At 33.8% G+C, this 72,089-nt stretch overlaps 1 protein-coding gene across 3 annotated transcripts; it reads left to right on the top strand.

Annotated features, from left to right (window-relative positions):
• Positions 1–42,237: 42,237 nt before the first annotated feature.
• On the top strand, positions 42,238–71,199 carry LOC113740277 (uncharacterized). Of its 3 annotated transcripts, XM_027267841.2 has the most exons (20): positions 42,239–42,507; positions 42,610–42,679; positions 44,597–44,639; positions 46,670–46,747; positions 46,876–46,960; positions 47,095–47,177; positions 58,651–58,708; positions 58,799–58,909; positions 59,049–59,106; positions 60,808–60,904; positions 61,812–61,847; positions 63,723–63,859; positions 65,197–65,267; positions 65,369–65,422; positions 66,439–66,581; positions 66,862–67,005; positions 68,058–68,291; positions 69,434–69,493; positions 70,481–70,741; positions 70,940–71,199. In XM_027267841.2, the coding sequence occupies exons 1-20, from the start codon at positions 42,321–42,323 to the stop codon at positions 71,081–71,083; spliced, it is 2,154 nt and encodes a 717-aa protein (XP_027123642.1). In that variant the 5' UTR covers positions 42,239–42,320; the 3' UTR covers positions 71,084–71,199. The 3 variants fall into 3 exon arrangements, 2 of the variants coding, with proteins under 2 accessions (XP_071902373.1, XP_027123642.1); XR_011813214.1 differs by lacking the exons at positions 69,434–69,493; positions 70,481–70,741; positions 70,940–71,199 and adding an exon at positions 67,298–67,420 and having other exon boundaries at positions 42,238–42,507; positions 67,680–68,093; XM_072046272.1 differs by lacking the exons at positions 69,434–69,493; positions 70,481–70,741; positions 70,940–71,199 and having other exon boundaries at positions 42,238–42,507; positions 67,298–68,093.
• Positions 71,200–72,089: the final 890 nt, after the last annotated feature.

Genomic DNA, 72,089 nt, shown 5'->3' with positions numbered 1-72,089 from the left:
AAACAAATTTTATTAAAATGAAATTTGTTATATAAGAGATCAGTCAAAACTATCAGATCATACAAAAACACAAATTCTATAGTTGACCCTATAATTAATATATCCCACTTCTTATTGTCAATTAAATCTAAGGTTAGAAAAATTAGAAATAATAGTTGAAATATAATCATATATAATGTTGAAAAATAAATTCAATTATTGATCTCATGAAAAAGAGGCTTGGGGTCAAATTCATAAGAATTGGGATCAAATTTTCTCAAAATTTCTTCAAATTCTTAGACATGATAGATATCCAATAAACGAAGAGGCAAAAAATTTAAAAAAAGTATAATGATTTCATTTTTTAGCATTTGAAGACATGTTCTAATAATTAACAAATCATTAACAGAATGATCTTTCAATTATCGAATGAAGAAAAAGAAATTCACTCAAAAAATACCAACTGACAATTCATAGTAATATTTACCTGAAAAGGATGTGATAATAGGACAACATTGGTCATGGACGCACTATTACTGATATACTTATTCAACATTTTTACATAAATCATGAGAAAAAAAAACTCTGAAAAAAATATAACAAATTGTGACATAGTTGCTAATGTCCCAACAAATAATTTGACTCTCTAAACTTTTTTTGAACCTTTCAGGCCGCACATGTGTATTTATTGAGTGAAGTGCTATAACCTCAAGCAACAAGAGAATGTTTAAAGGTAATTGAGATTAAGTAAATTAATTTTACAAATAAGTTGAAGGAATATGCATAAAAAATGTTCATTAATATTCTAATTCTGAATATTAAATTTTGTTAAAATTACAATCCTCAAATTGATTTAAAGTTCATATATTATCAATTTAAGCTCACAATACACTTATTCTAAAATGGTCAGAACGTGATTTTTTTTATATTCACATCCAGTTGTCTCATATTATTTTCTCCAAACAATTATATTTCCATTACTATTTGGATTATATTTCATAGTGCATTTTATGTATAGAATCTTGTGCATATCTTGATAATTCTCAATAGTTTCTAACAGTTTCACAATCTAACAACTATATTGTCTACACTAGATGTAACAAATTTTTTAAGCTAACTTTATTAAGACAATTTATGTCATATAGGAGATGAACTAAAACAAGTAAAGCTTGCAAAATTACAAATACAACAGCTGCCCTATTGCTGGTATAACTAACTTCTCAATATTAGCTAAATCTAAGATTAGAAAATTTAGAGATGGTAGTTGAAAAGCAACCATATGCAATTTTTGAAAAACAAATTCAAACACAGCCTTCAGGAAAAGAGACTTGGTTTGTACGCAAATATTAACTCATAGGAATTTGTGTTTAATTTCACAAATTTCTGCCAAATTTCTAAATACCACTAAGGCATAATGAACATAAAAGTCAAAAAATAAAAGAAGTATGCTGATACTTTTTTAGCATTTTAATACATATTCAAGTATTTAGTAAAACTTTGATAACTGTTGTACTATGTACAATCGTATGCATATATTAATAATTCTCAACAGTTTCTAGAATCGAAAATGCAAGAATAAAAAATGCAAGTGTTTACTTATGCTACAAAAGAACCAAATCCTGATGCATTTGTAATTAGAACATTGGGACCAGAACATCAGTGTGGTAAAACTTTCTATCACAAACATGCAAACTCAGGTTTTCTGGCTAGACATTACACGGAGTTTTTTGCGCATGAATAGAAAAGTTACAGTTGATGCATTTAAAGAGATGGTGCATAAGGAGTTGAATGTAAATATCACAAAGGATCAGGTTTATAAGACCTTTGCAAAAGCCAAAATCTTGATTCATGGGAAGTATCGGCAACAATGCATAAGAATTTGAGACTACTGTGAGGAATTGTTGAACTCAAATCCAGGCTCCACAATGCATGTTGAAACGGAGATTGATGAAGATAGCGAAAAAAAAAGATTCCACAGCCTGTTAAAGAAAGGCTTTAAAGAAGGTTATAGCCCTATACGTGGTGTTGATGGTTGCCATCTAAGAGAACCACACTCGGGAGTACTCTTGACTACTGTAGGGATTGATGCTAATGATTGCATCTATCTTGTTGCCCATGCAGTTGTGGAGACTGAAAACAAGATGTCTTGGAAATGGTTCATCGAGTTCTTAAAGTTTGATCTTAAAATTCATGACCATAAAAGATGGATATTTATTAGTGATAGGCAAAAGGTTGTATGATGTCATTCAGCTAAACATTTTATATTTTCTAATACTATTGTTGCAAAAAGTGCATAATTTGTGAACTTTTTTTTGTAATTGATATGGTAGGGATTAGGTTTTGCAATCCAAGAAATGCTTCCGGGAGTGGAGCATAGACATTGCGTTAGACATCTACACAACAACTTCATAAAGCACCATCTTGGTGAAACACTTAAGGGTATGTTTTGGACATATGCAAGGTCCTCATATGTCAATAAGTTTAAATCTGAAATGGAGGTGCTGAGGTAGTATGATGAGAGTGCACACAAATGGTTGATCGATGACATATCACCCAACCATTGGTCAATGTCATATTTTAGGACCACTTGCAAGTGTGACATACTTCTTAATAATGTATGTGAGAACTTTAATTCTGTGATATTAAAGGCAAGAGAAAAACCCATCCTTGGTATATTAAAAAATATTAGAATATACATAATGGAAAGGCTGAGGACAAAGAAAGAGTAGATGAGAAAAAGAAATGATGTTATCTGCCCAAAAATTCAAAAAAAACTTGAAAAGGTTAAGGAGCACTCTAGATCAAATATTGCTAAGTGGTTTGATGATAACAGGTTTGAGGTGACACCTATGTATGGGAGTACATTTGTTGTTGACTTAAAGGCAATGACTTGTACATGCAGAAAGTGGGAGTTGAGTGGTTTACCTTGTTCGCATGCTGTTAGCTGCATTGCCTTGATTAGAGCTGAACCAGAAAGTCTAGTGCATTAATATTAATCTACAGATGCTCATCTGAAAGCTTATGAGCTAGCTATTGGTCCAATTAATGGACCTAATAACTGGAAGAGATCTAAGAAATTCCGTATGTATGCACCAAAGAAGTTGAAGCTGCATGGAAAGCCTAAAAAGACAAGAAGGAGAGAACCAGATGAGCCAATGCCTAATTTCAAAGAGTGCACAAGACTGTCTACGAAGGGTCACATAGATGACTTGTTCCAAGTGTCACACTAAAAGAAGATGTCAGTTGAATGTTAAAGGAAATGACGCCAATGAAAGAAACCACCTTTGAACACTAACAGGTGTGAAAAATGCAAAGTGCTTGGTCACAATGCCACAACCTGCACAATGGTTGCCAAAGGAGAAGAAGATGCTCATGATGTTTCTGGTGTGGTTTAAGTAATTGTTAGGATTGCAAATTATTATTTTGTAGTCTACTACTAACTTTGCATATTTTTGCAGATCGTAATGTGATTGGGAACAGTAGCTTATCACAAGCAAATGAGATAGATGAAGGACCTATCAAATATAATGTAATAAAGTTCAATTCTTTCTTTTCTTGGATTAGTACTACCGTTCATGTTGTTCATTTGGTTATTTAATGAAGTGCAAGATACTAAAGTGCCTGTACCTGTCAAACATGTTTCTCCTACATTCAACATGCAAGCTGCAGAAATGGCTGAAGAAATTGATGTGCAAATCAGTGCACCAACCGAAAGCTCACAGAGGCCAAAAAGGATTGTGTGTTGTTATTTTTGTCATGTTCCAGGCAAAGCAAAAGAACTTGTACTTGCTGTCAAGCAGAATCTTGGCAAAATAGGATGGCTGTTGTGGGCAGAAGAAAACAGACAGTAAGTATTTTAGCTATTAAATTGTATGTTGTGATTTGTAAGCGTTACTATTGTTCTTGCGTTTCTCACTGGACATGCATTTACAGGCTCATAGGATACTTGATGAGCCAGATGACTAGTGAAGATGCATGGAATTGATGTAAGCTAAAGTAGTTGCTGCTGAAGATGTTCTACTCTGTTTGTTGCTGAAGATGTGTAGATGGAAAGTTGTCTTTTGTCCACTTTTGTATCAGCAATTGTCTTTTGTACTGGTTGCTCATTGGATTATTGCCCAGCATTTGCTGGAAACTGATATTAGGGAGCTTTAAATGGTATTGTGGTGGATCATCAACCGAAGTTAGTTCTTTTTTGCTAGTAGGACCTGGATTGCCATTCTAAACATTGTGTGCAGCTTTGGAGCAACTGATTACTTTTGAAATGAAGTTATATTAGATGCTGTGAAGATGTTCATATTAGCTGATGACTATATATTGCATTCATTCAAGCAATGTTTTGTCCAATTTTTTAATCTCAAGTAGGTATTCTTGAATTCTCTTCCTGAACCACTTGGTGTTGAAGTCCTGACTCAAATGAGCAAGAATTTTTTTAATGGTCATTACTTCTGCAATTCTTCCACTTCAGCCAACAGTGCTGAAATAACATTGAACTTGTCACCAAAAACTCACTTGACCAACCTTGGATCTAAAAACTATTACAAATACTAAATAATTCAAATGCAAAATAGAGTAAACATTGATGAAAACTCAACAATTACTTCATTTCTAAAGTACATATGAATCATAAAATTTCATACATTGTCCAAAACTACTTCAACATCTTCAATTCCAGCAAACCTTGTATCTTCCTTTCCTTGCCTCCAAGTACAACAAGAAGTAACATGCAAAAACAGACACAAGCCACAAACAATATTTTCACTTTTGCCTTCAACTTGTTCATTTCAATCTTTAATTTTGTATTTTCTCTCTCAACACTTCTCAGATCCCTTAAAATTACACCCATTATATTCTTCATTTTTTGGAGTATGAGTGGATCATACCACTAAAAAATTTTATGAGCACCACGTTTCTGCATTCACTACCATTTCATAGTTAAAATTCAATAAATATTTTAACAAATTCTAAACCTTTAGCACATACAAAAAATTACCCCATAATTTTTGCAGCCATGAAACCTTTTTGAAGGGTTTGCCTCTGTCCATGCAGTCACAATTCAGCATTGTTCTAGACAATGGCATAGCACAATTTTGTCTCCATTGTAGTATTTCTTGTTTCCTTCATAAATCGAGTTTCCTGTTTCTGAACCATTTCATCCGATGATGGTGTTAACAACTCGATCGCTAGCTGAGCTTGAGTATGCTTTGTCCCAATTCCTTCTCGAATGCATTTAATTACAGTGATTTTCCTACACGAGTATCCAAAAATTGGCCAGATCTCTCTTTTTTGAAAAAATCAAAGGTTTAAAATTGGATTTTTCCATCGATTTACTTCTTTTGGTTAAGGCTCCAGAATGGAAGTCCCTAAAATACCCCTTATGGATTGCTCGATTGGGAACCTGATGAAAATTATGCAGTGGCGCCACTGCTAAGCTCCTCGATTGGAACCAAAATATAAGTTTAGGGATCAAATTGGCTATAAATAATGTATAGGGACTAAATCGATGAAAAAAAAAGTTTAGGAATTAGATTGGCCATTTTCCCAAAAAATAACGAGAAGAATAGTTTCCTTTTCCTTGTTCATCAAATCCTTCCTCATCGACTCTTTAGGGTAACTGCCATTGTTTCGTTGCATCCTCTCTCGCCTTCACCTTCCATCCCTCGCCTGTTCGCTTCATCAGTTTGTAACATTCTCTTGTGGGTAGGCGTTTCATCCCACTTCTCTGCTCCATTGTAACTTTCTCCTCTCCGCTCTCTCCTCTCCTACAGACTCCATGTTCATCTTTGCCGCCTTCGCCTTTAAAGGTAACTTCCTTCAAAAAAAACTTACATTTTGCACCATTATGATCTAGTAAAATATCCACTAAAAATTTTCTCGAAAATTAAATATTGGATATTCCCAAATTAGTGAAATTAGAAAAGGAGACTTGGTTAAAAATGAAACGTGCTCAATTTGGTTGAAATTTATAGTTTTTAATTTCGATATGTCTAATTTTAGTTCTTAATTTCATGTTCATTGGTTGTTGTAAGCACTATTCACTACTTATCTTGGCCTTCTTTTGGGATATGTTAAAACCGTTTTGATAATTATGTCCTTATGTTATAATTATTCTTTACCATTTCTGCTTATTAGGTATGATATTTTTAGTTTTCATAGATTCTTGATCATCAATTAGCCATTTACAATTATACGCACTTCCTTTTTCTCCTTACTAGGATTTATATGTTTGCTGAATTGATCTTGAAGATAGTTTCTTTGTTTGTGTATGCAAATAAGAAAAGCCTTTTAAAACATATATCTGCACGAAAATTTGGTTTTTACACTTTGACTTCATTTGTTTTCTTTGATGATTATGGTCCTAATGATGAATCTCTCGCATGTCACAAGAGTGGTGAGTTTGGTCACTGGTTTCCAGAGTTGCAAGAATGATATATTGTTTAAGATATTAATCATAGTAAGTTCAGTTAAAATGTCTATATGTAGAGTCTTTATTTGGTTGGAGTAGAAGAAATTGTAGAATCTAGTTAGGTGCTCAAAATCTGAACCTGTTCAAATGCTCCGTGTTTAGATTTTTCTTATGCTGATTGTATTCAACAAAGCCTTTAAAGTTGTAAGACACAGAGATGATTTAAATTGGTCCCAAGAAAGGTTTTTGAATTTGTTTTCATTAGATAATTTTTGTCACATAGTTCCAATATGTGTAATCACACGAGTTATGATTACTGTCATTGTGGATTGTCGAAAAATTATCAAGAATGAGACATTTGACTAATATATTCATACCCAGAAATTCATGTAATTTTTGTTTTGTGTTGCTAAGGACCATTTTAGGCAGCAAGCAATTTTCTCGTCCACAATTTGAGAATACTAGTAGTAATGTTGTGGTTCATGTGATGTAATTTATCGTGCCATGCAAGATTTATCAATCTAGAAATATTTTTATCTTATCTTAAAAAAACTATTTTAGTATACCATTATGAATCTTCATCATATTTTATGTATTCCATAAGTTATGGACCAGACCAATTGTGTGTAGTGATTATTTGCATTGCTTGTGTTTACTTTCTCAACCAAAACTCCAGCAGCAGCTGTGGTTATGAATTTGGAGCCACACAAAAATGATTAATAGTTCCCCTTTAAAACCAAAAGCTGCACATGCTCTATTCTCCTAAATAATTATTTTATTATATTGCAGATATGTTAATTCAAATTTTTTTGGGAGATCGGCAGTCACAACTTAACTGAAGCAATGGAGTCAAAGCTAATTTCTTCTCATGTAGTTTTTCAGTAGTGGATACATTGAATACGTTTTGTAAATCTACCTTTAACTTAGATGTGAAATATGGAATGTGCACTACTTAATATGATATTCATTTGATTAATATAATGTTAGCATTTTCTAGAGCAATAGTTTTTTCTCTTATTGGCAAGCTTTGTTTTTTTTTTATTTGTTTTTGGATATAATTAATTATTTTTAGTAGGAAAGCATCTTCATAAATCAAGCGATGATATGGTCATCCCAGTTCGGGAACATCCGAACCAGGATCAGTGTTTAGACCTGACTCTAGCCATAATATTCACCTCGGTTATCCTGTCTCACCCCGACTAGGGTCCATCCCTTGAGGACCGAGGTAAACTTGACATCTGTTATCAAGTTACAGTGAAGTGCGTCCCAACCGAGATTGTGACTCAAGATTTGACAGCTGATGAGCTATGGATGCGACTCCTAACACGTTGACTACTGTTTTGACACACTGTCCACCCAGAGTGGTTAAGTCAAGGGAGGTGTTGTCTCAATCAAACATCCAGGGGGCTAGACTCCACTGTCTTTCCCTCCAAATTGTCCCCTATAAATAGCAGAATATCCCACTGAGAAATGGGACAAAATCTCTGGTAATAGAATCCTTCTCTCTACACATAATTCCCTAATATCTCACCCCGAACTAACTTAATCTTCGTAGGAAAACCGAGGGACTTAGCCCCCACCTCTAACCATCTAAGCAGGTGATCCCGGTGTCATTATCCCTTCAAGTCAAGGGTGTGATCCAGATATCCGAGGGAGCTCGTCTGTCCAAGAATAACTTCCATTTGCCTCCTCGTCTAGTTACCACCACTAGGGAGAGGATGGATTCCATCCGCTTAGTTACTCACGTTTCTTGCTGACTCAGGCCATTCCCTATCCCAGGCAATTATTGCTTTGCTTTCTTTTATTGGACTTTGATATGAAAACTATGAATTTAATCGATTTATCTATTATTTATTAATATGTTATAGCATTTGGAATGTGTACTCCACTATTGAGCCCTTTGCTACTTTAGCAAACTTGAGCTCAGGATGCAATCATGGTTAGTTCGCATAGATTAACTTTTTTGGGTTATTTGTTATATCTATAACAAACTTGTGCACTATATATTTTGCAAAATCAAGAGTTTAATTTGTTTTCAATGTACGTATGACTTTTACTAATGACTTAGGAGAAAAGTATTAAGGCTGGGCTAGAACACAAATATAATTTCGCAAGTATCAAAGTTGCTAAGGTTGAAACTAAACTTTTTACTTATTCTCTAGTATGTGTCATCATAATTGGGAGCACTTTTTTTTTGGGTAATAATTTCCTATAACTTTTGTTTTTTTACTAGTATTGCTTTTTCTTGAATTCAGACCAACATGTTTTCTTTGTTTGCTTTTCAATAGTGTGGGATGAAATTGAGCGGTGTGACAGTCCCACTTTCCCCTAAGGTGAACCAAAGGGTTCGGCGGACCGCCTACCCAATTCTCGCCAGAACTACGGAGACGAATCACACAAATCCTATATTACGCGCGATCGAATCCTAAGAAAATAAACAATTAAAAACCACCAATCTCAAATATAACTTACCAAATCATATGTTAAAATGGAACATCGATTAAACACTTCAACAAAAAGGAAAACGGCAAAATGAAAACGAAATTGAAAATAAATAGTAATCGCCACGTCACAATCCGACCGATTTTTGGCCGGATTGGAGGCAGTAGCTCAACCCAATTTTTCTCAAACTCCCCTGCGAATCCGGCCAGATATCCAGCCAAGAACTGGCTGAATACTAGGCCGGATTCTGTGAACAGTTCCCGGCAAAATTTTCTTCTTTTCTCATTCAATTTTCGCACTTGTTCAAAACCCAACCAAATACAAATAAACTTGAACTAACATTAAAGAGTATACATTTCCAAGTAAATGTACCATAAAACATGAGAAAACACTTTACCATATACTCGTTAGTAAGTTTACAAATCAAAAGGAAACATTGGATTGAGATACATTTAGGGTTTCCAACGGTTGAGAAGCTATACAAAAAAAAATAAAAGAATATCTAACTAGCTCAACTCGCGTCTCAAAATCATGATTTCCAAAAGTGGTTCCTGTAAGGAAAACAAAGATAACGAGGAGGGGGTGAGTTTATGCTCAATGAGGTATCAAACATATAGTAATAAAATCATGATATTTCACGTTTAACCAATCAATTACACATGCCAGATATAAGGTAAAGGACTTAGACACAGTGATTCAAATAGGAAGGATACATGTGGCTCTCAGGAGCCAGATTTTCATTACAGTACTTGATCCAAACCCGTTGACTCTCCATCAACATATATAGAACCAACATGTCCGTAGACCCCACTTTACGCCAAATTTCGTCCACCAAACATACCCCTTATTAGGCCTGAACACCTCAACAGAAACAGAAGTGGTAATACTCGAGTATACCGGAATCAAAAGTTTCAATACCCAAAGATTCTCAGAACAAACCACCGTGGTTCGTTATCTAATCGACTTGACCCTTGCTGACTCGACTTGAGTAACTAGCCACAGGTTTTGAGTTCAAAGATCACAACAGATCGTTAGATATAAGTCTCTAACCGATGTCAGATTAAGCACAGATAATAGAATCAAATGTACACGGTAATAGACAAACAAATAAGAGAACGAGTGTGATAAATTACACTCTCGTCTCAAACAGATTAAACAGAGAGTACAGTCATTCAAATCATAGATTGCATGTACAAAAACCAAATTAAGCAACAATAAGGGGAGTGGTACACTCACCAGTTCTAACAAACCACTTCAACTTTTTCACTCCCAAGTAGGGTTTTGATCCCTGTGAAACCCTAAGAATAACCAAAGTAAAACAATTGAAATTTTCACATCCAAAATCGAGTAAATGGAATGCACAAGTGAGACTCGACTACTAGTCGTATGCCTATATAAATGACTACAATTACCAGAGATAAAGGTGTGGTTTCGGAGTAAAAAGATAGCGGTTAGTTCTACAACGTGCACAACTCCCAAAACCCTACATTTCTAACAAAATTAACTCACACTTGAAGGAATCAAATGACTTAACAATTGGACAGTACCTCCCCTTAAATTCTTTATTTTTTCCATCCTACAATCAACACTAATTCCTCTCAAATCAACCACATACAAATCATAGACTATAAAACACATCTTTCAGCACAATAAGCACAACTAAAACTACACTTATCGGATTGAAACGAATCTTATGACGTTTCCAAACCAAGACATATACTTACATTTCTTATGAAAACCTCCAAAGTCAAATCATTCATTTCATGGTCAAAAATCGAAATCTCAGAGAGGACAGAAAACTGTCCGTGAAACAAGGCTTATGGACAGTCAAGGGTATTTCGGTCATTTCACAGGTTACAGAGCTCTGATTGAGATGAAATTTTACCAGTAGCTAGCTAACTCAAATATCAACAACTTTCATGTTTTAGGCAAGGGCTGATTTGGCTTTCCTCAAGAAAGAACATACAGTACAAAACATGGCAGATTTGAAACCCTAAAACTGAAATTTTTGCACAAATTTTGAAATTTTCCGCAAACAACCACAACTAACACACAAAAGCTCCATTTCACACCATATCAAACTATCATTCCATGGCCAACCCACAATTATCATATAAAATTAGAAAATTCACTAATAAATCAGAAATTTATCAAACTCTACTTAAAATCATGAAATCTTTCACAAAGTAGCATCTATAATAACTAGAGCTGGCAATTTGTCCCAAGTCCCAATGGGCTACCCATGCCCAAAGGAACTTTGGGCGGGATGGGTATTATAATTTGGTATTGGGTTTAAGTTGGGACACATCCCAACTATACCCATTAATGAATGGGAAAGGATGGGAAACACTTCAGTACCCATTGGGCTCAAATGGCAAGGGCTCCGTTTGAATTAGCTATTTTTGGTAGGTGTTTTTGAAATATTTTATTGTAGCCGTGTATATGAAAAATTTTTACTATAAAATTTTTTTGAAATATTTGATATACTAATATGGATGGGATGTTTCTTGAGTTATTGTATATTACTGTAACATTGTATTTGAAAAACTTATTTTTTGAAAAAATAGTCAATCCAAACGGAGTCTTAGATTCAAAAATTATCTTTAACAATTTTTATAGTCATACCAACGAATATAATCTAGTAGTCTTTCTAGTCATTATCCACAAGAATTTCCAGCATTTCAGTTAGTTTAGACCTGTCATCCTTGGACAATGATGAGGATAAATATTCAACATCCTAAGGACCTTGGCCATTTTGATATATGTTGGAATATGGCTGTATATCTATCTTTTCCTTTATTTGTTAATCCAATTTTTGGTGGGAATCTTGAGTATAAAGCACTTGCATGTTTATTTAATAAAACTAAAAGAAATTTAATAAATCAAAAATATTAAAATTATATAAAAAATAAAAAAAGAATTAAAGGAAAAAAAATATGTAGAAAATGAATTTGGGTATTGGGCGGGATCAATCTAAACCCATCCCAAAATGATCCCGCCCAAGTTAGTCCCAAAACACATATGGGTAAGGTTGGGCCCAAACCCATATGACTCGGTTCCATCTCAAACCCAAGCAAATCCCGCCCATCCCGCCCATTTTGCCACCTCTAATAATAACTATAAGCCACTAATTACCAATTAGTTGAAGTAAAGAGGAAGTTCTTGGCGAAATACCTTAAAACGCAAAGAAATATGATAACTTAGTGCTTCCCTTTTCAAAACAACTCCACCAACCTCCTTAATCCTTCCTAGCAAGAAGTTTCTATGGAGTAATTTGAGATACTAATGGTTGGAACTCAAGATTTGGGCTTGGATTTGAAGAAACAAGATGAAACTTTCCTCTCTTTTCCTCTCCTCAATGGCCGGCCAAGATGGAGCAAATGAAGATGATTTTTGAGTCAAATTTGATATTTAGTAAAGTTGGAATAAAGTGGCCAAAGTCTAACATCCAATTATGTCGCGACACCTAGCACCTTTTAGGGTTTAAACTTATTTTCTAGTCTCTCCATGGTTAATCTATCTAGCTAACTTCTAATTGTATCCTAGCACCTTGTAAAATAATATCTCTTAATACAAAACTTCAATTAATCGCCAAAAATTTATCGCACTTAGCGCACTAGCGGGTCCCACGTCTACAACGCACTTCAAATTTATCATGAACTAACTTATACTATGAAAATGATTTATAACCTATACTCACTTAAAAAAAATCTCTGAAAAATCAATATAATAGGGTATAATGAAGAAAATGCATGCAAGAAAATAAAATAAAATATTATGAAATAAAGAAAATTTACGGGTCCTCACAAGCGGCATACTAACCAAAACCGCTAAATCAATTAGCTTTCAAAATATTCTTGGAAAGGAATTATTCATTGCTATTTGGGATGAACTGCCTACTATTTTGCTTTTTGTCCTCAATCCATTGGTATAGCTATTTTATGCTTGTAGTTGAATTTCACATGTGGTAAACATACATAGTGATTACGTGTTTTTGAATATATGGTTTAGCATGTTGTAGTCATCTACTGATTATGTGTAAATATTTGGTTTAGCATGATCTGGTGATGAAAAATATAGTCAAGATAAATGCTTCATGCTATAAGAGGAAATATGCGAATCAAAAGCCCAAGTATGCTGAATTGAAGTGGAATCAATGTAAAGCAAAGCAAGCAGTGAAACAATCCCTGAAGCAATATTGATGTTTTCCAAGGCAAAATGTACAAAAGAAGATTTACACGTTATACAATGGAAACTTCAGACAACAGGCTATTTTTAATCTTTGCATAATATGTTTTTTGTGTTGAATTGTATATCTTAATCCATATTTGTTTTGAGAGAGAGTTCATGTGTGTAAGGGGAATGGTCTATTGCATTTACTGCTTTTCATTGGAACTTCAAACAATTGAACAAGGAATAACTTACCGTACTTTTGAGATGGCTCTAACATTGCTGGTATTTTACTTAATCCAGTTTTCCTTTGTTAAATGCTGCTATTGTTCTAATTGCTAATGCTCTATCTCTTGTTTTTCTTTGTGGAATTTACTTTTATACATTTTTAAACCTCTAATCTTTTTTGTTTGAATTTTTTTCATATCTTGTAATACCTAAACAATATTAACTGCTAGATTTTGTTATTTGATTTTGACAATATCATATATGCTCTTCTTCTTTTTTTACCATATTATACTTCACCTCTCTTTCGTATTTTAATAAATGCTTTTGACAATTTATTTGGGAAATTTCTCTAGATATTGTCCATAGAAAAAAAAATGACAAAAGTGGCATTTGTTGAGGTGATTTTCTAATATAAGCGTCGATGCAATTGGCAATTGAGGCATCATTGAAAAATTGGTTTAAAATTTTTTTTTTTGCCGTTGAAGGAACTAAAAAGAATGATTTTTTTTTTTTGGAAAAGACTTCGCCGCATGCCATATGAAATGTGATGAAACTTTTTTCTCTTTGTAAAACCCGCATGTAGCTTTGATGAGATAACATTTTTTAAAAATTTTTTAAATATAAATTTTTATTTTTTGTATCCATAGACCCTACACCTTAAACTATATTCCTATCTGGATGCAAAAACTTTTGATTGCACTATATATTTTGTAAAATCTAGGGCTTAATTTGTTTTTCAATGTGTGTACGTTTTTTAGTGATGACTGAGGAGGAAAGCATCGAGGTTGAGCATGAATACAAATATAATTTAGCAAGTATTAAAGTTACTGAGGCTGAGATTGACCTTTTTACTTGTTCTCTAGCATGTGTTATCATAATTGATAGCACTTTTCTTTTGGTAATAATTTCCTGTAACTTTTGTTGCTTTTTCTTTTTTTACTAGTATTGTTTTATCTTGAATCCAAACCAACATGTTTTCATTGTTTGCTCTTCAATAGTGTAGGATAGATTGGAGTGGCATACTGACTAAAATCGCCAAACATATTAGCTTTTAAAACATTCATGGAAAGGATTATCATTGCTACTTGGGATGAATTGCTTACTATCTTGCTTTTTGTCCTCATTCCATTAATATAGTTATTATATGCTTGTAGTTGAATTTCACATGTGGGAAATATACATACTCATTATGTGTTTTTTGAATATACGGTTTAGCACGCTATAGTCATCTTATTGATTATGTGTAAATATTTGGTGTAGAATGATTTGATGCTGAGAAATATAATCGAGATAAATGCTTCATGCTATAAGAGGAAAGAGGCGATTCAAGAGCTCAAGTATGCTGAATTGAAGTGAAATCAATGTAAAGCAAAGTAAGCAATGAAACAATCCTTGAAGCAGTGTTGATATTGTCCAGCGCAAAAGGTGCAAAAGGGGATTTACATGTGTTGAATTTGTATATCTTATTCCATATTTGTTCTAAGAGAGAATGTGTATGTGTAAGAGGGAATGGTCTATTGCCTTTACTACTTTTTCTTGGGATTTCAAACAATTGAACAGAGAATAACTTACTGTATTATTGAGATGGCTCTAATCTTGTTGGTATTTTACTTAATGTAGTTTTCCTTCATTAAATGCCACTATTGTTTTGATTGAGAGTACTCTATCTTGTGTTTTTCTTTGTGAAATTTACCTTTATACAATTTTCAACCCCTAATATTTTTTGTTTGGCTTTTTTCCCTTATCTCGTAATACCTAAATGATATTAACTACTAGATTTTGTTATTTGTCTTTGACATTATCATTTATGCTCTTCTTTTTATTACCATATTATACTTCTTCTCACTCTTGTGTTTTATTGAATGCTTTTGACCATTTATGTGGCGGGTTTCTCTCAATATTGTCCATACAAGAAAACATCACAAAAGTTGTATTTGTTGAGATGATTTTCTAATATAAGGGTTGACACAATTGGTAATTGAGGCATCATTGAAAAATTGATTTAAATTTCCTTTTTGTGACTGCTGGAGGTACTAAAAAGAATGATTTTTTTTAAGTATGGTATGCGGCGAAGCCTTTTTTTGTCAACGCAAACTGGATGTTGTGACCTTTATTTAAAAAAATATAAATTTAAAATTTTTGTATTCCTAAACCCTTGACCATAAACTGTAGCCCAACGTGGATGTGCCAACCCTTTTTTTAAAATTTTAAATATAAATTTTTAATTTTTGCATCCTTAGATCCTAAACTCTAAAATCTGATATTACATAAAACAAAAATTATGTTAAAATTTATGCTATTTTTCTTTCTTTACTAGTGATTAATCATCGTTGAATGGCAAGAAGTGAGCTTTAGCTTTCAATGTAAAATATAAAATTAAATTAAATTGAAATATGCCTAAATCATCCATTTTTGAATTTTTTGTTTTAAGATTAATTTAAATTACTATAAATAATGCAGTATCCAATGATAAATGTGTAAAATAACTAAATAAAAAGTTTTGTGGTAGTTAAACGGGAGTTGTGATAAGAAAAAGTCTTGAAATCTGAATTTCATCCACCAACGCGCCTCTTACCCTTATAGCACAGAGTGATAAACCAACTACATTTGAAATGTACCCTCTCGTATGGTAAATCTTGCTGCAATTGTATCTATTCAGACCTCCAAGGTAGTGTATACACTCCTTCACGCATTTGGTCCTCCTCATCATCAACTAAGGAGTCCACAATGGGAGTCTAATCGTATCTAGAACAAGAACGATCTATAGACGTCGTGGAAAGAGCATGAATGGGAATACTGTCGGCGTCCATTTCAAAAACAGGTGAAAAATCCATCAGGTTCCCTAGGAAGCCATAGATATGAATTAGGTCATTCTCAAACTTATTATTGGGTTGAAATGATGTATGTGGCGCAACTAAGGATGATGCAGCAACAAACGTATAGTCGAATATGGGTTAGGAGTAGGTGTCACAGTGAAATGACCTCTGAAAGTTAGAATGCAAGGAGATGTAAAAAAAGCTCTAGTGTGGGAAAATTGAGTAAAAATGGTGGGTTATGTCCGGCATATGGTGGGAAAATTGAGTACAAATGCAAGGAGATGTAAAAAAAGCTCTAGTGTGGGAAAATTGAGTACAAATGGTGGGTTATATCCGGCATGTGCTGAAAAAATTGAGTAAAAATAGTGGGTTATATCCGGCATGTGCTAAAATCTGCCTAACTTGTGTCAGGCACATCAACATCATGTGTGGAGGTGCCTCTTCTACAACGCTGACCTATTTGGTTCCTACCACATATCTGTTTAGGTGGATGACCGATAGACATCTCAAAAGGGGCAATACCATAGTTAGATAAGCTAACATCTTGATGGTCAAAAGGATGAAGTGCCATTTGCATTTGTCCATGATGGATATAGCAAGCCTTTTAAACAAATTTCAATAAAATGAATTTTGTTTTATAGTTGATTAACTAAAACTAGCAAAGCATGTAAAAATATAAATACTGTAGTTGGCCTCACAACTAATATATCTATACTGCTAGAATAATAGGTTTCTCAAAATTAGTTAAATCTAGTACTAGAGAATTTATAGATAGTAGTTGAAAGACAGCTACCTTGGGTCTTAACCACCTCCTTCGTGGGGTGGATATGAGGCTCAAATATCTTCTCGAACAATAGATTTATGTGAGAATCAATATTTGCTTTGTCCTCAGATTCTTTTCCAGAAGTCTGTTTTCGTATTCATTAAAATCTATTTCTGCTTTTTTATAAAATAAAAAAAATAAGCGAGCCCCGTGCCAATGATCAAAACCCAATCTCTTCTCGGCAAAAACTGCTCCAGTCTTGTTACCGAGGCTAAAAAGTACTGATGCATTTTGGAGTTCTTTTATGGGGTTTTGGGTTTTGTAGACGATAGGTTTATATCCGAGAGAGAAAAAGGTCGTGTTCATAAAACTAACCCGAGAAAAAAGAGTTATGTTAGTACTGGCCCTACTGGGATGGATATATTGTAGAGACAATTATATCAAAAAAAGAAAAAGAAAACATTGGAAATTTATTTGACCAGACTTTCTGCGGATGAACTGAGACTTGCGTTTTTTCCCACCAGAAAAGTTCAAGGGATTTTCCCAGAGATTTTAAACCTCTACACAAGCTCTATGAAAGAGAGACTTGTTTTGTATTCAAATGTTAACTCATAGGAATTTGGATTAAATTTTCTCAAAGATTCTGTTAAATTTCCAAACACCGTTAAATCATAATAAACATAAAAGTAAATAAATATAAAAGAAGTATGCCGATTTTTTTTTTGCATTTTAAAACAATTTATATTAATAGTTATGACAACAGAGAATATGATAACAAAATGATATTGATCGATCACGTATCATTACTGATACATTTAACATAAATTTTTATGATGATCATGAAAAAAAAGAAATGTTCTAAAAAACATAACAGATCTCTACAAAATTGTAAAAATTTCAATAAGCAATTTAAATCTTTGGGCTTATTGTGAAATTTTACACTTTGCATCTACATTTTTTCAGTAAAGTTGTCGAACTGGTTCCTTTATTGAATCCTCCGCATATGTTGCTAGCGAAATTTTTTGACAACAAAAATTGGATGGTTGAGCAGTTGATGGAATGGGTGCCGGAGAATTTGGTGCGTCAAATTCAAGAAGTCAGGTTATATCCAGATTAGGAGGACTGCATGGTATGGGTGGGTGCTGTCATAAGGGAATTTTCAATCAGGGTTGCGTGAGATACTATTAGACAGAAGCGTAGCGTCTCACGTGTAGATAAATTTATTTAGAATAGTAGGATCGCTCTCAAGATTTCTTTTTTGTATGGAAGTTGATTCGAGGGTAGGTGCCCTTGGAGATAGTCCTGAGAGAAGAGGCTTCTCCCTGGGCTCTCGTTGTTCTTGCTGTCAAGCTGCGGAAGAGTCCTTACTACATATTTTTGTGACTGGTTCGGTAGCGAAGGAGGTGCGGGATCATTTTCAGAGATGATTCGGAATTCTGGACGGCCCTTCCTCCTCTGTCTCAGCCACACTCCTTTCGTGATTTTACTCGACTTCTATGGTGACGGTGGGTCATATACGCACAATTATTCCATTACTCGTGTTATGGTTCTTATGGAAGAGGAGAAATAAAGTACGATATGAAGGAATTTCTTTTCAGGCGTGAGATGTTGTTTTAATGGTTGAGCAGTTTGTCGAGCAATTAGGGAGGCTAGGATGTTATCAGGAGCCAGCTTTAGGGGTGACCTGGAGGATCCATGGTTCCGTTGGACGGTCGCTATGAAGCTAAAGTATAGAGCGATGGCAGTTTCCTGGAAGAGACCTCTGGTGTATTGGCTCACGCTCAATACGGACGCAAGTGTCAGTCACGGCCGCGCTTATGGGCAAGGTTTGTTGCAAGACTCGAATGGCAGGTTAATCTTCACTTTCTACAAGAAGTTTAGGGAGTTGGATATACTAACGGCAGAAAGTTCCTCACTATTGTATGGACTCTAGCGGTGTTCAGAAGGGTTCAAAGGGCGACTGATGGTACAGGTAGATTCGGAAAGTCTAGTTCGATTGCTCACTTCAAGAGCGATAGCCAAGTGGCCGCTCTGTAACACGGTTAGAAGGATACGAGCATTACTTCTCTTTTTTTTTTTGGTTTCGATCAAGCATATATTTAGGGAGGTGAATTCCTCTCCTGATATGTTATCTAAGCTGAGACTTCCATCTGAGTTATTTTGTATCTCGCAAGATCAACTTCCAGGGAGGATTCGGGCGGCCCTGAGCCTTGATTGTCAAGAGTTTTGCTATGTACGAATGCAGGTTGACAAAGGGTAGTCTCTCAATGATAGGGGGTAAACGGTTTGTGTACTCGAACTAATTGTAATGTTGTTGGTTATTAATAAAAGCAGGGGCTGGCATCCCCACCCGTTAAAAAAAAAAAAGCAACAAAGAGAAATATTTCTACATTAGTTTTACAACTGGTTGAAAGTATTTGAAAAATAAGTTTATCGATCTTATAATTTACAATATCAAATTTAGTTAAATAAAAATGTTTAAATTAATATTAAAGTTCATATATCATCAATTTCAACTTCACAGTACACTTAATTCAAAAGGAATAGAATATTATTCTTTATTTCTATATCAATTGCCTCATATTGGCTTCTCCAAATGATCTTGGTTCATTACTCTTTAAATCATATTCCACAGCGAAGTCGATAGTACAATCTTATGCATATCCTAATAATCTTTAGTGACTTCTAGAAGTTTTTTACATGAAACTAAGAGTCCTACACACTGTTGTCATAATTTTTTAACTTCATGAACCTATAAATTTATAACTATATTTCAACAATAAATAGCAAAATAATTTTGATCAATGCAAGTAGAATGTATATGTAGTCATGTTGTACTAACCTAAAATTATTCTGTATAGACATTACTCTGAAGTTGTTTAGGATAATAAAAATATCAAAAGAGATTTGAAACAGGTCATAATGTAACAATTATTCAAGTCATGTTCAAGTATTCAGCAAATCTTTTATGAACTGTCTCCAACTCACCAGCTGAAAAATTTTTTAATTGCCAAAAGAAGAAAAAAAATACATTCAACAAATGCCATCAGTAAGTCATATAGATAGTTACCTCGAAAAAAATGTGATAGTAAGATGACATTGATTGCGTAACCATCATTATTGATATGCCTAGCATAAGTTTTTAGATGGACAATGAGAAAAGAAGAATTTTAAAAAAATAATAAAGTATTACAGATTCACCAAGATCCCAACAAGCAATTTAAATTGTCGAGTTTCTTGTGAAATTTTCAACTGAGTATATATATTTTCTTTAAAAAAATCCTATAACCATAAACAACAAAAAGAAAAGAAAAAGAAAAAGAAAAATTTTCAGTAGAAATTTGAATCTCTAGATTTTTTGTGAAGCTTTCAGGATGTACATCATTATTTTTTTGAGTAAAGTGATATAATGATGACCAGCAAGAGAAAGTTAAATGTAATTGAGATTAAGCTAATTAATTTTACAAATAACTTGAAAGAATATGCATAAAAATGTTCATTAATATTCTAAATCAAAATATTAAATTTTATAAAAATTACAATCCTCAAATTAAAATTAACTTCCAGACCTATGGACATAAAACAATATTTAAATGATCAAAAGTGAAATAGTTTGACCGTTGCATGCAGAACATATATTCTATCATAATGTCCCAACTTTGGATTATTTGTTTAAACACCACTCTAAAGTTGTTTGGTATAGTTAAAATATCAATGAAGATTTAAATCAAATCACAGCCTAACAATGATATTGTCCATGATTGATATGGCAAGCCTTTTAAACAAATTTTATTAAAATGAAATTTGTTATATAAGATATCAGTCAAAACTATCAGAGCATACAAAAACACAAATTCTATAGTTGACCCTATAATTAATATATCCCACTTCTTATTGTCAATTAAATCTAAAGTTAGAAAAATTAGAAATAATAGTTGAAATATAATCATATATAATGTTGAAAAAATAAATTCAATTATTGATCTCATGAAAAAGAGGTTGTGGTCAAATTCATAAGAATTGGGATCAAATTTTTGCAAAATTTCTTCAAATGCTTAGACATGATAGAGATCCAATAAATGAAGAGGCAAAAAATAAAAAAATGTATACTGATTTCATTTTTTAGCATTTGAAGACATGTTCTAATAATTAACAAATCATTAACAGGACAATCTTTCAATTATCAAATGAAGAAAAAGAAATTCACTCAAAAAATATCAACGGACAATTCATAGTAATATTTACCTAAAAAGGATGTGATAATAGGACGACATTGGTCGTGGAGGCACTATTACTGATATACTTATTCAACATTTTTACATAAATCATGAGGGAAAAAAACTCTGAAAAAATATAACAAATTGTGACATATTCGCTAATGTCCCAAAAAATAATTTGACTCTCTAAACTTTTTGTGAACCTTTCAGGCTGCTTGTGTATTTATTGAGTGAAGTGCTATAACCTCAAGCAATAAGAGAAAGTTAAAGGTGATTGAGATTAAGTTAATTAATTTTACAAATAAGTTGAAGGAATATGCACAAAAAATGTTCATTAATCTTCTAATTCTGAACATTAAATTTTGTTAAAATTACAATCCTCAAATTGATATTAAAGTTCATATATTATCAATTTAAGCTCACAATACACTTATTCTAAAGTGGTCAGAACGTGATTTTTTTTTGTTCACATCAGTTGTCTCATATTATTTTCTCACACTTATTAGGTTGTGAAACTGCTAGAAACTATTGAGAATTATCAAGATATGCACAAGATTCTATACATCAAATGCACTATGAAATATAATCCAAATAGTAATGCAAATATTGTCTACACTAGATGTAACAAATTTTTTAAGCCAACTTTATTAAAATAATTTATGTCATATAGGAGATGAACAAAAACAAGTAAAGCTTGCAAAATTACAAATACAACAGCAGCCCTATTGCTGGTATAACTAACTTCTCAATATTAGCTCAATCTAAGATTAGAAAATTTAGAGATGGTAGTTGAAAAGCAACCATATGCAATTTTTGAAAAACGAATTCAAACACGGCTTTCAGGAAAAGAGACTTGGTTTGTACGCAAATATTAACTCATAGGAATTTGTGTTTAATTTTCTCAAATTTTTGCCAAATTTCTAAATACCGCTAAGACATAATGCACATAAAAGTCAATAAATAAAAGAAGTATGCTGATACTTTTTTAGTATTTTAATACATATTCAAGTATTTAGTAAAACTTTGATAATTGTTGTACTATGTGCAATCGTATGCATATATTAATAATTTTCAACAGTTTCTAGAACTCTTTTATTTGAAACTAATAGCAGGAGTTTTCTCTCCCTCTTACTATAACTTTCTAACTTTCTAGACCTATAGACATAAAACACTATTTTAACGATCAAAAGTGAAACACTTTGACCATTGTAAACAGAACATATATTCTATCACGATGTCTTAACTTTGGATTATCTTGTTTAAACACCACTCTTAAAAGTATTCGGTATAAATAAAATATCAAGGGAGATTTAAAACAAATTACAACTTAACAATGATATTATCCATGATAGGTATAGCAAGCCTTTTAAACAAATTTCATTAAAATAAATTTTGTTATATAGGTGATCAGCTAAAACTAGCAGAGCATGCAAAAACACAAATATTGTAGTTGGCCCCGCTGCTAATATATCTCATTTTTTACTACCAATTAAATCTAAGGTTAGAAAAACTAGAAATAGTAGTTGAAAAATAGTTATATACAATGTTAAAAAATTCAATTATTGATCTCGTGAAAAAGAGGATTGGTTAGTACCAAACCAATAATTTGTAAGAATTGAGATCAAATTTGACATAACAAAGATCCAATAAATGAAGAGGCAAAAAATAAATGATGTATACTGGTTTCATTTTTTAGCATTTAGCATTTGAAGACATGTTCCATTTTCCAATAATCAACAAATCATTAACAGAACAATCTTCTAATTATGAATGAAAAAATGGTAATCCAATCAACAAATACCAACTAACAATTCATCGTAATTTTTAGTAAAAAAGAATGTGATAATAATACGCCATTGGTCGTGGAGGCGTTATTACTGTTATAGTTAGTTGAAATTTTTATATGAACTATAAGAAAAAGAAAAGTTCTCAAAAAATATAACAAGGTATGAGATATTTCCTAACGTCCCAAAAAATAATTTGAGCTCTAAACTATTTGTGAATCTTTCAAACCGTACATATGTATTTTTTGAAGGAAGTGCTATAACCTCAAAGAACAAGAGAAAATTGAAGGTAATTGAGATTAAACTAATTAATTTTACACATAAGTTGAAGGAATATGCATAAATATGTTCATTAATATTTGAATTCCGAAAATCAAATTTTGTTAAAATTACAATATGCGATCCTATTTGCATTACTATTTGGATCATATTTCATAGTAAAATCGATTTGTATAATCTTCTGCATATCGTGATAATTCTCAATAGTTTCTAACAATTTCACGACCTAATAATGATATTGTCTATGTTGGATATAACAAATTGTTTTAAACAAAATTTATTAAGATGATTTATGTTATATAGTAAATGAGTTAAAATAAGTGAAATATACAATACAAGTACAACAGTTTCCCCCACTACTGGTATAACTAGCTTCTCAATATTAGCTAAATTTAATATTAGAAAATTTAAAAATGGTTGTTGAAAGGCAATTATATGTCATTTTTGAAAAACGAATTCAAACACAGGTTTCACGAAAATGAGAGTTAGTTTGTATGCAAATACTAACTCATTGGAATTTGTGTTGAATTTTCTCAAAATTTTTGTCAAATTTTTAAACACCACTAAGATATAATGAACATAAGAGTCAAAAAATTAAAGAAACAAGTTGGTACTTTTTTAGCATTTGAAAACATGTTCAAGTACATAGTAAATTTTTTATAACTATTGTGATGTATACAATCGTATGCATATCTTAATAATTCTCAACAGTTTCTTGAAGTCTTTTGTTTGAAACAAATAATAGGAGTTTTCTTTCCCTCTTACTACAGCTTTTAAACTTTCCAAACATATAGACATAAAATAGAATTTTAGCGATCAAAAGTGAAACAGTTTGATTATTGCAAGCAGAATATATATTCTATCATGATGTCCTAATTTTGAATTATCTTGTTTAAATCCAATTCTAAAGTTGTTTGGTATAATTAAAAGGGTTAATCACATTTTGTCCCCTTAAAGAATACTCCATTTTTCAGTTTACTCTCTAACCTTTAATTTTGCTCACTTTATTCCCTTTAGGACAAATTGCCCTTGCATTATTTTAACTTTTCATTTACCTTGTTTTCCTTTCTTTTATTTCATTTTCTCTTTCTTTTTTATTTAATTCTTCCTCTTTCCCACAAAAATCTTCACATTAATGATTGAAATTAAAAAAGAGGAATTGTAGAGATCTATCTTCTCCTTAAATGATTTAAAAAAATATTCAAATCATTTTCCTAAAATACAATTTTTTTTAGCTTTTCAATTCTTTTAATTTTGGGTTTTCCTCTTTCCTTTCTAGTTTCTCATTTTATTCTCAAGAAAATATTTTAAGATGAAATTGTGACCTGATTAATAATCATCAATTGAAATTTGTGACACGTGGCATCATACAAAAAATTAAAATTAGTTTTTGATGCCTTTTAAACCTTCACCCAGAAATATGCAATTACAAACTCAAAACAAAAATTTTCGTTGAAATGGAATTTTTTTTGGGAAGGATAAAAAAGTGAAGAAAGAGAAAAAGAAATAAAAGAAAGGAAAATAATTTCATCTTATGGTATTTCCTTGAGAATAAAATGAGAAATTAGAAAGAAAAGAGGAAAATCCAAAATTAAAAGAATTGAAAGGCTAAAAAAATTGTATTTTAGGAAAGTGACTTGAATATTTTTTTAATCATTTAAGGAGAATAGTCTCTACAATTCCTCTTTTTTAATTTCAATCATTAAGGTGAGGATTTTTGTGGAAAAGAGGAAGATTTAAATAAAGAAGAAAGAGAAAAAGAAATAAAAGAAAGGAAAACAAGGTAAATGAAAAGTCAAAATAATGCAAGGGCAATTTTGTCCTAAAAGGGGTTAAGTGAGCAAAATTAAAGGTTAGGGGATAAACTGAGAAATGAGGTATTTTTTAAGGGGATAAAATGTGATTAACCCTAATTAAAATAGGATTATTATCATTTTACCCCCTAACCTTTATAGCTACTATCACTTTACCCCTTAATGTTATCTTTTAGTTAGTTTACCCATTTCCGTTAGCCAACTCATTGTTACTAATTTTTAAGACGAAAATACCCTTAAGTTTTGAAGAACTTGTTTCTTCTTTTTTTTTCTCATAGTATTTGCAACTGTCTTGTTTTTTTTTTAAATTCCTTTTCTCTTAAAATGATATTCAACCTTTTTTTATTCTCTTTTTTCTTAAATAGTTCACAAATCCCTTAAATTTTAAATTTTTTTATTTCTTATTTTATTCTCTTAATTTCTTGTCTACTCTACCTACAAGGTTATAATATAAAATTTTTCTGGACATGTTTATATTTTTTCGTAAGTGTAAAAAAATCATCTGGAACTTCTTATACTAGAAACTATTTTTTGCTTTTTTCATACTGATAGATCCTTTTTACAAACTTTCAAAAAAATTTTGAAATTTCATATAACAAGTGACAATGAAGAAGATTAACGATTGTTGTTAGATGCTACCACCAAATAAAAAATATTTTCTATTGACCTTGAATGTATTCTCAATGTCAAGTTTAGCTCGTTGTTACATATACATAAAGCATAATCATTATTGTCTAGTTGGGACAAAAAAAATCATTCATTGTCTGTCATTAGTGGGAATCCATTAAAATTAATAACAAAATATCATCAATTCATCCAAAAAGAAAAGAACAAAACATTATCTTCAAATTGTTGACCATTAGAAACATCATTTTTTGCCAACTGGTATGCTGGACTTTGAAGCAGCACTTGACGATCCTTGGCTGGATAGCAAATGAACTCTATATCTAGTTTGCACCTTGTGAACCTAAAAGAAGATGTGAAAATATGAAAAAGCATACCCGTACAACCAACGCTACATCACTGGAGTTTATTAAATTGCACAAGACTTCAATATTCTAACATGATTTCCAACATTGTAGTTTTTACTGCTTGAAGTTCTAAATGGAGCTCCGGTCATAATATCACCACTTGCTTTGTCACTCATAATATCAGCAGTTGCTTTCTCGCTCATAATATCACCATTGCTTCCTCTACCAGCTCTAATAGTAGTCACTCTGCCTTCACTTCCACTATGACTAGCACACTTTGTAGGCACCATTTGTGGGGAAATCTGCAATGAATTTCATTTATGAGTGATGATTGTACTGATAAAGGAAACTAGGCAAAAGTGAACAATTTTACCATTCTTGAGTGGTGAATAAAAGTTGTTCCAGTTGACATTCCCACACCGTTCTAGTTGCCAATCCCACTCAATGGACCATAGCTAACACCTTTGCCATGACCCCTTCCCATTTTAGTTTCCTTACCCCTACTATAGTTAACACTTAAGCCACGCCCCCTTCCAATAGCAATTCCCCTACCTCTAACACTGCCTATACGTGCAACTTGGGAATTTTTTGGTTGTATGCTAGTTTCTTGTGAATTGTTACCGGTAGCTTTTTCAACCTAGAACAAAAAAGATAAAGAACTAAGTTAACAAAAAGCTGAAACTTGTTGAATTATGAATCAAATAAAGCTGGTTCACTACCTGTTTTCTTTTCCTAACATACAAGAAGCCGGTGTTTTTCCAGCTCCTTACATTGTGACTTGTATGACCACAGTGACTGCAATGAAGTGGTATGCCTTTTTTGCTAAGTTTGTTGGATTGCTGGTTCTCATCAGGTCCTTTTCTTCTTTTCTTTGTTGGCCTGCCAGGTGCTTTTCTGATAAGAGGGGCTGCCACTGGATCTGTATTTGATTTCATCCACTTGCTTTCATCTAGAACTGTTATAATGAGGTTCATGTAGGCCCTCTTATACATGTCAACTGTGTACCAATCATGAACAAAGTCAACTAGCTCACCATCCCTATTCACAATTGCCACACAAGCATGAATACATGGGATGCCTGTCATTTCCCACTCTTCACATGTGCAGCTACCTCGATTAATGGAAACTATATAACTCTTAGTGGGTTCAGCAATTTCCATATCCCACTTCCTGATTCCAACTTTCAAAAAATGGCACCTGAGTCTTGTGATTCTCTATTTTCTCAACTATTCTTGGGCAGATTTTGGACTTAACTCTTTTAATCCATTGTCTTTTCTCATGATACCTACACATGATTTGTCTTCTAATATTCTCAAACATGGTCAAAATAGGTTCTTGCCTTGCCTCCTTAACATATTGATTGAAGCTCTCGCATATGTTGTTGGTTAGAAGGTCACACTTGGTTCTACTAGAAAAAGTGTGTCTTGCCCATAAGTTTGTTGGAACAGCTCTTAACTATGCATGAGCTTCAGGTGATATTGCTAGTAATTCTCTCATACTAGCCTCAAATTTGTCTGGTACATAGGCTCTAGTAGCTGCCCACATGATGCTCCTCAATTGTTTATCTTTGAATCGTAGCTTAAAATTGGCATACATATGCCTGACACAATATCTATGCTCAACTCTAGGAAATCTGTTATCCATTATCTCAATCAATCCTTGTAAACAAATATGTAATTAGCATCATGTGTAAAATAAATGGGAAAAAAAGTTGTCAACTAAACCAAAATAATAGTTGACTAACCTTTTGTCTATCAGAGATGAAAACCCAACCTCTTTCACTTGGTAATCCAATATGATCAGTCAGTAGGTCAAGGAACTAGCCCCAACTATCTTTGCATTCCGACTCTACTAGTGCCATAGCGAGTGGATACATCTGATTGTTAACATTTCTACCAACAGCAGCCATCAACTGCCCCCCCCCATTGTAGATTTTATATGACAAGCATCTAGTCTTATCATAGGTCTACATGCAACAATAAAGCTTCTTTTTGAGCAGAAAACATCACAAACATTCTCTTGAAGATCGGATTAGGACACATAGGCAACCTCTCAGTTACTGCAACAGCAACAGAACCTGGATTCTTACAAATTATTGTAGCACAATAGTCCTTAATTCTCTAATACTGCATCTTATGATCACCCTGGATCATCTTAGCTGCCTTACTCTTAGCCCTGTAAAGTTGTTGGTCAGACATATTCACATTATATTTTCTTTTCACTGCCTTCTTAAGTACATCAATTTTTAGAGATGGATTATTAGCAATGTCTCTAATAAACCTTTGGGCTATCTATTTTGCATTAGCACTCTTGTTTTTGTAGGAATGTGGACATTGATGAGGAGTTCCATCTAGTGTTTTTATTTGGAATTGTTTGGTGTCCCTATACTCACTGGCATACACTCTCCAGCCACAATTTCTTTTGTAAGTGATCACAATCCTATCATTGTCATTTCTTTTCCAATTTATCTCAAACCCATTTACTATAGAATGATGTCTTACAGCAAGCCTAAAATCTTGCACATTAGTAAATAGATGTCCAACCTCTAAGTCAGGCTTCTCCATGTCCCTTTCAATATTAAATTCAGGAAAATCTTCAGGTTGTTCATCATCAGATGAGTTTAAAGCAACAGTCAATACTTCATCATCACTGACAACCTCTTTCTCTAACATTTTTCCCTTCTCCCTAGAAGCAACATAAGCCTGGTACTCCTTTGCAATCACTGAGCATATTCACTATAATTTGGGAAGTTTTGTTGTTCATTTGTATCCTCTAAATTTTCTTCCCCTTCCCATGGATCACACTCATCATTCAATCTATCACCATCATGAAAAAATTCAAAATCAGAATCATCACTTGATCCTCCTTCTTTAGCATGATACGCTTCATCAGAAGAATCACTATCCTCATTTTCATTTTCTAAACTCTCATGATTTTGAACTCAAGCACCATTTCCCTTATCATTGGTAGCATTTCCAACTTCAAGGTGCTCCGGATGAGCACTATTGTCAGCCTCATTATTAAGCGTACGTTCCTCAACAAAAGCATCATTATCAACACCAAAACCAACATATATCTCAATCGTATTGTGGTTCCTGTTGAATTCAAGCATTTCTAAGACATTACTGTCACTGTTAAGTAGTCTAAGCCCATGTAACAAGTCAAATCCAGAAATCTTATAGTATTTCGGAAAGTTTTCATCCACATTAATTTTTCTCAAGTAACTGAGAATTTCAAAATATGACATGAGATCAGGATCAATGTCAGGAAAGTGTGCTACTTTTCCCCCCACGTACTCAAACACAGGAGCATGGATAAAATGGCCATCATAGTGAATCTTGAAAGTGTGCATACTCGTGGCTCTGAAAAGTCAACCATAATATATATGATACATCCAACTGAAATACGCATAAAAGTACAAGAATAGAAAAGTCTCGGGCCATTGATTCACAATCTACTAATTTATAAAAAGTCCATATACTTGGCTAGGAATATTTTTCTATAGAACAATTGGTAGGTAGGCTAGGGCTAATATAATATTAGTTATTGTAACCAAGAAGTTATAAGGCTGTATTTCACTTGAATTTCAAATCCAATAACGTGATTGATTCAAAGATTACTATCTTGGAACAACTAAATCATTTTAGCATATTGAAAGGATCAACATGCAGAAGACATATTACATTACATTTTGGGTATTTTGAGATGTACCTTGTTTTGTTTTTCTTTCACACCAACAATTCTCAACTCCTGCTATAAAGTCTTTCGATCTTTCTTTGGATTTGTTGATCACTTCATCCTTTGATCGTCAAAGAGCAGAGATGAAAGGTTAAAGAAATTTAGGGTTTTAAACACTATAAACTTTTCTTTTCTGTGTTAGAAGAGAATGAAATAAGAATTTCACTTCAATGAGGGAACCCTCCGAAGTTCCCTCCTAAGCAATAACTCTTTCTTTTTCCCTTGTTTTCCTTTTTTTTTTATTTTCGTACATAATGTGCCTTCCCCCCCCCATTGTAATTTTGGAACAAAATGGGCATTTTTATCATCAACTATTATTTTGGGTTACATATGTCATTTCATCTAAATTATGCAACGCCGTTTGCTTTGACCGTTAGTTTTGGGGGTAAACTGATTAAAAGATAATATTAGGGAGTAAAGTGATAGTAGCTATAAAGGTTAGGGGGGTAAAATAATAATAATCCATGGAGATTTAAAACATATCACAACCTATCGTTGGAGTTTTTACTCTCCCTTACTATAACTTTTAAACTTTCTAAACCTATAGACATAAAACAATATTTTAACGATTAAAAGTGAAACAGTTTAATTATTGCAAGCAGAATATATATTCTATCATGATGTCCTATTTTTGAATTATCTTGTTTAAACCAAACTCTAAAATTTTTTGGTATAATTAAAATATCAATGGAGATTTGAAACAAATCACTACCTATCGTAGGAGTTTTTACTCCCTCTTATTATAACTTTTTAACTTTCTAGACCTATAGACATTAAATAATATTTTAGCAATCAAAAGTGAAGCAAGTTGATTATTGCAAGCACAATACATATTCTATTATGATGTCCTAATTTTGAATTATCTTGTTCAAACACCACTCTAAATTAGTTTGGTATAATTAAAATATCCAGGGAGATTTAAAGCAAATCACAACTTAACAATGATATTATCCATGATGGATATAGTAAGCCTTTCAAACAAACATCATTGAAATAAATTTTGTTATATAAATAATCTATTAAAACTAACAAAGCATGCAAAAACACAAATACTGTAGTTGGTCCAACAGCTAATTTTTTTCACTTTTTATTGTCAATTAAATCTAAGACTAAAAAGACTAGAAATAGTAGTTGAAAAATAGTCGTATACTTTGTTTAAAAAAAATTCAAGTATTGATCTCATGAAAATGAGGTTTGGTTTGTACCAAACCAATAATTCATAAGAATTGGGATCAAATTTTCTCATAATTTCTCTAAGCTCTTTGACACATAGTTATTAAACCCAACCCGGGAAGGAACCCGACGAAGGGGGTGGGTCAACGGGTTACTGGTTCAACCGGTGGGTGAGTGGTTGAACCGGTGGGTCACTAAATATATTTAAATATTATATTTCATAATTTTTTATATAAGATATATGATATAAATTGTAATAAATAATGCCATAGTAAAAGCTCATTTAATTTAATTTGCTATAAAATAATTAATTCATATAAGAATCAATTAAATATAAAGTTATTTAGTAATACACCAAACTTCAAGTGTAAAATTTTATCTATATTTAGTGTAATAATGTAGCTTATTTATGAATTTTAAGTGTAAAAAATTATTAAATTAATATTTATCTTTGAAATGAATTATGTAATGTGTTATTTTTGAAATTCATTTTATAAATTATAGAGTTTGGAGGGTACTAATTTTTATTAAAAGATTTCAAATAAATTTATTTTAGAGAAAGAAAGATAGAATTGAAAAAACATATATATATTATAATAAAGACCTTTTATTAACAAATTTTGGAGTAGCCTAGTGGTAAGCATGCATTATTGATTAGTGGAGGTCCAAGGTTCGAGTCTTGACAAAGGCAATAAAATTTTTTCACAAAAAACGGGCCGGGAACGGTCCGTGGACAAACCTGGCCGGGTTTTCGGGTTAGCCCGGTCCGATCGCCGGGCCGTTGACTAGTCAACGGTTCCGTAGCTCAAACGATCTAATTTAAGACTCGGCCCGGCCCAATGGCCGGTTCACCGGTTCGACCGCCGGGCCGGGCCGGGTTTAATAACTATGCTTTGACATGATAAATATCCAATAAACGAAGAGGCAAAAAATAAAAATTTCTGTTGACTTTATTTTTTAGTATTTGAAGATATGTTCCAATAATGAACAAATCATTAACAGAATAATCTTCCAATTATTAAATGAAGAAAAAGAAATCCAATCAACAAATACTAACTAGCAATTCATAGTAATATTTATCTAAAAAAGAATATGATAATAAGATGACATTGGTCGTGGAGGTACTATTACCGATATGCTTTGCCAAAATTTTTACATAAAGTGTGAGAAAAAGAAAAGTTCTCAAAAAATATAAAAAATTTTGACTTATTCGCTAACGTCCCAAAAAATATTTTGAATCTCTAGACATTTTGTGAGCCTTTCAAGCTGCACATATGTATTTTTTTGAGTGAACTACTATAATCTCGAGCAACAAAAGAGAGTTAAAGGTGATTGAGAATAAACTAATTAATTTTATAAACAAGTTAAAGGAATATGCATAAAAAAAAGGTTCATTAAAATTCTAATTCTGAATGTCATATTTTGTTAAAATTATAATTCACAAATTGATATTAAAGTTCATATATTATCAATTTCAATCTCACAATACACTTAGTCTAAAATGGATAGAACATGATATCCCTATGAACTTTATAAAAATAGAACATGATTTTTATATGTTCACATCAGTCGCCTCATATTGCTTTCTCCAAGTGATTCTATTTACATTACCATTTGGATCAGATTTCATAGCGAAATCAAAGTGTATAATCTTGTACATCTCAATAGTTCTCAATAGTTTCACAACTTAATAATGATATTGTCTATGCTGGATTCAACACGTTTTTTGAAACCAACTTTATTGAGATGATTTATGTTATATAAAAGATGAGTTAAAACAAGTAGAGCATGCAAGTAGAACATATATTCTGTTAGGTCATCCTAAGTTTGGATTATCTTGTTTAAAAATGAATTTTGTTTTATAATTGATCAACTAAAACTAGCAAAGAATGCAAAAATATAAATACCGTACTTGGCCCCACAACTAATATATATACACTGCTGGAATAATAGGTTTCTCAATATTAGTTAAATCTAGTACTAGAGAATTTAGAGATGGTAGTTGAAAGATAGCTACCTTGGGTCTTAACCACCTCCTTCGTGGGATGGATATGAGGCTCATATCTCTTCTCGAATAATAGATTTATGTGAGAATCAATATCTGCTTTGTTCTCAGATTCTCTCTTCAGAAATTTGTTTTCGTATTCATTAAAATATATTTCTGCTTTTTTGTCAAAAAAATAAATGAGCCCCGTGCCAATGATCAAAACCCAATCTCTTCTCAACAAAGACTGCTCCAGTCTTGTTACCGAGGCTAAAAAGTATTGATACATTGTGGAGTTCTTTTCTAGAGTTTTGGGTTTTGCAAACGATAGGTTTATGCCCGAGAGAGAAAAATGTCGTATTTATAAAACTAACCCAAGAAAAAACAGTTATGTTAGTACTGGCTCTACTGGGGTGGATACATTGTAGAGACAATTATATCAAAAAAAGAAAAAGAAAACATTTGAAATTTATTTGACCAGACTTTCTGCGGATGAACTGAGACTTGCGTTTTTTTCCACCAGAAAAGATCAAGGGATTTTCCCAAAAATTTTAAACTCCTACACAAGCTCTATGAAAGAGAGACTTGTTCTGTATTCAAATGTTAACTCATAGGAATTTGGATTAAATTTTCTCAAAGGTTTTGTTAAATTTCCAAACACCGCTAAATCATAATAAACATAAGAGTAAAAAAATATAAAAGAAGTATGCCGATTTTTTTTTGCCTTTTAAAACAATTTATATTGATAGTTATGACAATAGAGAATATGATAACAAAATGATATTGATCGATCAATAATCATTACTGATGCATTTAACATAAATTTTTATGATGATCATGAAAAAGAGAAATGTTCTAAAAAACATAATAGATCTCTACAAATTTGTAAAAATTTCAATAAGCAATTTAAATCTTTGGGCTTATTGTGAAATTTTTAGACTTTGCATCTACATTTTTTCAGTAAAGTTCTCTAATCACAAGCAACAAAGAGAAAGATTTCTACATTAGTTTTACAATTGGTAGAAAGTATTTGAAAAATAAGTTTATCGATATTATAATTTACAATAACAAATTTAGTTAAATAAAAATTTTCAAATTAGTGTTGAAGTTCATATATCATCAATTTCAACTTCACAGTACACTTAATTCAAAAGGGATAGAATATTATTCTTTATTTCTAGGCTCTCAAATAAACTATGCCAATTAGTAAATGGATTCTTATTGATGATGTAACAAATTTTGGACTACTCGATTTATGAATGGGATCGTGGATTTGAGTCTACCCAAATATTTTCCAACTAAGAAAGCATAGGAACCACACTAATAGTCTACAACCATTAAGGTAACAATTTTTTTTTATTCAAAAGATATCATAGGGGATTGCAAGTTTTAATGTACCAAACTTTAAATAGTAGTAGTTGAAGTAAGTGACTATGCATATTTAGTTATTTTCTGAACAATTGCTCTTAGATCTCAATAGTAGCTAATGCTAAGCAAGTGTACATAAAGAAGTTCTAAATTTAGTTGGAGAAAAATAAAAATTTAATTAAAGCCTTATATCTAGTTAGACTTTTAACTTGGATTAGTGGAGAACAAACTTAGCTATTGCTTTACATTCCTAACTTAATAGTATTTGTAGTTCCAAAAGAAAAGCAATATGTGAACAACTTTTGCCCATAAATATACCTTCATATTTAGTGAAACTAATTTGCTTTTGTAGGCAATGACTAGTCTTATGGCCAATTTTCTGTTTCTCACCGGTAATGCCAATGCTCAAATCAAATGCTGTAAACCTTTCTTTGTTGTGATCTATCCTACTTCTCGAATCCATGCACGAAGAGTATATATTTTGTCTTTGATGATTTTGTAATTTTAAATAAGTATATTAAAAGCTTGAGAATTTGGCCTAAAAAAATCAAAAGAGGAACATGAATATAAGGAGTGAGAAGCAAATCAAAATTTTAGGCACAGAAAACAGTTGGAAGATGAAACACAAAACTATTTCACTTGACGTAAAAAGCGCATTTATGCATGACTATAAAAAATGGTGGTAATTTGTGCTAAAACCATATTAGTTATTAACTGCTAAAATATTTTTGATGAAATTAACTATGACGCCCCCACTTCTCCCAAGGGCGAACCCAAGGGTATTCACGGGATGCCTGCCTAACTCTCGCAAGAACTCGAAACAATTTCAATTCAAATTTAAAGTCTAATGCTAACAATGAAAATCGAAATAAAAGTACGAAATCATTTCCATACGTAAATATTCAATCTTACATCACAATTTCAAACTTACAATTACTTTTTCCAAAATATACAATTTTCAAAAGTTGTCTAAATAAATACATTCAAAATTCTAATCAAATGGGCCACCAAATAAACTTTTTCATAATTCCTCCCATATCCGCTCCTGTTAAGGAAAACAAATCTAACGGGGTGAGCGTAGGGGTGTTTCGCGAATCGAGCCGCTCGCGAGCCGATCGCGAGTGGCTCGAATACGAGCTCGACTCGAACTCGTCAATATCAAGTTCGAGTCGAGCTCGTCAATATCGAGTTCGAGTCGAGCTCGAGCTAATTAAGTCGATCTCGAGTTCGAGCTCGACCTCAAAAACATTAAGCTCGTTGGCTCGCGAGCTCAATTATATATATATTTTTTATTTTAATAGTAAAATTACATATATATCCCTAATATTTTATTATTTATTAAAAAATTATTATTTTATTCATTTTTAAAAATAAACAATTATTTTTTATTTTTAAAAATAAAATAATAATAATTATTTTTTTATTTTTTAAGCTCGAGCTCGACCTCGATATTTTGAGCTCGTCGAGCTCGAGCTCGAGTTCGAGCTTCACAAAATTAACTCGAGCTCGGCTCGATTAGCCAAAGCTCGGCTCGAGCTCGGCTCGTTTGCACCCCTAGTTGAGCGAATGCTCGTGAGGCCAAAAAAATATGCAAGACACGTAGTTCAATAACAATAGCACTTACACAATAATGAAAGCTATAATATTCAAGTAATTCATAATTTATAATAAACACACTTGAGTAGGATGCAGGAGCTCTCAGAAGTTAATTTTCAATTGTTTTGCCCAAATTCAATTTAATACCTTCTTGTGACGGCACCCCGTCATCCGGGTAGGTAATTAAATTCGTAGCTCTTCATTTATTCCATTTATGTTTTTGAAACGACTCGAGAGGTACCTCCCACCAAAATCGGTGTGGTACTTACTATCATTCAGAGGTCGATGAGACTCCGCTCCAATCGATTTAGAATACTTTATGGTTCTGAAATGACTCGAGAGGTACCTCCCACCCGAATCGGTGTGGTACTTACTGTTATTCAGAGATCGATGAGACTCCGCTCCAATCGACTTAGAATATTTTATAGTTCTGAAACGACTCGAGAGATACCTCCCTTCTGAATCGGTGTGGTACTTATTATCGTTCAGAGGTTGATGAGACTCCACTCCAATAGACTTAGAATACTTTATGGTTTTGAGACGACTCGAGAGGTACCTCCCACCCGAATCGGTGTGGTACTTACAATTGTTCAGTGGTCGATGAGGCATCGCTTCAATCGACTTATGTAGCCATAGCATAATTTATCATTTCATTCAATCATTCATTTCATTTCAATCAAGTCATTCATGATTCAGTCATTTCAATTCAATCAAATAATTCATGATTCATTCATTTCATTTCAATCAAGTCATTCATGATTCATTTAAATGAGACCGAGTGCGGTAAAGTACACACTCGACTCAGCATTTTCAAAATATGCAATCACTAATAACAATTAAGTACGTATCAGGTTTACATACACTTGACACTCACCAAGTAATTCAAGGAGCAAGTGCAAACGATTGTTTAGGCGTCTCCCGTGAGATCCTCTTGAAGGTCTTCTTGAGTGCCTGAACAATTAATAATGAATTATTACACGTAGTCACTTAAAACCCCTAACTATCAAGGAGATGGTACTAGTGTACAATCTAAGAAGATATCATGAAAATGAGCCTTAATTACTCGTAAATCGAGACTCAAAAGTGGGGTTTTAAAACACAAGAGAAATCTGATTTTCATCTTTGAAAACAAGTGTAAAAAGGTCAACTGGTATTGAAGGAAAATGAAGAGTTCTAAAAACTCAATTTTCCTAAATTTGGAAAATTTCAGATTTTATAGACAATCTTTGAAAAATCGTATCTCTCTCTCTATAGGTCCAAAATTGGAAAACTTGGTACCGTTGGAAACTACTTCCAAAGTACTAAAAGTTTCTAGAAGACACTTTTACATGATTCCAAATGGAAGATATTCAAAATTTGGCTCAAAATAGTTGTTTTGGAATGCCAAGACAGATTTGGGTTGATTTTCAGTCAAGTTTGGAAATTCGGCAAAATTCATTCAATGCGAACTATCCTCTGAAATTTGGAACTCAAATAGAGTTATAATCAAAGTTTTCAACACAACAAACGGAACATGAATCGGGGTTTTGAGCACTAAGATATGGTGGTTCAAAGTTACTGAAATTTCCCTATTAAACAAGAACTTTCCAGATTTAAACATGGACTTTAAGGCTTTGGTTGGGCATCAAAATGAACTCAGAATGACACCAAATTTAGCAGTATTACACTACCATATAGGGGATATTCCTTTGTCAAATCTCATACAAAAATTCATCCGAAAAGTTGGTTAACAAAGTCACTTAAAATTTCCAAATTTCCAAGACAAAGTTGCCTTGTACTTCCATTGCCCTTTCCTAAAACATTTGGCCAATGAAATCTTTTCAAACATGGCCCATTTATGAAGGAAATATCTAAGAAACATCCAAAATACATTTGGTAGGTGGTTAACACCAAGAATTTCGAAACAACAAGTCCCAATCAAAATTTAGGCATCCAACTAGCCACAATGGGGTTTTTCATCACTGAGTCAGTTTCAGATTCAGATTTTGGCCATAGCTCACTCAATTCAACTTGGAATTGAGAGTGGTTGGTGGCGTTGAAAACTAAATTCATATGACTACAATTTCTTAGAAGAAATAATTTTAAAAATCTATCCACAACTAGCTCATATTTGAGCATCAAGTTGCAGCTCATAACAGCGCTTCCAGTACAGACGCAAAACAGGATAGGCAGGTTCAGATGATTGGTATGGTTTACTCAGGTGGAATCAGGGCATACATTTCACACCGTTGGAAAACTGGAAATGTCTAGTTTCTAATGCCACAAACGGAACTCGATTTTGACATCGGAACAAAGAGTTATAGCCAAAACAAAATCACTGCCAGAGTAATACGGGACACAATTCCAGTTTTGGGAAATTTTTGAAATCTCAACATTCACTCATCCAAATCACGTAAATTTTTGAGGAAACTTCATACACAACCTATATTACACATTTGCATAAAAAACAAGTCAATTGGACCCCAAGAAAGTACACCAAAGTGCACGGCAATGGCAGGGGCAGAATCGTCACCTCAACATGCAACCCCTCATTTGATTTCCTTTTCACTTTTATCACTTAACTCTACTAAATTAACACTTAATCAACACAATTAACATCCAATCTCATCAAATCAGATCATCAAAGCCATTGTGGGATTTCATAGAGCCCACTCACCAAATTTCTAACAATTTAAAGCTACCCATCAGAATGCAAGTGCTCATGAGTGTAATATAACTTCCATAAATCAAGAATTAAGAGGTTGATCATCACTTACTTTCTTAGATGGTCAAGGCAGAAATTTCGGTCACTTTAAGTTGAAGAAAAACCGTGAGAGGTAACTCCTTTCCTAGCTTATCTTGATCACCAAGTGGTTAGCAAAGTGCATGTGAATTTTGAGGTGATTTGGTGAAGATTTGAAACAAGGATTGATGAAGGAAAATGAAGAACTTTGGTTGTTTTTCTTCCTTTGGTTGGCCGGCTGTTTGAGTGAAGAGAGAGGGAGTGAAATCTGATGTTATTAGCTTCTAGGGTAAGCTTAAAACTTGTGGCCCAAAATTGCTCAAGGTTGTCCATTAAAATAATGCACGTGCGCGCGCGTTTCGTGCTCGATTTCTCTCAAGTTTATTTCACTAGTGCACTAAACCTCTAATACACTTTCATTCATATTATTATTATTCCCTCTTAATAGTCCCAAAATAAAGGTCTTAAGCCCCTCAATTAATCGCGCACGCGAAAACGCGTACTTTCGATTTGTGCGCGATAAAGTGAAAATTTCAAAAAATTCTTATAATAATAGTATAACTAACTAATACTTGAGTACTTAAACATAAAAATACCTATTTCAAGACTAATATATAAGTCTCCAATTTTCCAAGTTTATTGTATTCTCGATTCGATTATTGTCTCCAAACGCGTATTCATTAAATTTCACTAAACGAGCTTTCAAAAATTAAATTTTGAAACAAGTCATTTTAAAATATAAGTCATAGTTCCATGTAATTAGGTCTAAAAAGATTGAAATAAAATATTCAGAGTAAACGGCCAAATAAATATTTAAATGAGTTCGTAATAAGAGTTTAAAATAAGAAAATTTACGAGTCCTCACATTAACTGTATCATAAATATAAGAAATATTGCAAAAAACGATTGAAATACATGTAACTCAAAACTTAATAATGTAACATAACTTTCCCATCATTAAAGAAGGGGGAAAAATAATAAACCCTACCGAAAAGACATCACATTTGTCTTTTTGATAGGGAAATTTCTTGTAAAGGCTTTCGTGTTATAAGCTAGCTTTTGTAAATATTAGCATTGTAAATGACCAAAGTTTTATTTGGCCAAATTTCTGTAAGTCAATTATTTTCCCTCACGACTTTTTTTTATGGCGGGTTACTTTTCTCGAACCCCAGTACGCTCTTTTTTTATTTGGCTTGAAAAATGGCTTTGTCTATAGACTAGTAATTCAACGGTTTTTCCTTTGGGTACTAGAATGATTGTGTTTGGATAGGAGATTATTTGAAATTATGTTTTGAAAAAATACTGTAGTACTAGAATGTTTTTCCTTTTAGTCAATTATTTTTCCTCATGACTTTTTTTTATGACGGGTTACTTTTCTCGAATCCCAGTACACTCTTTTTTTATTTGGCTTGAAATATGGCTTTGCCTATAGACTAGTAATTCAACGGTTTTTCCTTTTGGTACTAGAATGATTGTGTTTGGATAGGAGATTATATGAAATTATGTTTTAAAAAAATACTGTAGTACTTTTTATGATGTGATGTATGTGAGATAGAAAAATGTTTGAAAAAATAAAAAGTAGTTGAAAAACGAGTTTACAATGTAATCAAATAATCTTGACAAATAAGAACCTACCCAATTGCCCTTTTTTTTTGTTGTGGGGGTAAGGTGAAATTGCTTTATTTACAGATTGGATATAATCTCTATTTATTGGGATGGTGTAATTAACCTGTCAATGTGAAAAATTATGTTTTAATAGTCTATTTACTGAGGTGGATGGGATAAAGTGAAAAAAATAAAATGTTGGGGATAAATTGCAAAACATACCAAACCTTAAAGGACTTCTTGTGATTAACTCTTTGTAATTTTAAGGGTTAATCACATTTTATCCTCTTAAAGAATACTCTATTTTTCAGTTTACCCCATAACCTTTAATTTTGCTTACTTAATCCCCTTTAGGACAAAATTACCCTTGCATTATTTTGACTTTTCATTTACCTTTCTTTCCTTTCTTTTTCTCTTTTTTTTATTTAATTCTTCCTCTTTCCCACAAAAATTTTCACCTTAATGATTGAAATTAAAAAAGAGGAATTGCAGAGATCTATTTTCTCCTTAAATGATTAAAAAAATATTCAAATCACTTTCCTAAAATACAATTTTTTTAGCCTTTCAATTCTTTTAATTTTGAATTTTTCTCTTTCCTTTCTAGTTTTTCATTTTATTCTCAAGAAAATATCATAAGATGAAATTATTTTTCTTTCTTTTATTTCTTTTTCTCTTTCTTCTCTCTTTCATTATTCCCAATAGAAATTTCTTTTCAACGAAAATTTTTGTTTTGAGTTTATAATTGCATATTTTTGGGTGAAGGTTTAAAAGATATCAAAAACTAATTTTAATTTTTTGTATGATACCATGTGTCACAAAATTCAATTGACGATTATTAATTGGGTCACAATTTCATCTTAAGATATTTTCTTGGAAATAAAATGAGAAACTAAAAAGGAAAGAGGAAAACCCAAAATTAAAAGAATTAAAAGGTTAAAAAAATTGTAATTTAGGAAAGTGATTTGAATTTTTTTTAATCATTTAAGGAGAAGATAGATCTCTGCAATTTCTCTTTTTTAATTTCAATCATTAAGGTGAAGATTTTTGTGAGAAAGAGAAAGAATTAAATAAAGAAGAAAGAGAAAAAAAAATAAAAGAAAGGAAAACAAGGTAAATGAAAAGTCAAAATAATGCAAGGGCAATTTTGTCCTAAAGGGGGTTAAGTGAACAAAATTAAAGGTTAGGAGGTAAACTAAGAAATGTGGTATTCTTTAAGGGGATAAAATATGATTAACCCTAATTTTAAATAATAAAAACTTAAGGAAACAAATGCACTTTTCATCCTTAATATTTAATGTGCTAACCAATTTCATTCCTAAAGTTTCATGCAAAACACATTTCATCCTCATAATTTCGTAAATTTGGCTAATTGTGGACAATTGATGGATTCTCAAGTAATTTAAATGGAATATCATCATTTGACATTTTGACTACAGAATGCCCTTTAGTAAATAAGAACATTAAATCCACAATAAACTAAAGAATCTTTCTTAATTCACTTTCTTATTTTAGTACAAAAAAACTAAGAAAATATTAGCCACTATTACTCTCTTTTAATCACAATTGAACAAGAAGATCCAAAGAAAATGAAGTCATGGAAAAAAAACAATCCAAATATAGCCAATTGGAGAAAAAATGTCAAACAATCCTATTACAACTAATTGGAGAAAAATATTAATGTGAAAGAAGGAATGACTTAGATTGTCATTTATTAGCAAATACTTGTTTTGTTGTATCATATACATGTTTTTTAATCACCTATTTATCTTTTGATCTATTTGTTTTATTTCAAATATATCATATCACAAGTTAAAAAGAAAAGAAAAGAAAAGAAAAGAGATAGTTTCCTATCTAAAAACACTTGTTATTGTTTCTGTAATTTAATCAACAATTGAATTAAGTATTAATAGTTCAATTACTAAAGGAACATATGATGATATTATGTTCAAATTGATTAACAATCATCTAATTGCCCTCAATTGGTAAAAAAATTATGAAACTATAAGGATGAAATGTGTTTTACATAAACTTTAGGGACAAATTGGTCAAAATCATAAAATTATTAGGATGAAATATGTTTTGGATGAAATTTTAAGGACGAAATTGGTTAATACCATAAACATTAAGGATGAAAAGTGCATTTTTCCCAAAACTGAATAAAGGCTAGCACGAAAAGGAGGCGTGTATTTCACGCCTTTTAACTCCCTCCTTCGCTAACTTGAAAGGACAGCATCTCGGAGAAAGGGATTCGCAGTTGTTCCTCCTATGGCGACAACCGCAAGGCGGCCTCCTCCTCCTCCTCCAGCCTCGGCAGCGGCAGCGGCAGCGGTTTCGATCTCATCAATTCCGTCAATTCTCAAAGCATATTCAATTCCTCTTATTCTCTTTGGTATCGCGCTCTTTTTCCAGCTCGTCGTCACCCCTGGCTCCTTTCCTCCTTCTCATTACGATGGTAATTCTCCGCTATTATTTTGTATATATGTTTGCATGAATTTAAAATTCGAGTATCAGTTGAGGAAAATGAAAAGTGTGATTATGCTTGAAATGAATGTAGTTTTGGGTGTTAAGAAGTATGCTTCAGTTGAAGAAGTCACTCAGGCTTACGAGAAGCTCACTTCCACATGGTAATTTCCAATTTTCGTTGGTTCTTTTTTGTTTACCTTTTGCTTTCGGAACTGTTTAGTTACTTCTCAGTTGATATCTGGCTGTAAATTGTTTTTTTTCTTGTTTCTTTTTTCAAAGCATAGTCGTGTCATTTTCTTTTTTGGTACAGAAGAATTTTGAAATTGTTTGATTCAACATCTTATATGTGTTAATCTATCTTGATGTATGCCTTTCTTTTTAGTCAGTCTATTTGGGATTAGAAAGAATACCAAACTGGCAAAACTTAAGATTTATACAATATAATTTTTTGAGTTGGAATCAAATGATTAATTGAACGCTTTTCATTTAAAATTTGCAGGTTTTGTATAGTAGAAGGTACAGTCATTTTTTGGGTAAAATACAGCTCACAATGCTTTTGAACTATTATATGGGTTACATTAATTTATCTTCTGTAATATTCTCAAAGTTTCAACATTGCAAATAGATTTCAGCCTTTTTTTTTTTTCAATATTGTTTTCTGGTATTAAGGTGTTGTCACATGACTGAACTTTCTCATTTTCAATTAGGATATATGTTAGGTGGATTTGCATTCTTTCTTACCAGAAAGTACAACCTATAAAAAGGAGATGGTTGTGGCACGAAGTTTTCTAAAACAAATCGGGTTAAATTTTTTTTTCTAAAAAAAATTGGGTCTTGTAGCGAATTGTTGATACTTATGGGTAACAGCATTTCAAGAGACAGCTCAAAAAAAAAACATCGAATGCTTTGATACTGGGATACAAAATTCCTGATTGTCACATATACTTAATATGAGGCAATGCCATAATGCTGAACATAAATTTTCTTAGTGCCAAATCTTGTCTCATTTTGTTTTTAATTCAGTATCCACATTGTCAAATGTTGTAATCCCGACCTTCGCTTTTCCAACAGTTGTAATATCGATAAATCCTTAATTAACTTTTGTTAGCATGAAAAAGTCATGATGATTTAGTTCTATATTCTTCTTTTTTGAGTTGATTTTTTCTATTGTAGCACAATTGCTGTAGTTTTACCTTTATTTGTGCTACTTCTTGAATCAATGTCGCATATCTCAATGGTGATGTCTCTTTTCTATCATGAAGTTATCTTCTTTAACTTAAAATATAGCTAGCTTCTGAGTCATCCTTTTCTCACTGATCAGAAACAGCCATTGTTTTCTCTTTCACCTTACTGGTTTTGATTTATAAGATTGACATTTGTTTGAAGCATTCAGTGTCTGCATTATGATCTTGTTCTTGTACCCTCTGTACTAACTTAGTGCTGTCCTCTTATTCTTCAGTCCTGTTTCCCTCTCGTTGATTTATTTGTTTCCTGTCTTTTTTGCTTCTAGCCATTGTTTTCCTCCTATGGATTCTTTGTTCGTTCAACATAGAGCTCTAAATTCTTATATGCATCTTATTCTTTTCTTCCATTGGAGCTTACTTTGTTTATGTACAAAATTTGAGTTAAATATTGTTCTTTTCGCAGCCCCAAAATCGTCATATATGAAAATGTTTCGCATATATTGAAGCTAAACTGAACAAAATCATATTTTTATGTAGTCATTTTAGAAAATTGCATTTTCTGGGTTCTGACTGGGGGACATGTATGTATTTTTGCACAGATTATGTGGATAAAGTAGCTCTTTTACCCCTAATCTTGTTCACCATCTGATGCTGTATACTTCAAAACACTATGAGGCACCAGCAGGGTTCCACGTAGATAGTCATATCGAAGTTTGTTAATCCAACCATTGTGCACCGTTCTTTGAATTATATGAATCCTGAATTTGATTTAAGATGTTTCCTCTGCTCTATTGTGCTTCTATAGCTTATAGTTTAAGATTCTAGTTGCTTAGATCTTAAATTCTAGTGCTGAATTGAAAATCATATGTAACCTAATTATAATGTTATTTTTAGGGATTCAAGTGTTCCAGTTCCTTCTGTGTTCGATGCTGTTAAGGTATGTTATTTGCCTTCACTACTTAAACTTTGACCTGATATGTAAATTTATTATATCTGTATATTTTGGCCTTATGTTTCAGCATTCTAGCAAAAAACATGTCACATCTTGGTTTCTTTCTTTGAAGTATTCTGGGGAGGTGCCTATGCATATGGAGATGAGGTTCGAGAATTACTGCAGTGCACACACATGGGGACTAAAAAGAAAGCCATAAACTAGGAAAGGATAATGTGAAAAAATTGTCATGCGTCTTTCATCTCTCTCTCTCTCTCATAATAATAAATTTGTGGTCTTTAAAGCAGGGTTCAAAGAGTTGGCTGAGTCTGAGTTGATTTGGCATAGTCTTTACTGGAACTGAGCTTACTGCACTGATAATGCACCCCACATATACTGATAACACCAGACTCTGCATCTAATTGTACTTGGTGATTCCAGGCAATCATCCAAGTCAGTTCAAGATGACTTATGAACCAAAAACCATGAAATTTTGGGGCACGAGCCATGCACTTTGATGCAAAAAAGTTCAACTAAGAATTGAGGAAATAAAGTAGGAGCTGTTGACGCCAATCTCAGAATAGCTCATGTGAGAGAATTAGTTTAGGTGCACCCACCAAATTAATCCTTCTTGGTACATTTATGGAGTCTTAAGCTAGTGAGGAGGAACTATAGGAAGGATGAGATTACTATGAGAATTGAGAGTAAATTGGGAGAAGCATGATAGAGGGGTTTTGGTTTCACGAGGAAAAATGGAGAGAAAAAGAAGACCACAAAATAGTAGATCCTTATGTCTAGTTTAGCGTTTGCAGATTGCAAGTTGCTAAGTTAATAGAATAAATTTTCTGCCTAACCAAGCAGACCAGAAGAGTTTTTGGCTTTTACCTTCAAAGGTTCCACTTTTGTATAGAGGAGTTTCTTTGCCCCTTTTGACAATGGAAGATAGAGCTTTTCTTTGGGAAGAAAATTTTGGAGTTAGTTCCTTTATTTTCTTTTTGGGGGCCTCTTTTATAGTAGTTCATATGCAGTTTTAAGTTTTTGGATAAATTTTTTAAAGTGTCCCCCTCCCCTTGAGCTAATCAAGTTGAGCTCGAACTCAAAAACATTAAGCTCGCTCGCGAGCTTAATTATATATATATATATATATTTTTTTTTAATTTTTTATTTTAATAGTAAAATTACATATATATCCCTAATATTTATTATTTGTTAAAAATTATTATTTTATTCATTTTTAAAAACAAAATATTTATTTTTTTTAGCTTGACTCAAATTTGAGTCGAGCTCGAGCTTGACATTTTGAGCTCGAGCTCGAGTTCAAGCTTCATAAAATTAACTAGAGGCTCGGCTCGATTGGGCCAAAGCTTGACTCGACTCGGCTCGATTGGGCCCCTACCCAGGGGCACCCCATTGTTTAAGAAGAGGGTACTGATTTGTTAGCTTTTGAGAAAGATCCTTAATAATTTTACATTTGGAATATTAATGTTTTCAAATTTAGCAGATTCATAATTTTTCTTGTACGTATATTTAATCTACATAGGTTTTAGAATCTCATTACATCATTTTAGTAGTTTGGGCATTGATGTGCTTTACAGAGCCTCTTCAGAATGTTTGGAAAACTCCACATATCACAAGTGTGGATTATACAATGTGGAATGTTGGCATATATGTCCTTGTCCATGACTTTGAATTTTGCTCCCAAGGTTATACATATCCCAAAAGCCATGAAAGCTTTTGGATAATCCAGTAATCTGTTTATTTCTTTACCATTGTAAATTCATTGTTCAAGTATGGTATGAACTTTTGGATATGGATTTGCTTGATAACTTGTTTCTTAACTCTGTATAAACCACATTACCTTGGATGAATGTGGTCCAAAAATGATGCTGACCCTGTGTTTATCTGGAAAATCATGTCACTAAATGCTTACTAAAGCCTAAGACAAACTTGGGAGAGCTGGAAGCATCATAGTTGATCACTGGTTTATTCCTTTTTCCATTCAGTAGCAGTTCTCTTATTTAGTGTTTGTTTTGCAGGTGCAATATGCTTTTGAGCTGCTGACGAATGAGTTATGGAAGAGAGATTATGACAATTTTGGGATTGATGAACAATCTGTGAGTCTATAGCTCTCAACTCCATGTTAGAGATCTTCTTTAGTGCTTAAGTTTAATGCATTCTCTATTCCTTTGTCATGTTTTTTGTCTATATTTTGATTGATCAGGTAATGTTTCTGTCTTTGCAGCATGTGATTAACCAGGCCACTGAGCAGTATGCTGGGGCTACTGTTTCTGAAATTAAAAGTCCATTGATGGAGCCCAATTCTTTTGGTTTGTGAAGCTATTCTATTGTATCTCCTGTTCTTTATTTCCCTTTTACCTCCCCCAGTGAGAATGTCAAAGCCTTAACCTCCTTATTTATTTTGCTATGATGCATCTAATGTGATCTATTCTCTTAATCTCAGATCTTGCTGAGCATACTTTCAATGTCATTAACTCTGAAAATTTTCTGTCCCAGTTCGATAGCACAAAAGCATGGCTCATCCAGGTATCTTTACTTTTTAACATGTTGCCATTCTATGTCATGACTAAATGTGATTGATGGATGGAACACAAGCTGGCAAACACTAGGGAAGAATATAGCCAAATATGTTTCCACTAGACAGTCTTAGACAGTAACTAACGTTGAAGAGATATTGAGCATTCACTCGAGATTGTAGCTGCCGTTTAAGAAGATATGCTCACTTTTGTGTTATACAGCTAACTCAAATTTCAGCAGAACTTCCAGTTATTAATTATGCTAAAAAGTATATTTTTCATATATTTCATTGATTTATTTATACAAGTAACTAGGTTAAATGGTCAGCCATGTACAGCTGTATATAGTCTGTAATTACAGACTATATATAGCCGTATTCTTAGACTAATTACAGCTACAGACTAAGTTATTTATTATGCTGAAAGTCTATTTTTCATATATTTCATTGATCTATTTATACAGGTAACTAGGTTAAATGGTCAGCCATGTACAGCTGTATATAGTCTGTAATTACAGACTATATACAGCTGTGTTCTTAGACTAATTACAGCAGCTATCTTAGACTAATAGCTGTGTTCTTAGACTAATTACAGCAGCTATCTTAGACTAATTACATAGCTGTATTCTTAGACTAATTACAGCTAATTCCTACCAACTCTCCCCCTCAAGTTGGGGCATAGATATCACAAATGCCCAACTTGGATAGAGATGCATTGAATAAGCTACTAGTAACAGCATGAGTCATAATATCAGCCAACTGATCTGAACTTCTAGTATAGGGAATTTCAATTGTCCTGGAATCAAGATTATCTTTGATGTAGTTCCTATCAATTTCAACATGCTTTGTCCGATCATGTTGAACAGGATTATTTGCAATCTTAATGGCTGCCATATTATCACAAAATAATACCATAGAATCTTTTGGACCAAACCCAATCTCCTTTAAGAGAATTTTTAGCCAAGAGAGTTCTGTGATAGCATGATGCATAGCTCGATATTCAGCCTCTGCACTAGATAATGAAACCACGTTCTGTTTTTTACTTTTCCAAGACACCAAGTTGCCTCCAACAAAAGCCAAATATCCAGAAGTTGATTTTCTATCCAACTTGCTACCAGCAAAATCAGAGTCTGTATATCCAACCACATCAAAATGTTCGTGTTTGGAGAATAAGACACCTTTTCCTGGAGCTGATTTCAAGTAAGCCAAGATTCGATTAACAACATTCATGTGTTGATCACTTGGATTGTGCATAAACTGGCTAACAACACTGACTGCATATGCTAAATCTGGCCTGGTATGAGTTAAATAGATTAGTCTACCCACGATCCTTTGATATCTTTCCTTGTTTGTTGGAATCTGATCAGAAAAGAAGGCTAGGCCATGATTCACTTCAATCGGAGTATCTATCGGCTCACAAGCAGACATACCAGTTTCAGCTAGGAGTTCCAATGTATACTTCCTCTGGGAAAGGAAGAGTCCTTGCTTGGACCGTGATACTTCAATGCCAAGAAAATATTTAAGAGTCCCCAAATCTTTAATCTCAAATTCTTTGGCTAAGTAGCTTCGAAGGTTCTCAATTTCTTCTTTGTTATTACCTGTTACAATCATATCATCAACATAGACAAGAAGCACGGTAATATCATTGTAGTTACGTTTATAGAATAGCGTATGATCTGCTGAAGCTTGCTTGAATCCATACTCCTCCATGGCATGAGTCAATCTTCCAAACCATGCCCTTGGTGATTGTTTTAATCCATACAATGCCTTTTTTAGTCTGCACACCTTTCCTTCTTCTAGTGTAAACCCCTGAGGAGGATCCATGAAAACTTCCTCAGTCAACTCACCATGAAGAAAGGCATTCTTCACATCAAATTGTCGTAGAGGCCAGTCTAAATTAACTGCAAGTGACAATATGACACGAACAGTGTTCATCTTGGCAACCGGTGCAAATGTCTCTTGATAGTCAATACCATAGGTTTGAGTGTAGCCTTTTGCAACCAGTCTAGCTTTGTATCTTTCAACTGTCCCATTAGACTTGTATTTGACATTGAATACCCATTTACACCCTACGGTCTTCTTTCCCATTGGTAACTCAACCATTTCCCAAGTAGAATTCTTTTGGAGAGCCATCATTTCTTCTACCATTGCATCTTTCCATTTAGGATCATCAAGGGCTTCCTGAAAATGACTAGGAACATATACAGAAGACAACTGAAGAGCAAATGTCAAGTTAGCCTTAGACAAACGGTGATAGGATATAAAATCAGAAATTGGATAAGAAACATTGGAAGCTTTTGAAAAACCAAGTCTATCAGGTTCTTTTCGTTCACGAAGAGGATATCTTCTATTCTGATCAATATTAGGATATGGGTCAAGACTTTCAGAAGAAGTACATACCTTACTGTCAATCTTGGAAGATTCATTCAATAGCATGGTAGTATCATCAAGGGAGGTACAAGAATCAGAAGGCATAACAGAGATATCTTTTTTCCTCCTAGAATATCCTTTCTCAAAGAGATGAGCTGGTCTCTCACTATTAGTTTCAATTTTATTTTCCTGACCATCATCTAAAACTAAGGATTCCCCATTTTCCTTTGCATTTTCTATACCTGAGATCCATATCCTTTTTTCTTCTAGCCATTGTTTTTCCTCTTCTCTACTTTTAATCTCCCCCTGAAGAGGAACCGCAGATATATGTCCAGAAAAATAAGACTCATTTTCACAAAATTGAACATCCATAGACACATAGTAGGTTCTTGTAGGAGGATGAAAACATTTATATCCCTTTTGTGAATTAGAATAGCCAAGGAAAACACATTTGATAGCACGAGGATCAAGTTTATCTCTATGATGGGAATGAACATGAACATAACATACACAACCAAAAACCTTTGGACAAATATTAAGAGCAGAAGGAATAGAATGAAATTTAGATAACATTCTCAAAGGAGTTTGGAAATCAATAACCTTAGCGGGCATTCGATTAATGAGGAAAACAGCAGCCATAATAGCTTCAGCCCAAAAATGTTTTGGAACATGCATAGTAAAACATAAGGCTCGTGCTACTTCAAGAAAGTGACGATTTTTCCGTTCTGCTGTGCCATTCTGCTGGGGTGTGTAAACACAAGTGGTTTGATGAAGAATGCCATGTTGTATCATAAAATCAGCAAGAGATCGATTCACAAATTCACGACCATTATCAGAATGAAAAACTTTAATTCTAGTGTTGAATTGAGTAAGAATCATGTTATAAAACTGAGGAATAATATGACAAACATCACTCTTAGATTTCATCAAATATACCCAACTGACTCTAGTACAGTCATCAATAAAAGATACAAAATATTGATGTCCTGAAGTAGAAGTAGTTGAGAAAGGACCCCACACATCAGTATAAACACATGAAAAAGGAGTGACACTTTTATTAAAACTAACTTTGAAAGGAACACGATGGTTTTTTGCATAAACACATTGTTCACATCTTAAGCTAGAAGTTGAAATATTGGAAAATAACTTAGGAAACATATGCTCTAAATAAGAAAAAGATGGATGTCCTAGTCGACGATGCCAAAGGATTATTCTATGTCTGATGTCCCACTTTTTGTTTGAAAACCTCGAGTAGATATTGTTATGCCTCGATTGTCTTCCCAATAATATAAACCATCCCTCTCCTTAACAATGCCAATCGTCATCTTCGTAAGATTGTCCTGAAAAACACAATGAGTAGAGTCAAAAATGACAGAACAGTTAAGATGCTTTGTTATTTTACTAATGGAGAGGAGATTATTTGAGAGTTTAGGTGCAAGTAAAACAGAGGACATAGAAAACTTTGGTGAAAGAGACACATTTCCAGCGCCTATGATTGGCGTAAAATTTCCATTAGCAACCTGTACAGACTTCACAGGTGGAGATGCAAGAGAGTCAATGATAGAAGAGTTACTAGTCATGTGATCAGTAGCCCCTGAATCAATAATCCAAGTGCTAGGATGAGCAGAAATAACAGACAAACCAAAAATACCTTCTTGAGAAGATGCCCGAGACACATGAGAAACAGAAGATGGAGTTGTGTCTATGGCAGCAACATTTTGAGCAACAGTATTATGAACAAATTTTTTATTTTTTCTCTCAGCTTGCTTAAGTTTATACCATTCTGGATAGCCATGCTTCTTCCAACAAGCATCAATTGTATGTGTATTCTTATTGCAGTAGGTGCAAAATCGAGACTGAGAGGCTGTAGAATTTCCATTAATGGCAATAGGAGTGCTCTTTTGAACAGTTAGAGCTGAAGCCTCAAAGTGTGATTCTGCTCCCATGGCAACTTGTCTTTGTAGTTCTCTACGAACCATGGAGTAGACTTCTTCTAACCTTGGTAAAGGAGAAGTACCTAGAACACGGCTGCGAACTTGATCTAATTTATTATCAAGCCCAGCAAGAAAAATATACACTCGATCTTCGGCAATACGATTTCTATATTTTTCAATATCAGCAGCACATGTCATGTCATTGGGCCGTCGATAGTCGAGCTCCATAAATGTTGAGTTTAATTCGTTGTAATATTCTGCTATAGGCCGACCATCTTGTTGTAAATAAAAAGTCTTCTTCATTAGTTCATAAACTTCAGAGGAATCTGATACATCAAGGTAACTTCTTTTTACAGCATCCCAAACTTCCTTTGCTGTGCCGCATTGTACAAAGTGAGATATCAGATTATCACTCATTAAACTAATAAGCCAAGATTTGACAAGAGAATCTTCAGCTTCCCATTCATCATAACTTGAATCATCTACTGCTGGTGCAGCCTTTTTTCCATTAATATAGCCCATTTTTTTCCTTCCAGCAATATGCATCTCCAATATCTTGGACCAAACGCGATAATTAATGCCATCCAATTTAATGTGGATGGAAGAAGAAGCATCTTGTATGGTTAGAGTGGAGAGATTCTTGCTGTTAGGAGATTCAACATCAGGTTTGGTTGACATATTGTGATGTATTTAGTGTTTTAGAGAAGAAATTTCAGCAGTGTGGGCTATTGAAAGAATGGCTGGAATTTTCAGAGAAGAGGAGAGCAAGGAAAAACCCCAAAGCTCTGATACCAAGTTATTTATTATGTTGAAAGTCTATTTTTCATATATTTCATTGATCTATTTATACAGGTAACTAGGTTAAATGGTCAGCCATGTACAGTTGTATATAGTCTGTAATTACAGACTATATACAGCTGTATTCTTAGACTAATTACAGCAGCTATCTTAGACTAATAGCTGTGTTCTTAGACTAATTACAGCAGCTATCTTAGACTAATTACATAGCTGTATTCTTAGACTAATTACAGCTAATTCCTACCAACTGACTATATACAGCTGTATTCTTAGACTAATTACAGCAGCTATCTTAGACTAATTACATAGCTGTAGTCTTGAACTAATTACAGCTAATTCCTACCAACTCTCCCCCTCAAGTTGGGGCATAGATATCACAAATGCCCAACTTGGATAGAGATGCATTGAATAAGCTACTAGTAGCAACATGAGTCATAATATTAGCCAACTGATCTGAACTTCTAGTATAGGGAATTTCAATTGTCCCGGAATCAAGATTATCTTTGATGTAGTTCCTATCAATTTCAACACGCTTTGTCCGATCATGTTGAACAGGATTATTTGCAATCTTAATGGCTGCCATATTATCACAAAATAATGCCATAGGACCTTTTGGACCAAACCCAATCTCCTTTAAGAGAATTTTCAGCCAAGAGAGTTCTGTGATAGCATGATGCATAGCTCGATATTCAGCCTCTGCACTAGATAATGAAACCACGTTCTGTTTTTTACTTTTCCAAGACACCAAGTTGCCTCCAACAAATGCCAAATATCCAGAAGTTGATTTTCTATCCAACTTGCTACCAGCAAAATCAGAGTCTGTATATCCAACAACATCAAAATGTTCGTGTTTTGGAGAATAAGACACCTTTTCCTGGAGCTGATTTCCAGTAAGCCAAGATTCGATTAACAGCATTCATGTGTTGATCACTTGGATTGTGCATAAACTGGCTAACAACACTGACTGCATATGCTAAATCTGGCCTGGTATGAGTTAAATAGATTAGTCTACTCACGATCCTTTGTTATCTTTCCTTGTTTGTTGGAATCTGATCAGAAAAGAAGGCTAGGCCATGATTCACTTCAATCGGAGTATCTATTGGCTCACAAGCAGACATACCAGTTTCAGTTAGGAGTTCCAATGTATACTTCCTTTGGGAAAGGAAGAGTCCTTGCTTAGACCGTGATACTTCAATGCCAAGAAAATATTTAAGAGTCCCCAAATCTTTAATCTCAAATTCTTTGGCCAAGTAGCTTCGAAGGTTCTCAATTTCTTCTTTGTTATTATCTGTTACAATCATATCATCAACATAGACAAGAAGCACGGTAATATCATTGTAGTTATGTTTATAGAACAATGCATGATCTGTTGAAGCTTGCTTGAATCCATACTCCATGGCATGACTCAATCTTCCAAACCATGCCCTTGGTGATTGTTTTAATCCATACAATGCCTTATTCAGTCTGCACGCCTTTCCTTCTTCTAGTGTAAACCCCTGAGGAGGATCCATGAAAACTTCCTCAGTCAACTCACTATGAAGAAAGGCATTCTTCACATCAAATTGTCGTAGAGGCCAGTCTAAATTAACTGCAAGTGACAATATGACACGAACAGTGTTCATCTTGGCAACCAGTGCAAATGTCTCTTGATAGTCAATACCATAGGTTTGAGTGTAGCCTTTTGCAACCAGTCTAGCTTTGTATCTTTCAACTGTCTCATCAGTCTTGTATTTGACATTGAATACCCATTGACACCCTACGGTCTTCTTTCCCATTGGTAACTCAACCATTTTCCAAGTAGAATTCTTTTGGAGAGCCATCATTTCTTCTACCATTGCATCTTTCCACTTAGGATCATCAAGGGCTTCCTGACAATGACTAGGAACATATACAGAAGACAACTGAAGAGCAAATGTCAAGTTAGCCTTAGACAAACGGTGATAGGATGTAAAATCAGAAATTGGATAAGAAACATTGGAAGCTTTTGAAAAACCAAGTCTATCAGGTTCTTTTTGTTCACGAAGAGGATATCTTCTATTCTGATCAATATTAGGATATGAGTCAAGACTTTCAGAAGAAGTACATACCTTAGTGTCAATCTTGGAAGATTCATTCAATAGCATGGTAGTATCATCAAGGGAGGTACTATCATTAAGGGAGGTACAAGAATCAGGAGGCATAACAGTGATATCTTTTGTTCTCCTAAAATATCCTTTCTCAAAGAGATGAGCTGGTCTCTCACTATTAGTTTCAATTTATTTTCCTGACCATCATCTAAAACTAAGGATTCCCAATTTTCCTTTGCATTCTCTATACCTGAGATCCATATCCTTTTTTCTCCTAGGCATTGTTCTTCCTCTTCTCTACTTTTAATCTCCCCCTAAAGAGGAACCGCAGACATATGTCCAGAAAAATAAGACTCATTTTCACAAAATTGAACATCCATAGACACATAGTAGGTTCTTGTAGGAGGATGAAAACATTTATATCCCTTTTGTGAATTAGAATAGCCAAGGAAAACGCATTTGGTAGCACGAGGATCAAGTTTATCTCTATGATGAGAATGAACATGAACATAACATACACAACCAAAAACCTTTGGACAAATATTAAGAGCAGAAGGAATAGAATGAAATTTAGATAACATTCTCAAAGGGGTTTGGAAATCAATAACCTTAGCAGGCATTCGATTAATGAGGAAAACAGTAGCCATAATAGCTTCAGCCCAAAAATGTTTTGGAACATGCATAGTAAAGCATAAGGCTCGTGCTACTTCAAGAAAGTGACGATTTTTCCGTTCTGCTGTGCCGTTCTGTTGGGGTGTGTAAACACAATTGGTTTGATGAAGAATGTCATGTTGTCTCATAAAATCAGCAAGAGATCGATTCACAAATTCACGACCATTATCAGAATGAAAAACCTTAATTCTAGTGTTGAATTGAGTAAGAATCATGTTATAAAACTGAGGAATAATATGACAAACATTTTCATCAAATATACCCAACTGACTCTAGTACAGTCATCAATAAAAGATACAAAATATTGATGTCCTGAAGTAGAAGTAGTTGAGAAAGGACCCCACACATTAGTATAAACACATGAAAAAGGAGTGACACTTTTATTAAAACTAACTTTGAAAGGAACACGATGGTTTTTTGCATAAACACATTGTTCACATCTTAAACTAGAAGTTGAAATATTGGAAAATAACTTAGGAAACATATGCTCTAAATAAGAAAAAGATGGATGTCCTAGTCGAAGATGCCAAAGGATTATTCTTTCTATGTCTGATGTCCCACTTTTTGTTTGAAAACCTTGAGTAGATATTGTTATGCCTCGATTGTCTTCCTAGAAATATAAACCATCCCTCTCCTTACCAATGCCAATCGTCATCTTCGTAAGATTGTCCTGAAAAACACAATGAATAGAGTGAAAAATGACAGAACAGTTAAGATGCTTTGTTATTTTACTAATGGAGAGGAGAATATTTGAGAGTTTAGGTGCAAGTAAAACAGAGGACATAGAAAACTTTGGTGAAAGAGACACATTTCCAGCACCTATGATTGGCGTAAAATTCCCATTAGCAACCTGTACAGACTTCACAGGTGGAGATGTAAGAGAGTCAATGATAGAAGAGTTACTAGTCATGTGATCAGTAGCCCCTGAATCAATAATCCAAGTGCTAGGATGAGCAGAAATAACGGACAAACCAAAATTACCTTCTTGAGAAGATGCCCGAGACACATGAGAAGCAGAAGATGGAGTAGTGTCTATGGCAGCAACATTTTGAGCAACAGTATTATGAGCAAATTTTTTATTTTTTCTCTCAGCTTGCTTAAGTTTATACCATTCTGGATAGACATGCTTCTTCCATCCACATTAAATTGGATGGCACTAATTATCGAGTTTGGTCCAAGTTTTTGGAGATGCATATTGCTGGAAGAAAAAAAAAAGGGCTATATTAATGGAAAAAAAGCTGCACCAGCAGTAGATGATTCAAGTTATGATGAATGGGAAGGTGAAGATTCTCTTGTCAAATCTTGGCTCATTAATTCAATGAGTGATAATCTGATATCTCACTTTGTACAATGCGGCACAGCAAAGGAAGTTTGGGATGCTGTAAAAAGAAGTTACCTTGATGTATCAGATTCCTCTGAAGTTTATGAACTAATGAAGAAGACTTTTCATTTACAACAAGATGGTCGGCCTATAGCAGAATATTACAACGAATTAAACTCAACATTTATGGAGCTCGACTATCGACGGCCCAATGACATGACATGTGCTGCTGATATTGAAAAATATAGAAATCGTATTGCCGAAGATCGAGTGTATATTTTTCTTGCTGGGCTTGATAATAAATTAGATCAAGTTCGCAGCCGTGTTCTAGGTACTTCTCCTTTACCAAGGTTAGAAGAAGTCTACTCCATGGTTCGTAGAGAACTACAAAGACAAGTTGCCATGGGAGCAGAATCACACTTTGAGGCTTCAGCTCTAACTGTTCAAAAGAGCACTCCTATTGCCATTAATGGAAATTCTACAGCCTCTCAGTCTCGATTTTGCACTTACTGCTTGCTCTGATACCAAGTTATTAATTATGCTAAAAAGCATATTTTTCATATATTTCATTGATCTATTTATACAAGTAACTAGGTTAAATGGTCAGCCATGTACAGCTGTGTATAGTCTGTAATTACAGATTATATACAGCTGTATTCTTAGACTAATTACATAGCTGTATTCTTAGACTAATTACAGCTAATTCCTACCAACTCTTTCTTTTAACAATTAGAGGATTTGGATTTATAACACAAGGTAATACGAGAACGCTATATCCTAAAAGATGATATAAAAAAATTACTGACTGTACTTGTCAAAAACAGAATTACTTGGTTGGAGATGATTTATATGATTCTGGTCTATGCTGCTGTAAAAAGGAAGCATTCCACCATCTGCTAATATAGTAACCAAAGGTTTATCTCTAATAACTGAGAATGTATGTCCAATACCAATCAAATTAAGCAAATGTCATTCTGCTGAATCATGATAATCACCGATGGGTGTTTATTTAGTGACTGCACTTTATTTGATTTGTGTTAAAGTTTATGAATTTGTTTTATAGTTTCTTTGTATAATGATGAAACAATTTTCTATGTTATAAGAAAAACTATTTTCTTCATCAGTGTGTTCCTGATTTAAAACTGAATGGACTTTGATGACTATTGAAATTACAGAGAATTCTAAATTAACTTCTACTTTGATAAAAAATAGATTTTCTAAGTTTCATTTTAGGCGGTCTGGTAATTGATTCGAAGCACTTTATGTTTTCTTTTGAAAGATTTTAGTTTCTCTCTCTTACACATGCCGACAGATATAGACATAGACTTGAGACACTCACCTTGATTTATCTCCCTTGGTGTACTACTGTTTTTCTTGTTTTAAACAGTATTCTGATGCTACAAGAGCTTGAACCACGGACAGTCTTCGCATTTCATGAGATCACCCTTTATCTGGTGCATCTATGCATAGTATCAAATTTGTATCACCACAGGTCTCAAATGTTTTATCATGCTATATCTTATGGGTATTGATATATTCTAATTATCACTTTCTGGTTTATTGTTGAAAATTCATTGATTCGGCAAAGTAAGTATTTATGTCTGTAAATCCCATGCTTAGCTATGATCCTTATTAGCAATCAATACTGGACACAAGCATCTGTATCTGAAGAGATAATATGATAGAAGCGGTTACATATTTCTTAGAAATGCACACACAGAAAAGAAGAATATGACACGTCTTCCTTATTTTGTCTCTCTAAAAACTAACAGAGGTTAAGCAGAAAACGGTAAAGTTGCAAAAAAAAAAGAAGGGGGAAAAGATAGAAATACTGCTTGGCTGGATATCATCTGAATTTTTTATGAAATGGGCTGGAGTAGGTGGTAAGGACTGGAAGCAGCCTGAATTCTAATGATTATGAAAGTCATACTAAGTTTTTTTTTTTTTTTTTCCGCTTGGCATGAGAAGAATGGAGATCGTAACAGTTTTTTTATGTCTTGGGATGTTACTGAAGATATTGATCTCTTATCAGTTAAACAGAGAGTGATAAATATAAGTTCCATTTGACATCCTTTCTACTGATGATTAGTCATCAGGAGTTCCTTTTCAAACAATGCATAAAAATGCTATCCCCTAACCAATATTTTGAGCCTTTCAATTATCAGGCTTGCAAGTGATTTTTTGTTGTAGAAGTTGAAATAATACCTTTGTACCGAGGTCATTATGTTGTGGATTTACATTTATTTTTTATTGGAAGATACGTCTGCACATTTTACTGATCCTTTTTGATTTGCCCTATTTGCTTCTTGAAATTTCATATCAGGTTTTCTCATTTGGGAGCAACCGCTGTGCGAATTTTTCTAACAACTGGAAACACATTGGTAGATCATTGCATCGCTGTCTGTTATAAATGTCTGTATAGATGGTACCGTTTCATTGTGAGGTGCAATCTTACTTCTTGACCACTGCAGTTACTTTGCTTGATGGGGTTGCAAATTCCGGAATGGTCGAACTTGGTGATGTCCGTCTTGCTGCATACTTAGCTGAGAAAAAGCCAAGTGGACATCCTTTCTTTAAAAATGGTCAGCATTCTGCAAAATTTATTTATTCATATATTGTAAAAATATGCTAAACATGTTTAAATGTTGTTCTCCATTTAGCACTCTTATGTTCATATTCTTGTTTTCTGTGTTCCTGCTGACTTATTTGGCATGGATACAGGTCTTCCCACACTTCTGGCCTTTCCCCCTGGCTGCAGCAGTTCCCGTTGTCTTCATAGGTGAGTTTTGTGATGACTGAATTGGATAGAATGCTTTGACCCACAGGCTTCTGAAATGTCATTTCATAAGTTGTTAAAGTTTTTTGTAGCCCATTGCTCTTTTTTGTTTGTGTAGCAGTTTTGAGAACTGTTTGTCATAGCATTTTTGTTAACTGCAGGGCTCTTTGATAACTTCTATGTGTCTTGGTATCTTTTTCGCTACGTCGAATGAAACACTTGTTCTTCTATTTTAAAAAATTTAGCATTAACTAAGAACAAATACAGTAGTCCTTTACCCTAATAACCAAGAAAGTATGCTGTAACTAAATTTGATTATACTCATCTGTTAACAGACAATTGGAAGATAAAAGCCTACATTTTGAAAAATAACTAAAGCTCTAAAAGAAGGGGATAGGAGAGATGAAGTGTTTGGAGTATGATTGGGATTGAGGGCAGGAGATCGAGTCCAGGGTTGTGGTTTCAGCAAGGCAGCTGCTAAGAGGAGGAGGATTTGGGGGCTGCTGTTGAAGATGGTGTCAGCAAAAGGGAGGAAGAAGGTATTGTGGATCAGAGGATGGGGATTGCGGATGTTAGCTGCAACTGGAGAGGATAAGTGAAGTGGTGAGGTGTTTATATACTGGAAAAGGGAATAGCGAAGAGAGGGATATTGGTAAGTGAAAGGCAAGAAAGGGAGAGCAGAGAAAGAGAGAGGGGGATGAAAGGATGGGAAAGAGAGGTCTGGGGAGGAAGAACTTGAGAAAAGACGGAGAATAGAAGAGTTAAAGGAGAAGGATATATTAGGGGGGGAGGGAGAGAGAGAGAAACTATTGCAGTCTAGTGGAATTTGAACGCTTATTAAAGCAAGAAAGCTCCTACCAAACACCGTTTTCAATTACCCTCTGTGCAATTCGTTGAACAGAAACAGAGAAACAAGAAACATAAATGTTACCATACAGTCATGTTGCATAAGTTCTGATAAAACGTACTGTATTACTTAGAGGAAACTCGTTTCTTAGTTTTTTGCAATAATTTCTGTAATCTTTTATAATGACCAACACCCCCTTATTTTCTTTCACAAAACTAACCTCTTGTTCAGACAAGAATTATCTTGAAATTCAACAAATCAATCCCCAAAGCCACGAAATCAACCCGTTACACCTAGAATTATCAAAAAGAATTATCATATAAATGATGATGATACTGATAATTTCCCCACAATTTAAGCATCAACAAGATGGGTAAGGAAAAACTGACTTATTTTGCAAGTTAATTCCTTCCAGCCGGAGAAATATAGATGCCCTGCATCCACTAGCTCTAATTCTTTAAATTAAAGAGGGATGCTACTCTGGCCCTTGTGAATACGCCCTATTTGAATAAGGCATCTGAGTAAGACTAGCATCTCCTCCATTGCCAAGCTATGCTCAATCGTGTACTTCCTATTTTCCAAAACTTTACCAATAACCTTACTTTTTGAAAGGGGGCTGTGGATGGGGGACGGGACCATGTTCGTGGCAAGAGGTTCTATGTTTTGAACAGTCTAGCTGAAAACAGGCTTCAATTGCACAAACCTCAAACTGTTCGAACAAACACTGTTGTTCTCTCTCTCTCTGCGTTAAAGTGGAAAACAGGAAACATAAACATTTTCAAATGGCTTGGAGTGTGCTATACCCTTCTTGTTTGGTGTCACGAATATTTTGTTTATTATATTGGCTATTTTGGTAGGTATGGTGGACAACTCTCTGTTGATGCAATTACTGATTGGTTGGCGACGTCAATTCTAGGTTTGCCACGGATTTTGTACTACTCTAAGGAGTCAATGGTAATTGGATAAGTTCTCTAAGGGCTAATGTTGCTATAACAGCTTAGCTTTTCATGTTCTTTTGATTACCAACTTGTTTCCACTGAATTGTGCTGATCGATTTAATGTCTGGAGTGCTAAAAATAATGATTGGTTGACGAATTGCTTGTCAAAACCCTTAATGAGATTGTAGCATTTTCAGAAAGTGAAACTTTGTCATTGATTTTGCATTCCATTGATATTCTATTGGGTTTATCATGTTTTTCTTTTTGTCTGCGGATTTTGGTTGCTAAGAACCACCTTGTTTCTGTTGGTGGATGTCCTTGTTTTTGGTGATACCAAAAAAGGTGGTGGAATTTGATATAAAGATGTTACGAAGGACCGACTGCACCAATGTGGAAAGTTAAAGGTGTTGCTCTTTTAAGTAGGAAATATATGTTTAATGGATCTGAATCAAGTAGCCATATATTGTCAAATTTTTTCACTGAAGTTTTTTTTTTTTTTTCATAGTGCCTCTATCATGAAAGAATTGAAGTTGCATAACAGGTCTCACAGCTTGTAATTGAGCACACAGGCGAAGATTGATTTGTAGTTAGAGGAACAGTATGTGACTAAAAGATTGATTATTCTAACTTAGACTAAAGATGAGACTTTATATGGTGGTTCCTGGTGTTTGATGTTGTTGTGGTGTGTAGTTGGCTTTCTTTTGCTATGTAATAATTACAAACAGGAATGGATGGAGGTGTTTGTGTGAAAATTGTTTTTTTCTCATTTCTAAGGGATCTCTGAAGTTGGTGGGCAAGAAATTCCACTGGAGGCCTGTTATTGTAGTATTAGCTCAATTGCTTTCTTACGCTTTAGCAGCTCTATAAACCCCGACATTTCTTTGTTTGGTATTGATGTTATCCCCACCTGCCCCCTCTTACAGGTACAAAATTTTCTTGCTAAAAGTAAGCCTCATAAGGTACAATTTCTCTCTAGCCCTTGGTGGCATTTTTTTTTCCTGCTTATGATATTTTTAGTGCTTTTTCTTTCATTTGTATGTGTCAATTTTGGATATCTACTTTATAATTTTATCTGTTATAATTGCCTACTTGGAGGATTTTTCCTGTTGGGTGCAGTGTGAATTGATTGCATAATTTTGAGAAAGATGCATCTTCTCATGTTGTATTATAAGAACAGCTAAGTAGAATTTCAGAACATGGTGGCCAAGTGAACAATTCTTAGTCAGACTGGTACTAGTTAGGATGTCACATTTGGGGTTATTCTAGTAGCTCAGCCTTATTGATGAGCTCTCTGAATTACTTTGATAAGTCAATTGCTTCTTCAAAGGGATAGCCTATTTTCACTTTTCTGCTTATCATCCATGTCTGTTTGTTTACCCTCTTATCTGGAAATTAAAAGGTAATTAGTTCTGTTCAAGTATAGTGATGATCAAAGGATTTAAGCCAAGATGCAAAATCATCCAACTCCTTTATCTTAGACTCATTGCTAGTCGCATGGCCTGGACTTGCCTAGTTGCTTGGGCTGTAACTGAATGGCTTATTTTTACTGCCTCGTGGATAGTAAATTGAATTTCCTCAATGCTACTATAATTCCACCTACTCCTGAAAGATGAGGAACCCTGGTATCAAGGGCCTGAAAAAATATTAGGTCCAATAGAAAATTATCAGTTATAATTGCTTAAGACAATGTGTAAACTAAAACAACAGATGTAGACGCTAATCCAACAACTGGCAATGCTTGTACTCCTCTTTGCCCTGCATGCTACTATTTTTAAAAATTTGTGGCCTGTTAGCTTTTGAGGGAATAAACTAAGAAATAACACCTTAATTAGTGTTGCAAAAAAAAAAAAGGCTTACAAAAGACTTCTATTGAAGGCTGAAAATAACCTTATGTTCTTCATTCATCAACTAACTATTTATAGTGTTTACATGAAACAAACTAACATAATTTCTAACTAACAAATTGCCATAAAAATCTCAAGAAAACTACTTGCTGACAAATTAACATAATCTTAATCTTAGCAAAAATATTTGTTAACAACTTAAACATGATTTTCAGTTAACAAATGTCCTAACAACAACATTTATTCAGCAATTAACTAACTTATTCTACTACCGAATGAATCTAGAAAAATCTGCAAAAGTTGGCATATCTCAACAATAGACGCTAATAAAACTACATTCCATGCTTGTCTTTTCACCCTGCACCTCCTAGCTTCTTAAATGTTTCACAAGTTTCAAGCTTCAAGCTTCAGTACACAATTTTTAAATCGGAGGATCCAGATGTGAACTGTCAAGTGCAATTGCACCTAAAATTGTCGAGACTCCTTTCCCACATTCTGTTGTCAAATATATTTTTCTCTTGGACTTTTTAAACTTTATTTGGTATATGTAAGCTATTTTCAACCATTTGACAGTACCAATATCGTAGACAAACCATGATATCGTATGATGATGACCGTCAATGATGAAATTGGAAGTAAACAAATTGATTCTTCACTTTATTGAAGACGAGAATGCTTACATATCCCATATTTACATGGTTGACATGCCTATTGGGAGGTGTAAAAATACAATCTACATCATGGTTATCATTTAATGCTTCAGGCATCCTTTTTTTTTTTTGGTGCCAAGTGAAAAAGTAAAGCCTGTTTCATGTAGCCAGATTCAACATTATTTTCTCGTTTATGTGCCTATTTGGCATATTTATTGCTTTCTAGAATTGGAGAAAGGTAACGCATTTTTCAGGGTTATTTGACATTCTATTGTCCTTGATTTATAAATCGTTTTTTACGTGGTTAGTGTTTTATATCTTCCTTTCTTCTGGCTGATAGGTTAGAGTTATCTTCTTCTCAAGATCAGGAGAACGAGCCACCCCGTTTATCCGTCAAGCTGCTAAATATTATTGGACCTATGCTGCTTTTGCATTTGCTCGATGGGATGAAGGCGATTCTTCTTTATGGTGGAACATGTATGTCTGTGCTTACATGCTTTTTAAAGTTCTTTAATTGAAGAACCCTTTTCTTTTCTTTCTTGGTTCTAGGCTCATTGCGGTTCCCTGCTTTCGTTTGTGCTTTTGTCATTTATGCCTCAGAGAAATTATCTATGTTTTCCCACATTGAATAACTGCTCTTGTGTGTATAGTCCTTTATTGCCCAGATGATCTTAGGTTTAAACTATTCTACAATTTGTATCTTTTAATTTTCTCCCCTTTTCTGGAGGAAAGATTTGGCTTCTCTAGCTATAATTTATTGTCTTAGGACAACCCTCAATTTGCACTTTTGGCTAACAAATGGCCAAGCATTTTGAGTTCTAAAATTTTGCAGTTTATTGCTCCCCTGTATTTGCACTTTGAGCTGACAAATGGATGACTTGAGAACCTTTCATGAGAATTGTTTCTCAGTGCACAAATGAATTTAGACTAATTGCTTTTCTTGCAAAATCAACAATCTGTGGAAACTGAGAGCAGAGTTTTGGTAGTACAATTTTTGTTATGAATGTGTCATATCATTGTCACAATTTTGATTTTGTCAACTCTTGTTTGAGTCAAATATTCCATGATGACTCTGGGTAGTTAAAACTATTGTTACTTTTATCCTTCTTTAAGTACTTAAATCTCGTTCTAGCCATCGTAAGGCATGCATAAGCTACTCAGTTCAGGTTTCTATGACCGTTATTAGAAAACATAATGTGAAAATGGTGTAATTGCAGTTTAGATTCAGTATTTGTCTGTTTGTCGCCCTTAATTTTTTAAAAATATTTTTACATAATTTAATGTTCACTGGCAACTAAATGCAAAACTTGAATCTCTCGTGTTTATACCTCTTTTGCTTTTCTCATTATCTTGCTCAGAAACAGGAAGCAAAAATATGCAGTTCCATCAGCCATAACAAAGATGGTACTTGTAACTGATATAGACTGAGAATGGGAAAGATGCTTAATTTTTGTTTTCCCAATTTTTCATTATAACATGAGAGTAACGGAGATTCTGCATGGTTGATGTGGAATGAAAAGGAATCATAGGTCCTGTTACATAATCATTGGGTAAATAGTTTTTGTCGTGTCACTTTTGTGGGTCAGAGTGTGTCCTTGTGCACTATAACATTGAACCTGACATTATTGATTTTTTGTAGGATAGATCTAGTAAATGAACCCTGATTATTTTCATTTTTACTTCACACGGAAATCTACGGTATTTTTTTAAAATATTTTTTCTTGAACAATGGAAAACCTTTCTCTTGCAGCATAAATATTGGTCTGTTCAGTGTATCAAACGCATTTCACTGAAGTTCTTTTCATTTCTAACAGGTTTGGGGTTGAATCTGCTCCAGCCATTGTAATACTTAAAGATCCTGGTGTCAAACCCACTATTTACTATGGCATGTTCTTTCCTTATGTCCCTTTTGAGAGACCATAGTAGCTGCTGTGAAAGTAGCATGGCATGATTTATTGACAAGCTTTAGGTGCTTGTATCTTGCAGGATCAATCAACAATTCGATGTTTATAGATATCATGGAGAATAACAAATATCATGGTATACTTGTTTTAGTACAGTTTTATTAAGTCTTTCTGCATGAAGTTTACCATGTTTGAACAATTCTCTTTGTCAGATATTCCTCCTGTCACTAGTCAATGGGTTCTGCTATTACGGCATCTGTCATCTCAGATAAACTACAAACTTAATCCTTGTGATATGTGTTTTTCAGCTGCTGGTTTCAACCATGTTATTCATTCTCATGCTTAAGTCTGTTCTCAGTTTTATAGTCGAATTATATGGTGAAGTTTTTAAATTATCCATGTTTCTCTTCATAAACTGATAAGTATGTTTTTGTTTATGTTAAGGGTTTTGAAAGTTGACTGTGGTAACAATCATTGTTTCCTGACAAGGACCTTTGAATAGACCTGGTTCCAATGTAAAGATTGCTTATTCATGCACCATAATAAAATCTGCATTTTAACAACATAGAGGGCTGTTATTGTTTTGGTTTGTTAAGAAGGATTTTAAGCTTAGTTAAAGTTGAGCTTTAGAGTTTGTTACTGTTGTTAATCCTTTCACCAAGTCCTTTTCGTGAAAAAACTTATTTTTATGTTTTCATTTTACTGAATTTTTTCTGATTAAATGTTCCCATGATTATCTTGCTTACCTCCAGTTAAAGACCTAACTTGTCTTCCTTAGAGTAAGATAACTTATCCAAGCTTTCTGTAAATGGACTAGCTGGTGCTGTACCCTTAATTTGAAAGGATCACTGGATAGGCGAACGTCATTTTTCCTGTAAGAAGAGAAAAGGTTTTCAATTTAGAGTCTGGATTAAAGAAGGATTACTTGGCTTCTGTTGGCTTCCAAAATCTGAAGCTTTCTAGGATTACTTGGTACCTTTGTTCTCTTACCTAGAACAATGTGTTCATTTTGTCCTAAACCAAACAAGAAATGGAAATAGGACTAGAAATGCAAGACTCCAGAACTTCTGCCTTACTTGTTCATTGCATGCTTTGCTGAACCTGAGTAAGATATGACAATGGATGCTTTTGCTTTTTGATGTATGGTTTCAGTGCTTCCCCAGCTAAGGAGTGTCACTTCAATGGAGTTGGGTTGTGATGCTCAAGGTTACTCTCGTGCTGGAAGTGAGATGAGGATTTGGTATTGTGTCATCCTTGCTGGAAGGCTGAGCCAAGAACTGAATAAAATGCGTGAAGTGAGCTTCCTTTCCTTGTTATCTTTTGTTAAGTCAATATCTGGATGCTAGTTGATATCTAAGTGTGATACATAGCTGAAGCTACAGATTTAAGATAAGACATTTATGTGATTCCATTTGTGATGCAAACTATTCCAAGTGAGTGAAATCAGTAATACTTTAAAAATAATGGCAAGGAAATACTGTAAACTGAATATGCAGAGACAAAGATTTTTGTGACACAAAGGTGCTGTCAAATTTTGTTTTATATAGTAAATGGTGTCATTACACTTGGTCAAAGACCATTCGCAGGGTACAAGAGACACTGAACAATAATGGTGGTGAGTTGAACGCTCTTGATCAAGATTCTCTGTCTACACCAGCAGCTCTTGCTGTGAAACAAAAGCGATTGACGTTTACCTGGCTTGACGGGGAGGCACAGCAAGTTAGTTTCTCTTCATATTTTTCTTTGCTTTTGGTTGTTGATCTGTTCAAATCTTCCAGAACATGGATTGCATCTTTTGAAGTTATAAATCAAGATTTGGCAGTTAAGTAAATTGTGAGGCTATGAATGTGATTTCCTACAGAAAATGTAGGCATTTAAGAACAGTGCGGAAGTTGTGTATTGTTCTGTTAATGTGTAGCAAGCATATTCCTTAACAAGTTTTCTAACCTCCATCATATATTGAAACCATGGAAGTTGCTGCTGATTTTTTGTCACTACTCCTATTCTGTAGGTCTTGCATTTCAATTTTGTTATTCTGGAAGATTGACATCCCACAGCTGTGTAGTTTAGACTGCAAGAGATTATGTGTAAAGTGGTATATAGTTTATGCAGGGCCAGAAACTTCAGTATAAAGGTGATTAAAACCAGATTGATTGTGGATGCCTGTGTATGGGTATCTCTAGTCTTTCCTGCTCTTGAAAATTTACTAGGCAGTATAGGGTTATAAGTGTTCAGCATCCATCTGAGTAGTTATTTTGTTCTAAAAAAGCTTTGAGTTAATGCATTTATAAACTCCAAGATCAGAACTGGCAGAATGCAAATGTTTTATTTTCTGTGGATATAAGCTTTCAGATGCACCTTTTCAGTTTAATTTTCATCTGTGCTAAAATTAGGTTATAATTATCCCAAGTTGCTTGGCTCGCCAATGGAGTGTACTAAGGGCTAGGGGACGATTTAAAGATTTCCATGTGAAGAAGACTTCAGTATCATAAAATTTATGATGGTTATAATTGCATGAAGATTGTATGGTTATTGGACCTCCAGAAGAGGGCGTGTAGCTTTATGTCTTGTGTGTGGATCATGTAGATGTTATTAACAATCATGCCCAGTAAGGTTGTAGCATATCAGGTTTTCTTTTCATTCTTGGGATATATATTACATGCTCCAACAATTCGATTGTTTTGCACAATTATTAATATGAGATGCAGCTTTTTTTACCAGTCATTTACTGGTGCTCTTAAATTGATGGCTGACATATCTCCAATTTTTAGAAATATTGTTTCTTCCATGTAAATTCTGAAGACAGCTATGAAACTTGTGGAACAAGAAGGGCTATGATAGATGTACCGCGTTTGCTAATTGTACGATATGAGCGGAATGAAACAGAGGATGAAGTGAAAATTGAAAGGCAGCCAAGAAACATGTTTGGGGCATTGCATCACAGTGAACCAGATCCTGCATCTCAACTAGTGGCAAAGTACAATGGTCCAGATGAAAGTACAGAGGTTTGAATTTTTCATAAGCTTGTAGTTTTAAGCATCTAAATTGAACTAGTGCTTGACCTTGAATAACGGCATCAGTTAATGCGATGGTTTTTGTAATTCTTTTTTATTGGACTGATCTACTTGCGCTCTTATACCAAACAGCTTTTCTCCTCTGTATCCTCAACTGTACTTTGGGACTTTTTGCACCTAAGCTCTGATTTTGGGTGCTTTGCTCCCTAAATTATCAAATACTCCCAAATGTACCACAATCACTAGCAGTGCTAACCTTGATTAATACAAGCATTGCATGAGACTGTCAGCACCTTTTCTGGGTGTATATTGATCAAAGAAAACAACAGGATTGACGATAATATCTTTTCGACATGATCATAAATCTTTAATCTTCATAGTCTCAGAGACAATCTTATTCATTTGCACTATAAGAATAAACTAAATGCAACTTTGTTCAAGAACAGATTGATCTGAAGATTTGGGTATTAAATCAAACCAAAGGTTGAAATTATCAGTTAATTATCCCTCGCTTTCTGCATAGCTTCACACATTTATCCAAATTGCCATCTGATTTTGGAGTGATCCTGGTGGTGGAGTATAGCTGTGGGTGACAGCCAGTTGAGTTGATGCAGTGTTTTCACTCCTAAACTCGGTCCTCTCTGCCTCTCCCCAAAGGAAATGTGGTAGTATCGCTAATAAACTTCGAGAATTGGAACAGCAACTGTCCAGAACTGTCATGGACTCTTCTGCTTTCATCGTCTAATAAAGCACTTTCGAAAATATTACACCACTTGCTGCTCAAAAATGGACCATGCACTAAAAAATCATTAGTCCAATGTTTTCTTGTCCAACTTTCTTGGATGCCTTTGGTAAATAAGCACATGAATGTCCCCTGCATTTTGTCTGTTATTATGTGTAGCACATAAGCAATTAAACTACATTAGGGCATATCGTGTTTAGGCCGAGTACAGTGAGAATGGCCAAAGAGCTTAAGGGTGCAAACTGGAATTTGTTGCCTTCTATTATCTACTGAAAGTGCTTGTTTTATGGGCATTGCTGTATGTTGAGAAACTATGAATAATCATATTCGTGAAATGTTCCTGATGGCTTATTTCAAATTCTTCTGAAATATTGTGGATGTTTATTGGCAGATCATAAGTTGGATTTCCAAGACAATAGAAGATGGAGACTCCAGAAATCTCCCTCCTTTTGTAAGTCAACTGGCAAAAACATCTCAACGAGTCCTCAGAGGATTCTTTGTATTGACTTCTTCTCCTTGTGTATTTATATGATGCTAATTAGCTGCTCCTCTTATTCTTTTTGGGGTTGTGTTTGGGTTCTCTTTCTTCTGTCATTCTGTTTTTGGTGAACAATTGCACGGTAGCTAGTTCTTAATTAAACCTGGAATGTTCTTCCTTTGCATTAGTACTCATTTTGAATAAGAGATGCAGACGCGTATTTTTTGTATTTTACAAATTCTACATTGGTTGACTGGTAACTTCTTAGTTACTTAAAACGTTGTCAGATGGTCATTGTGTTCATCTTGATAATTTGGAGCCAATATTGTTGACTTTAAGGTGACACTTTATTATGCTTCTGCTATAAGCAACACAAACTTTTGTGCTTATAGCAGGCTGGCAAATGGATATTATTATTCAAAATATACTTTGTCCTAGATAGTCCCTTAGTTTACTTTAGCAATCTTGTCTTTTTTGTGTCTTGATTGTACTTTTGGATTTCTGTCATATTGTTATCATTAAGTCTAAACTCCAAATCGCTAAGGCTATGTGCAAGTGTGTTTGGATTTGAACCATACATCTGTACGTAGGCAAGTAGGGAAAGGCAAGTCTTGAAGCAATTCTAAAGGTACTTAATTTTGACCTCGGGGACACAAGTCGGGAGCAACTTTCTGTTTTGCTTTCAAGGGTGAGGCTGTGTAACCTCCTAGGATGTCGTGCGTTTCTAACTGTGGTCGTGGGAGTCCCCATTGGATCGACTTTTTATGCATGCATATGCATGCAAGGATTTCAACTTAAAAACCTTTATCAGTTTGTTACTTGTGCAAATGAAATGGGTAAAAGATGCTTATTTTCCCTTACTTGATATCCTTTCGTAGATGAGCTAATTCCGTTGTCAGAGACAGGTTTGCTCTGTCCATGCTGTCTTTTTGACAGTGAAGTATTCTGTCCATCTTGCAGAGAACAAAATGTCCTGAGCTGGTTCCTGAGGATTCAGATCCCTTATGGCAAGCAGGTTCTGAGAAAATTATTTCTTCGAGCAAGGACTTGAAGTATAAGATCACTTCCTTCATAAATCAAATGCACAACCAATTAGGTGATCCAAGGATTGGACCAGTTTTACTTTTGGTGGCATTGATGTTGTGTGGGCGCACCTGGCTGCAGAGAAGTCAACCGACTCCGAAGAATGAGCCAAACACTTCAAACGAATCGAGTGATAAGGTTAGTCAGCGTAATTGTCTATTGCTAATTTGAGACTCGGTAGTTCATTCATTCCAATAAGTTGTTCATTCACTAAATATTGGCGTAACACTAGTAGTAGAGCTCAACCCCATTCACATTTAGTTGCAGTCAAGTTCAATTACGCATTTGTTCAGCTACACGTGTGTATTTCCTCTTCTTATGAATTTCCTGTTGCAGGATAAGTTTAGGCAAAATCGCGAGACTCGTCCAAGAAACAACCCTACTCGTCCAAGAAACGACCTCATTCCTCCTTCAATCACTGATGTGGAACCTAAGGATGCTCAACAAGTGCAATTTTCAGGCTCAGATTCAGACAATTAGGAAAACGTAGCTAGCATTTAAATTCAAAGAAGTGAGGACAACTTTTTGGCCACACTTGGTCTGTAAACTAATTTTGAGTCCACTTTTCAGTTAATAGTCAATATTTCTTCTTCCAACCCGGGGATCATAGGTTTCATCCATGTTTGAGTTCTCTCAGTCCCATAAATCAGTAATGATTTGTTAAGGTTTTTAAATGACATCACATACAATGCTAGAATGCCATTAACTACTATTTTAGAGACGGAAGGCTTCGGAATACTCCCAAAGTACAGTTTCTTTGCAATAGGAGACTCTGGAATACTCCAGATCAGGTTGGCCTATCTGAGCCGTCAACAGCTCTTGCAATTGAATTCTTAGTTAATGTGAAATCATCAAATTTTTGCTGGACTAGTATTTGGCAAAGTCAAGTGAGTAGTTCGCCATAGTCTTGCCCTAATCTTAAAATGCAACTGCTACTGCTTCAAACAAAAAAAAAAAAAAAATGCGACTACTGATGTAATTGTAAATTTGTAATCCATATGAATGTCATGTATAAAGCGGACAATGCTTTTTGTATGCAAGCTGATACCTGTAGATGGGTAAAAGAAAGAGAGAATTGTAGTTTTGATTTCAAATGTTTGGGGTATGGGCGTTTCTATCTCCTAAAATTTGAAAGAAAGCAAAGATAGTTTCAAATGTTTCAGTTTCTAAGCATATTTAATCCAATTGACTGATTTTTATCAATTGCCACTAAGATCCATTCACGTGCTATTACGTTCCAGCAATTAATTTTTTAAAAAAGAATTAAAAAAAAGCTGAAAAGAAAAATTGCGGCCATACTTTATAGTAAAAAAGGACTAGTTACTCGCATAGTGATCCCATGAGTAATTAGTTTTAGACTAGAAATACAAAAATTTGGTTGACAAAAAAAAATTTAGGTTAAAGACTGATTATTCATTTGATCCGCATATGAGTAATTAGTCATCTTTTATTCCAACTTATGGCTAACGATTAATATTTTTATTTA

The sequence above is a fragment of the Coffea arabica genome, chromosome 4c (genome assembly GCF_036785885.1).
Source record: "Coffea arabica cultivar ET-39 chromosome 4c, Coffea Arabica ET-39 HiFi, whole genome shotgun sequence".
NCBI classification, from domain to species: domain Eukaryota; kingdom Viridiplantae; phylum Streptophyta; class Magnoliopsida; order Gentianales; family Rubiaceae; genus Coffea; species Coffea arabica.
This window is presented reverse-complemented; position numbering and strand designations above follow the sequence as displayed.

Bases quoted from the DNA above. Each gene is read 5' to 3' on its own strand.
- LOC113740277 (XM_027267841.2), top strand. From the start codon at position 42,321: ATGGCGACAACCGCAAGGCGGCCTCCTCCTCCTCCTCCAGCCTCGGCA. The intron at 47,178-58,650 runs GTATCTTTACTT...ATTTCATATCAG, and splicing joins CAAAAGCATGGCTCATCCAG to GTTTTCTCATTTGGGAGCAA. The intron at 66,582-66,861 runs GTGAGCTTCCTT...ACTTGGTCAAAG, and splicing joins AACTGAATAAAATGCGTGAA to ACCATTCGCAGGGTACAAGA.